This window comes from Neltuma alba, unplaced genomic scaffold, assembly GCF_004799145.2.
Source record: "Neltuma alba isolate B1F8T4 unplaced genomic scaffold, ASM479914v2 tig00010684_pilon, whole genome shotgun sequence".
Taxonomy (NCBI): Eukaryota; Viridiplantae; Streptophyta; class Magnoliopsida; order Fabales; family Fabaceae; genus Neltuma; species Neltuma alba.
Window position 1 is genome coordinate 28083 of NW_021635524.1, and position 60948 is coordinate 89030.

General features: G+C 33.3%; 5 protein-coding genes and 1 pseudogene across 6 annotated transcripts in view; 5 read left to right on the forward strand and 1 right to left on the reverse strand.

The window, feature by feature from the left end:
- LOC114758254 (histidine kinase 2) overlaps positions 1-5169 on the forward strand; it is a 10774-nt gene extending 5605 nt beyond the window's left edge. Inside the window, exons 7-14 of the mRNA XM_028947291.1 lie at positions 1-150; positions 375-426; positions 525-754; positions 853-951; positions 1516-2174; positions 2676-3173; positions 4016-4505; positions 4886-5169. The exon at positions 1-150 is cut by the window's left edge and continues 37 nt beyond it. Coding sequence (XP_028803124.1) covers positions 1-150; positions 375-426; positions 525-754; positions 853-951; positions 1516-2174; positions 2676-3173; positions 4016-4268 — 1941 coding nt within the window. The 3' untranslated portion in view covers positions 4269-4505; positions 4886-5169. The remainder of the gene's footprint in view (positions 151-374; positions 427-524; positions 755-852; positions 952-1515; positions 2175-2675; positions 3174-4015; positions 4506-4885) is intronic.
- Positions 5170-26303: 21134 nt separating this feature from the next.
- LOC114758298 (scarecrow-like transcription factor PAT1) lies at positions 26304-29955 on the forward strand. 2 transcript variants are annotated; one of them, XM_028947329.1, is made up of 2 exons: positions 26304-26391; positions 27802-29955. In XM_028947329.1, the coding sequence occupies exon 2, from the start codon at positions 27997-27999 to the stop codon at positions 29623-29625; it is 1629 nt and encodes a 542-aa protein (XP_028803162.1). In that variant the 5' UTR covers positions 26304-26391; positions 27802-27996; the 3' UTR covers positions 29626-29955. The 2 variants fall into 2 exon arrangements, with proteins under 2 accessions (XP_028803162.1, XP_028803163.1); XM_028947330.1 differs by lacking the exon at positions 26304-26391 and adding an exon at positions 27230-27694.
- A 3183-nt stretch (positions 29956-33138) lies between these two features.
- Positions 33139-36354, reverse strand: LOC114758286 (WRKY transcription factor 1). The gene is made up of 4 exons (XM_028947318.1): positions 35722-36354; positions 35477-35642; positions 35219-35377; positions 33139-34032 (listed from the first exon to the last, which is right to left on the reverse strand). The coding sequence occupies exons 1-4, from the start codon at positions 35726-35728 to the stop codon at positions 33495-33497; spliced, it is 870 nt and encodes a 289-aa protein (XP_028803151.1). The 5' UTR covers positions 35729-36354; the 3' UTR covers positions 33139-33494.
- A 5736-nt stretch (positions 36355-42090) lies between these two features.
- Positions 42091-44132, forward strand: LOC114758239 (splicing factor ESS-2 homolog). Its single transcript, XM_028947277.1, has one exon. The coding sequence runs from the start codon at positions 42288-42290 to the stop codon at positions 43806-43808; it is 1521 nt and encodes a 506-aa protein (XP_028803110.1). The 5' UTR covers positions 42091-42287; the 3' UTR covers positions 43809-44132.
- Positions 44133-46490: 2358 nt separating this feature from the next.
- On the forward strand, positions 46491-49331 carry LOC114758242 (probable serine/threonine-protein kinase WNK11; annotated as a pseudogene).
- Positions 49332-56188: 6857 nt separating this feature from the next.
- Positions 56189-60072, forward strand: LOC114758243 (BTB/POZ domain-containing protein At5g48130-like). The gene is made up of 5 exons (XM_028947280.1): positions 56189-56654; positions 56861-56930; positions 57033-57512; positions 57938-58624; positions 59230-60072. Exons 1-5 carry the CDS (start codon positions 56557-56559, stop codon positions 59935-59937), a joined length of 2043 nt encoding a protein of 680 aa, XP_028803113.1. The 5' UTR covers positions 56189-56556; the 3' UTR covers positions 59938-60072.
- Positions 60073-60948: the final 876 nt, after the last annotated feature.

The window sequence follows — 60948 nt, forward strand, 5'->3', positions numbered from 1 at the left end:
AATGCATCAGTTGGGGTACTTGTTATTACTTTGCTTCTTGGTCATATTTTTTATGCAGCAATCAGCCGAATAGCAAAAGTGGAGGATGACTATCGTGAAATGAGGGAGCTCATGGTTCGAGCTGAAGCTGCAGATGTAGCAAAATCTCAGGTTTCTTATATTTCCGTAGCAGTTGGTTTTTCTTTTGGAAAATAATTGCGAGGCTGATGACAAGATGATCTCTGACTTTATTTTCTCAAACAACTTGAGTTCACATGATTGTCATCATTGCCCATTAGTATTAGTATTCATGACAATGTAACCCTTTTTATTTATCTTAAATATACTTATGGTTCCTGGAATGACTTTTGTATTTTGATTTACATTTTTTGTAGTTTCTGGCAACAGTTTCACATGAGATTCGGACTCCAATGAATGGTGTTTTAGGTAATATAAAAAAAAAAATTAAAGAACTTGATCCTATGTTAACTACTTCCCTATTCGTTGACAGTAAGTTAAAGTCAACTTTTCTTGTCATTTTCCAGGTATGCTGCAAATGTTGATGGATACTGAACTAGATGATAGCCAGCTGGATTATGCTCAGACTGCTCACAAGAGTGGTAAAGATCTTATATCAGTGATAAACGAGGTTCTTGATCAGGCTAAGATTGAGGCAGGAAAGCTTGAACTTGAAGCTGTAGAACTTGATCCGCGTTCTATTCTAGATGAAGTCCTATCACTCTTCTCGGGAAAATCTAATGAAAAAGGAATTGAGGTGAGATTCATGCTTTTGACCCTTTTTTGTTCCTCAGGTAGTAGTTTGGTATTAACTCTTACATAAACCTGGGTTTGTATTCTTTTGGACGAGTACAGTTGGCTGTTTATGTGTCCAAAGTGGTGCCAGAAGTTGTCATTGGTGATCCTAAACGATTCCGGCAAATAATAACTAATCTTGTTGGAAATTCACTCAAGGTATGGCATGTTTCTTGCTGCACTTTTTATACTTCTCGGACTTTTATGCTTGCTTTACAAAGTATATGACAATTTGCTCACCCTACGAGGATAGCATCTGTTAGCACTGGCCTACGTATGAATGTCTTCCATGAATTACATCAATTAATCTATTCTCATTGAAAAAATTGTTATCTTGAAGATGATTTTGGACCATTTACTAACTTTACTTGAGAGATCAAAGTTGAGCAAATGAAGAATGTTGCATCTTTCATTATCCTCAGGATGCATTTTCTATGTTTCTTGGTGACTTTTTAACCCGCTGTTTATTTGGCATGGGCTTTTGCCAATATGTTATATGACTTGTCTCTCTTCCCCTCTTGCTACCCTCATTATTCATAAATTTTGTATTAAGCCGGCAGATTTTCTTGATATCCGTGAAGTCATTGATTTATCTGTTGCATTTCAATTCACTTCTGATAAAGGACATGCACTTGTACCAGCAGATTTGCCTGATACCCCTAAAATGCCACGTTCGTTATTGTTTCATGATCTCTAATCATTTATTTGTTTGTTGTATTTCAGTTCACTCATGTTAAAGGACATGTATTTGTATCGGTTCATCTGTCAAATGAAGTAAAGAGCCCGCTTGACACTATGGATGTTGTGCTGAGTCAAGGGTTCCAGGACATTTCAGACAAAACATATAATACATTGAGTGGATTTCCTGTTGTCAATAGATGGAAAAGCTGGGCAAATTTCAAAAGGCTAAGCAGTATGAATCTGATGGATGAGCCTGGAGTGATTCAGTTACTAGTGACGGTTGAGGATACAGGAATAGGGATTCCTTTGGATGCCCAAAACCGCATATTCACCCCTTTTATGCAAGCTGATAGTTCCACCTCACGAACATATGGTGGGACTGGAATAGGACTGAGTATTAGTAAACGTTTAGTCGACCTCATGAGAGGAGAAATCGGATTTGCAAGTGAACCTGGGATTGGCAGTACCTTTTCCTTTAGTGCAACTTTCAGGATGCCGAAAGCCTCATCTCTGGATACAAAGCAGCAGCAGTGCGATCCTTTTGTTTCAGAGTTTCAAGGATTGAGAGCACTTGTGGTGGATAGAAGAAAAATCCGTGCTGAAGTTGCAAGATATTATCTGCAGAGGATGGGGATGTCTGTGGATGTTGCTTATAGTGTTAACTCCGCATGCTCTTATCTATCTGGTTCTTCCAACAAGAGGTAATTTTGCATTTGCCATTTGAATTATATTAAGGTCATCTGAATTTGCAAAAAAAAAAAAAAAACAATAAATGACATCAGAGCACCACCAAAGCATGTTATATGAGTATTATTGTTCCAAAGGTACCATGCAGAGCACCATCGGATAAACCTTGTGCATGAGTAATTTACTAATTGTAGAATATAGATTTTCTGTATCACGACTTCTGGAGCAGAGAAAGAACAAAAAGAGCTATTTCCAAAACAAATTAAGATACCATGTTTAAACTGTTGCATGTTTCAGATGGGAAGTGAAGATTGCATGTTACTTGATACAATTCTGTTTTTTTGTAGTCTCATAAAAGCAATAGTTTATTCTTTGAAAAGTGGGAATTTTTTTGAAGTAGTGGAGGTGATATGGTTTATTTTGCTTCACCATAAATTTACACATGAAAGGTTTTAATATCTGAAAACACGCATTAGAAGTCAATTTTGCTAAATATTACTTTTATGTTTTCCCAGCATTTCTCAACAGTTGGAGATGATTCTGATAGAAAAGGATGTCTTGGATAAAGAAAGTAGTGAATTGTATGTTATCAAGCAGCACAGGCAGGATGACATCAAAAGAGACCCAAAATGTTTTCCCAAGATTTTCCTCTTGACCAACAAGCTTAGTCCTGATGAACGTGGTGAGCTAAAATCTGTTGGTGTTGTAGATGATATTCTAATGAAACCTCTTTGGTTTAGTGCTTTGATTCGCTCCTACAGAGAAGCCCTTGGAAGTGAGAAGAAGCAAATAATTAGAAAGAAAGAACCAAACCTTGGGAACTTGCTAAGACAGAGACATATTTTGGTGGTTGACGACAATGCAGTGAACAGAAAAGTAGCTGAAGGTTTGCTACGAAGATATGGGGCTAAAGTAACCTGTGTGGAGGGTGGCAAGGCTGCCTTAAAGATACTTAAGCCACCACATAGTTTTGATGCTTGTTTCATGGATCTCCAAATGCCAGAGATGGACGGGTAATTGATCTGTCTATTCATAATGTCCTACTTTGATGATTCTTTCAGAATGTTAGACAATGTAGTTATCTTCTGTACCGGAGAAAACATGCACGCATATTGGAGCATAATAGTTTAACTAAGTTAATGCAAGAAATCAGCATGTACATAATATGTTTTTGCAAATAACCGGCTCGCTATATTTGAACTGAGACTTATTTCTGCTGAGCCTAACTGCTGCACTATTGACCTGTGAAGCTATCCACATAATCCATGATTTGTGGAGTTGAAAATATCATGTAATTATGCTCTGACTTTGTATAACCACTTTTATGGAGAATGGTATAAGCGATTTTCAGTATGTCAACAACTTTATGTTGACAGTTCATTTGTCTAGGATCGTTAGATACCCTTCTTTGGTTAGGGAAGTTGATATTGCTGCATGCTTTTCTTCATATGATCTCATGGACCAAAATTCTTATAAAGCTATCAAATATATGTATATATATATTTTCAAATGTTAGTTTGGGTTGAAAAGATAAATAAGTATTAGTTCTGGCCTTAGGGACCTGGATCCCCTTCAACAGGGAGGGGGTTGGATGAGAGAAAGAGACAGGACTAGACCGTCCTGTAAATGTACCTTCCACATCCTCCCAGGGGTGTCCCCAAAATCCGTCTGCCGCCTTAGCTTGATGAACAACTTTATATTGATTTCTAATATTTCTAAGATTGTTCAATATGTTGGGCGGCCACTTTGCAGATGTTAGAAATGTAATAGATTCTACGTTCTTTTCTAGATAGGATTTCACAGAGCAGGATTCCTAACTAAGCTATAATTTTACAAATGTTCTTGTCATTTTCAGATTTGAAGTGACCAGACAAATCCGCAGTCTGGAGAGAGAGTTAAATGAAAAAATTGCACATGGTGAAGGATCATCAGAGATGTTGGGCAATGTGGCTCATTGGCACATGCCGATATTGGCTATGACAGCTGATGTAACTCAAGCTTCAATCGAAAAGTGCAATATGTGTGGGATGGATGACTATGTGTCAAAGCCATTCGAAGTAGAACAGCTCTATGAGGCAGTGGCTCGTTGCTTTGGGTCTGGTTGCTGAGTTGAAATTACGTGTTTATAATCTCTACCAAGTCATGACGGCATCCTGTTTGCAATGGTTGACTGGTATCTCTGTCTAGCATGTCTTTAATCAAGAACACAACAACCAGCAGCAGAGAGGTAGCTGGTGGATATTTCCCAGCTAAGAATTATCTCCAGATGCAGTAATGGTTGCAAACAGCTTCAAAACAAGACATGGCATGCTGGCATTAAATGTGTGGCCTTGTTCATTGTTACGGTAAGTGCAGTGTTCATATCTTTTCTTTCAATTTATTTATGCTTTATACATGATAAAGGAAGCAACCGGCCACCCATGAACTTTGACTTTACTGGTATGACACGGAGGATCCAGGTTTGAACCCCAGCTGGAGCCTAAATGAACCAAGAAAGAAAGAAAACTTGAGGAAGCATGTGACTCATTCTATACTTGAAAATGAAATACACATAAAATTTGATTCAATTGGGTTTTCCCCTCTACATATCACAATTTGAATGAATCTTCCAGGATCAAAAAAGTATTGTCATCTAATAGTTCAATGATCCAGACTCATCGATGGATGTGTACTTTTCATTGTTGGCTAGTAACTTAATAATGTCCTTTCTTTTTTGGCTCCTCAGGATGCTGAGTGAGGGTGCTGTTGATATTCAAAGGACAAGAAAGCGGTCAGAATGGAATGAAATTGGAATTTTGCATGTATATACTACATAACACGGTTTTGTTCCCACTTTTCTCATTTCTTATGTATTTTATATTTATATTCAACTGAAGGAAGTAGGAAAAGATATGGTGTTATTGTGATGTAGTCTGATCGTATAGCGTCATTTGTTGTATGTTGTAAAGTTTCTAGAGTTGAAAATAGATGAAAATAAAAGCGTAGGAAGGAAAGTGGATTGTATATATACTTCTAATCTTACATCTTGGTGTCTCCTTTTAAATTCTACGTTAGTTTTACCATGAAGAACCCTAGAAGATAGGTATACATAATGATGACGGTACCCTGGATTCATTTTTTTGGGGCTATATTTGAAGTAGTGGCAAATGACCTTATTGCTTAGTGACATGAACCTCATTCTTGCTTACAGGTTTGATCCTTAAGTGCTTCATGTGTTGAGCTTACCCTTATAAAAAGAAAAATTGAAGCAGGTTCAATCTTGGAACTCTGAATTGCTACATCCTTGAACGTGAGAAAGGGGACTTTTTATTCAACGATTAGCCATTTAAGGTCATGATTTATTGAAATGGATAATGCACGCGGCCTAAAGAAGGCTGTAGAAATTGGTGTAAAGGGATCAATGAATAAGAACTCTATTGCTGTAAAAGATAAAGCAATAAAGAGAAAGAGAAGGAAAATAAAGAAAAGTGAAATATATCTTTTTTCTTTTTGAAATACATGGAAGCTAATTTAGCCTTAGAAGCTAACCATATGAAAATAAAATTCCTAACAGTAGCATTAACCATAGGGAGGCTAATCTCTAGTAATGCATATGTAATTTTGATGACAAAATTCTCAGTGTTTGATGGAGTTGTTTAAAGTTGAGTGGATTAACAAGTCTGGTTTGGAAACGAAGTCTGATGCGGTAAAAACTTAAGATGAAAGGAGGCTTAGCAATTAGGCAGCCAATGCAGTCAAGTAGCTTTACCTCAGTTTATGGTTGACACTTCAAAGGTGCTCTGTAAGTCCATGTCAAGTGGTTTTACCATACTTCATCTGTTAAGTTGCTTTGTATTACAAACAGAAAGGAAAACTATTTAACACGTATTTTATACTTCTCAAATTTTAATTTGGTGTTCGTGTCTTTTTCTTTTGCTTAAATTTTTTTAACTTTGTTCTCTTAGCACTATTAGCTTCTGTACAGGAGCTAATAATGCTAACCGAGCAAAGTTAAAAGAGTTAATCTGGAGATAAAAAGTTATGGATTCAAATTAAGAATTGATAAAACACAGCTACATACAAAATGATTTTTCACCAACACAATATTAAGTTCATGGGGCGGGATCATATGGAGACTCATGCAAGAGGGAGGTTCAGGTTTGAAGACGGATGACCCAATGGTTTATAGAGAGCCCTTTTAGCCCGATAATCTTGCACGTCTTGACCTTAGTTTATGAACCCAAATGTTCCCCCCCCCCCTTCCCCTAATTTAAAAAGACAGATACTATTGATATGAGGTTATAAACATGATTGAACTCACTTAATAGGAACCTATGTCCCACTAAGCCACAAGGCCATTGGGTTTATTGACCCTAATCTAATGCAGAATTTAAGTTTATGGATTGGACAAGGGAGCTCTGTTCATGTCATCCACATCATGCACTAAATTCTGAAAGCTCCATTCAACCACAGCCAGTATGATTATTATCTTTAATACAAGGTAGCAAGGGGCATTTTGCATTCAACAAGAAACATTACAGACTCGTTCGAAGTGGCTTATAAATAGTTTATCAATTGTAATTTACGAAATATAATGTAAGCATGTGAGAAGAGTTTTGTCTTGATTTATGTAAAATGTGTTTATAATCATGATCCCAAACAACGGCTACATATAAGTTCAATATCACTTTACCATATGCATATATGACCTTTTCAAGTTTATGGCTACAGATTACAATTACAAGTATTAAAAAAAAAAAAGAAAGGTTAAAGTTAGTCTCGAGACCTGTTATAATTGGAACTTGTAGACCAGTTCCTGCACATATCCCAATTTGAGAAGAGAGAAGAATTGAAGCAAAGAATTCAAAGAACATTTGGGGTCCACATGTAACCAGAAATGCAGAGCAGAGGTTATCGTTGAATGTTGAGCAGAACAGGCTTTCAAAGTTACAATTTTCTTTTTCCTAACAAAACAAAAGGCTACAGTTTATAATGCAAAACGACATTTATAGAATATGGGTTGTCATTTTCTGACTTATATTTTTTTTTGTTTATTTGCTGTTATATTTATAGAGTTTGGACCATTTAAGTGTCATTTTCACATGAATTCCAAAAGAAGTGGAGTTTTGGTGAAACTGCAAAGAAGAGGACAAATTCTGCGGAAGAAAAAGGAGAAACAAAGCAAGGCAATGAATCTCCCAAAAGCCATAACATAGTCGGTGTGATGACAGGGAATTATTGGACACAGAAAAGTGAAGGTTCTTCGTCTTGCGTGTGGAATGATATTTAAAGGCCTTGAAGATATATATGGTAATACCTTTAACATGTCTTAAAAAATTGAAATCCATTTTGAAAATAACTGAAATTATTTATTTCGATGAGATAAACTCAAATCCAGGACTTCACATCTAAATATGACGGGTGACGTTACTACTAAGACAACTTGCTGTTAACTGTTAACTGTGCTCGTGGGACTTTGGTAAAAGTTGAGAGCTGAAGGAAGGGAACCAAAGTTTTAATTTATTGTCCCAACTCACAAAGCAGCTATCATATGATCTATATATCAGTATGCGCTTTACTGACAAGTTGAAAGAATGTGAAAGAGTTAAGTGTGTTGAATCAATTGAGAGTGGGGAACAAAACACCCTTTGGGCAGCCTTTTATTTTATCTTGTCTTTTTCCTTTTCATAAGATATAATTAATTATTCTGACTTGTTTCTATTCATAAGTGATAATATTTGAGTAATTTTTATCATAAGAGACACTTAGAGGTTGTCTCTTTCTATTCTATTTTTTTTTAATTTCCCATTTTATCCTAATTGAATTACTCATATTAATATCATTATATTTATTGTCAAGGTAAATTATTCATATGCTAATTCACTTGTAGGAAAAAAGTTTGTTTCCAAATACAAATAACTTCTAGATCGATTAATGATATTTTTCTAACTTTATCCACATTAAATACAACAAAATAATATGCGAGAGAGAATGTACATCACATTCTTGTTCCATACCCTTTCTTTAATAGGGGTAATTCTGAAAAATTTTAACAACTTAATGCATTTTTTAGTATGCAAGAATGAAGTATAATAAATGACTTATACTACTTCCGATCCTAATTATAAGAGCCAGTTGACTTAATTTGAGGAAACTAAGAAAAGAAGTTAAGTTAGTTATTTGTAATAAATAGGTGTTGTCTTTCCTAAAATATCCTTATTAATCAAATATGTTGGTTAAACTATAATTATTAGAAGGACTATCTTGAAAAAAATTGAGTAAATATGAGAGACAAAATAGATTGGGGTTTTATATGTAGGACCAATATAAAAGTCAAACAAGGTCTTATATTAAGGACCGGAGGTAGTATCTGGAAATAGAGCTGTAAGTAGAAATCTCTCAAGATAACCCCATGCCTACAAGATCGTCTTGCAATATATCCTGAACTTCACCAATGACCAATTTGAATTTAAATGCCAGATTAATCTTTGTCATTAAAAAGTGAAAAGGTGAAAAGTACTATATATAAGCACTATAAGAAAATCATGAAGTTGTAGAGATGATTTGGAGCGTTTTTAACAGTTACAAGCATTACAAAAAACGTACAGCAGTTTGAGGAACCGCAATTAAAATTGTTGTCGCAGCTAATGATTCTGTAACCACTTCAATCAAAGGTAAAATTATAAATGATAAGATTAAATTTAGAAAAAGAAAGAACACATGCGTGTAGTTATGATGAGAATGCGAGACAAAGAAAAAGATGAATGCTAAAAGATGCATCTTATCTCCTCATGCCCCTTCCTTGTAGGTTCGATCTGATCTAACTGTACATGTGATTGAGTGATGAGGGAATCACATCATTTTGGGTCAGACCATCAAGAGGAGAAATAATAATTAGGTTAGTCTCCTTTAATTAGCTTATTAACATGTGTGTCATGCTCAAAACAAAATCATGAAAGAATTGTCCCATTATATACTCTCTTTCTCTCTCGCCATTATTTCTACACTACAATTATATTAAGGGAAAATCACTATATTTGAAGCAAGGTATGTACTCCTCTGGTTCTGTTTATAAAGTACTTTCAACATATTTTATATAGACTAAAAAAAATCTTAAACTGCATTAATTATTCATTAAAATATAACAACTTTTCAACTTTACCCTTATTTGTTATATACACTTTTAAAAAAATAACTATCTACACTATAATAAATAAAGGACAAAATAGTATATTTATGCTAAAAATTTAATGAAATAACTTATAAATAGGACCAATAAAAATTTTCTCTCTCTGTCTTATAGATAAGATCAAATGAGTAATTACTAAAAAATCTCATAACAAGTAAATGACATTTTTTTCAAGCACAGGTATCCTTATGTTGGAGATAATTATGTTCGAAGCACCATCGAATACTAAATATGGATACTTTCTTTAGCGAGAATTCGAATTTTGATCCGTCGTATTGTGAGGAACTATTTTTTTTTTGGCTAAATATAGCCCTCGTAAGTTCAAGAAATAACGTATAAAGGATCATGCTGTACATTCTCTATTAGGGTTTTGGTTATATTCTTTCCTTGCAACTTCATAGTGATTTAAACCTTGTATTAAACTTCCACTTTTTTCCCCTCTTGCTAACTGAGATATCATGCACAAAATTCAAACTTCAAGCACACTTTTCCAACCCAAAAGAAAAAAAGAAAAGATAAATAATATAGAACACGTGTGGAAGCAACATTGGGATCCGCATTCCGAGAGTTTCGAAATGATGCATTTTGGAGCTTTGAAGAGTGGGGGACAAAGGCAACCCTACATTGGCTCAATTTGGCAAACAATGAATTCATGTATGGTAATGCATGCCCAACATATATAAGCTTTGCTTTAATTTATTTGCCTTATAATTAAGCATGCATACGTGTTTTTTGCAGTGGGAGGTATATACATTTGGACAGAATCTCTGTTTGTTGGCAATAATTTCTCTAAAAAGTAGAAAAAGAGACTAGAAAAGAATTGTGCACAGTGTGTTAACAACACTTTTTTTAAGGTTTAATTCGCTCCGGCTTATTCCACTCTTTGGATGTGAATTGAACAATGTATTTAAAATATGCTTGGAAACTCTTGGATTATAAACATGTGGAACACAACAAACTCACTTAAAGATAAACATATTGAAAGTTTCATGTATGGATAGCATTGGTGTTTATTTTCCTTGGTTAATAGTTATTCTATCCCCTAATCCTTAATGTAAAAGTTATTTAACTAGTTTAGGTAAGTTAAGAAAAATAAATAAATTACTTAATCTTAACAAATGCGGCAAGGTCTTCATAAAATAACTTTATATAACATTAGACTATATGTCAATTTATAAATCAGATATAACTTAGTTTGAGAAAAAATTATAAATATGATAGATAAAATGGATTAACGTCTTATAATTAAGATAAAAATTAATTCTCTAAACAACTCCTATATTTCTATTCATAGTGCACGCTCCTTGTAACTTGGGATTGATGTATTGAAATGTAATATCCTATATGTGTGTGTGTTTGTTTTTGTCTATTATATTGTCTTAGATGTGTTGGTTTTGAACTAGCTACACTGTTCTTATGATCATGTCTTGTTGAATATATAGTGATTATGTTCTTGAGACTACTGTCTGTACATATAATGTTTCTCTGTTTGGGCTTCAATTTGAGACTTTTAATTTGTCAGCTCTCACTTTTTCCTCGGAGGCTTAATTGTTGTTATGACTCGGTGTTCCTTTTGTTTGAATTTTGGGGCACACCTTCTAATTAATACTATTTACTCCGGTCCTAATTATAAGACATTGTTTATAGTTTACAAATAAGTTTTTATAAGTGGGACTAGAGTTAGTATTAATTAGAGGGTGTGCCCCAAAATCTACAAATGAGATCTTATAATTAGGACCGGAGGTAGTATCATGTTTGGTGGTCGAAGAATATCTGAACTCATATAAGGCTCCCTAATGTATGATCTATAACAAACTACCTCAAAGATTAATCTATTATTAGCAGAGATTAGAGATCACTCTAAACTTATAAAACCTGCTCTTTTAAGACTTTTTCCCTATGTGAGACTCGATACTTTTATTTCAAAACCAACCTCCTTTAGCAGCTTCTTTTATTGGCATGTCAGGTGGAAACCTCATTTTTTCTGTTGAGGCGTTGAGGCTCTAGAACATAAGACTCGTATGAGTTCCCTCCAAAGACTAGTCTATTGTAATTCCTCACTTTTCTTTTGAGGCTTCCAAGCATGAGATTTAAAAAATTTTAATACTGGGAATATATAAGAGGAAACAGCGAGCAAAATATAAACAATAATTTATTTTAATTTATAAATTATTATACCCATGCAAATTAAAAATCTTAAACACGTTTTGTCTTACAATTGGGTTTTGCATAATGCATAAATAACTTGCTTTATTAAAAAAATTTATTATCATTCACATTTTCAGAATATAAATAAACAAAAATTACTCACTCAATTGCAGATATATGTTATAATTTGTGTAAATTAAATTTACAATTTTATTGCCACTCTTACACCAACTACTTTTCCTATAGGCTCCATATTTATTGTGGTTTTCTTTTTGATTTATTTGTGTCATTCTTAGATTGGAACCATACTAATATTGTCTGTATCGTTTCAATTTTATCAGATGTTTCGGGAGGAATTTTATTATCATTTTTATTACGTGTCATACACGTAACTTTTATAATTGCGGGCTCCACATTTTTTCAATTTCTTCAAATAATTAAAAAATAAAAATAACTCACATACAATAACAATATAGGATGATAAACGCCCTCTAAATATGCCATGATTATACTTTTGGTTAATTGACTAAGGACGCAAGAATTGGTCTGAAATCATTGAATGAAGAAAAATGAAAATAGAGACAAAGACAAGAAAAAGTGGTGCAAGCAGCAGAAGTCACTTTCCATCTCAAAGGTCACTTTTCCATCCAACTGTAAACCTCGCGCCCATATAATCACTATCACAAGCATCCCACTCCCAAGTCCCAACAATCATTCTCACTTGTTCCCAAACCTTGCTTTGCGCGTGTTTGGATTAACTAGATTTTATGAAATTTAAAGTAAGTACTCTTCCGATCCTTAATATAATACTCATTTAACTAATTTGATTAGATTAAGGAAGTTAGGTAAGTTAGTTAATTATAAGAAATGTGACATGTTTTTCTTAAAACACCATAATCATCTTTCTTAATACTTCTTCTCCCTCTTCTACTTGATTATGGTTGAGAGAATATTCATAAGGGTAATTTAGATAAAATTGATAAATATGAGAAATAGATCTTATATTTAGGATCAAAACCAACTCAATAATTAGATCTTATATTAAGGACCGAAGTAGTATATGAGAAACATTTTGTTTCGATTTATATAAAAGTATTTTCTTAATTGCTTCTAGTGTTTTTCAAACACCTTAAAATAAGTTGGCATTTACACCAGCGTAGAAAGGGTTTTTAGCATAAATTAAAATAGGTTTCTAATACTGATTTTATAATCAATATAGATATCCTTAAGGTTGAAAGTACTGAACTTTCTATATCAATTTGACAATCAATGAAGAAAATCACATATCCTTTTTTTTAAATTAAAAGGATAGGCTCTAAGGGCTTAATATCATAAGTAATATTGAGCCCACAACTAAAAGAACATTCATGCCACTAGACTGTAAAATAACTATTAGTTCTGTTTTTTTAAAATTTTTTTTTATATTTTTGATATTAAAATAAGGAAATTATAATTTAGTAAAAGGCTATTATCACTCTGTGAAATACTTGCAACTGATGATTGGCTTTTCTACAACAGAATCAAGTATCTCAGAGCCTTCTGGGATACATATATGGGTTCATGTAGAATGCCAATAGTGTGCATCAAACAATACAATGTGTGTGTATATATGTATGCACCCAAACAAAGAGGATAATATGAAAATACTACTTCCGGTCCTAATTATAAGATCCAATTGACTAATTTGAAAAGATTAAGGAACTTAGTTAAATTAGTTATTTGTAATGAATAGGTATTGTTTTTCCTAAAATATCCTTGTTAATCAAGTTTGTTATCTAGAATTATTATTGTTAGAAGGATTACTTTGGAAAAAAAATATAAATATGAGAGACAAAGTGGATTGGGGTCTTATATTTAGGATCAAAATAAAAATAAAATAAGGTCTTATATTAAGGACCATAGGTAGTATAATATGTCTACATATGTATAAAGTTACAGGAAATAAATAAGAGATAATCAAACCAGTTCTCTGTATGCTGTGTTCTTATTACAGTTGAACGAGAACTGATTTGATGATTGTAGGAGACTAATTAAAGAGGTAAAATACACACACACACATATATGAAAAAATTAGAAAAACAAATCCTCATATTCTTGGCTAACTTGAATGAAGAAAAATAAAAAGGTTAATATTATTGTTAGTTTTACAATTTGATCCAATTTCATTCGTGATCCATGTAAATTCCACTAGCTGGTTTTGATCCCCATGGTTTCATAAGTACCACTTGGTTTGAGTTTAAATATATAGGGACTAAAAGTTTTTTTTAAAAAAAAGTATAGAGATTATTCATTGAAATCAAGCCAAAAAAATTATGAAATTATAGATAGAGATCAAAACTAACTATTTGAAATTTTATAAACCAAAACCAAAATTGGATTAAAGTAGGAAGACTAATAATGATATCAACCCAAAATAAAATAAAGAGAGATAAGAGAAGGTGGTTAAAGTAGCAGAGATGTTGCTTTTCTATCCAATTATGAACCTCACGCACAAATTATTATGATCACAAACATTCCCCTGCCAGTCATTTTCACTTGTTTCTAAAACTTTCGTATAAAATAAAATGACATTTATACTAATCTCCAAATTCCAAATTAAGTGAAATTCAATCCGCAATTTCCTGCTTATAATTAAGAAAATATTCATGTTACTATATTACAAGATTATTAGCAGTTCTAATATTTTGTTTTAAAAAAATTATTATGTTTTTAATACTATAATAAGAAAATTATAATTTAGTGAAAGGCTATTGTATTAGCCTCGGTTCGAAGCGCTCATTGCAGGTGATTGACTTTTCTATAGCAAACACAAAGTGACGTTAATAATATACTACTTCCGGTCCTAATTATAAGAGCCAGTTGATTAATTTGAGGAGATCAAAAAAGTAAGCTAAATTAGTTATTTGTCCTAAATAGGTTTAGTCTTTTCTAAAATATCCTTATTAATCAAGTGTATTGACTAGAACTATCATTATTAGAAGGGCTCTTTTGGAAAAACGTATAAATATGGGAGACAAAATGGATTGATGTCTTATATTTAGGATCAAAATAAAAGTCAAATAGAGTTTTATATTAAAGACCGGAAGTAGTATAAGATTCAAGAATTTGATTATATAAATAAATATGGCTCGTATACCTAGAAGTGATATTTTCTAAATATATATACTCCTCTGATCTTTAATATAAGACATAATTGTTAAGTTAATGAGTTCTAAATGTAAGACTTATTTATCATATTTATCAATTTTTTTTAAATTATCCCTATTGATACTCCCTTAACTATAATCAAGTACGAAAATGAAAGAGGATATTAAAGAAGATGATTATGGTGTTATAAAAAAAACATATCAAATTTTTATAATTAACTAACTTACCTAATTTTTTTAATTTAATCAAATTAGTTAAATATATTTTATATTAAAGATCGAAAGAGTAATTTGTATTTGCTAGCCGGTTTACCACTTTGGTCTAAAATGTGAGCTAGTTGGAGAGAGAAGATTTGGTTCTAAATGTAACTTACTTCTAGTATGTTTAATGTCAACTTTCTAATTTTACCCTCGTCTAATTGTCATCGGAGAGAAGGAAAGAACAGAGAAATATGAGAGTGATTTGGTAGTGTAGGGTGAGAGAAAACATTAATACAAGTACTCCTCCGGTTCTTAATATAGGACCTAATTCTTGAGTTGGTTTTGATCCTAAATAAAAGACCCATTTCTTATATTTATCAATTTTCTCTAAATTACCCCTATGGATACTCCTTCAACCCTAATCAAGTAGAAGAAGAAGAGGGGCATTAAGAAAGATGATTATGATGTTTTAAGAAAAATGTGTCATTTTTCTTATAATTAACTAACTTACCTAACTTCCTTAATCTAATCAAATTAGTTAAATGGGTCTTATATTAAGGATCGGAGGAGTAACTTATTCTCTCTGGTCCGTAATATAAAATATAATTAACTAATTTGAGTAAATTAAAAATGTTGGTTAATAGGAAAAATGACACAAAAATGACACTTGAACTTGGAAATGCTAAAATAGTCACTTGAATTTACAAAATTCCAATTTAGTCACAAATGACCAATTTAACATTTATAAATTTACTAAAATGACCGTATTACCCTTTATTTCATTTATTATTTTTTTAAAAAAACCAAATGCCTCCACTAGCCGGTCGGTCGCTGTCACCAGAGCTCTGGTGGCTTGCAAAAATTTTTTTGAAAATTTTTACATTTTAGTAAAACAGTTAGTAACTTTTGTAATGTTATTAACAAGTTCAGTATAGCAGTTAACAACAGGTTTTTCAGAAAATTTAAAAAGTAGTATTTTTACAACTTCAGTAATGCCGTTAACAAGTTCTGTAACTCTATTAACAACCTCGGTATAACATTTGACAATAGATTTTCTGAAAAATTTAAAAAAATGACATTTTTACAACTTCAGTAATTAATTTTCTTAAAATTTTTTACAACTTCAGTAAAACGGTTAACAAGTTTTGTAACGCCATTAACAAGTTTAGTATAACATTTAACAATAGATTTTTCAGAAAATTCAAAAAGTAACATTTTTACAACTTCAGTAATGCCGTTAACAAGTTTCGTAACTTCATTAACAACTTCGGTATAGTATTTAACAACAGGATTTTTGAAAAATTCAAAAATAGCATTTTTACAATTTCAATAACACGGTTAACAAGTCATGTAACAATATTAACAACTCTCATAAAGGTTATGAAAGTTGTACAACAAAATTTTTTCACTTATTAGGCAGCTATTATGGTCATGAGAGTTGTTAATATCATTACATGACTTGGTAACTACGTTATTAAAGTTATAAAAATGCCACTTTTTGAATTTTTCAGAAAATCTGTTGTTAAATACTATACCGAACTTGTTAATAGAGTTACGGAACTTGTTAACGACATTACTGGAGTTGTAAATATACTATTTTTTTGAATTTTTTGAAAAACTTGTTGTTAATTACAACATTGAACTTGTTAACCGTTTTATTGAAATTGTAAAAACTTTCAAAAAAAGTAGTTACTAAAGTTGTAAAAATGTCTTCTTCTTGTTTTTTTTTGAATTTTTTAGAAAGCCTATTGTTAAATACTATATCGAAGTTATTAATAAAGTTACAGAACTTGTTAACTATATTACTGAAATTGTGAAAATGCTACTTTTTGACTTTTCTGAAAAAATTGTTGTTGACTGCTATACTGAACTTATTAGTAACGTTAGAAAAGTTGTTAACTGTTTTACTGTAATTGTAAAATTTTTAAAAAAAAGTAGTTACTAAAGTTGTAAAAGTCTCTCTCGTTTTTTTTTTAAAAATTTTTTAGAAAACCTATTGTTAAATGCTATACCAAAGTTATTAATAGAATTACGAAACTTGTTAACGGCATTACTGGAGTTGTGAAAATACTATTTTTTTGAATTTTCTAAAAAACCTGTTATTAACTGCTATACCGAATTTGTTAATAGTGTTACAAAAGTTGTTAACCGTTTTACTGAAATTGTAAAAATTTTCAAAATTTTTTTTGCAGATAACCAAAGCTCCAGCGACCGATTGGTAGTGGCTATTGGAGCTCTGGTGACCCGCCAGTCAATGGGGGCATTTGGTTTTTTAAAAAAGAAGAAATAAAATAAAAAGCAATATGATCATTTTAGCAAATTTAAAAATATCAAATTCGTTACTTGTGACGAAATTGGGATTTTGCAAATTCGAATGACCATTTTGGCATTTCCAAGTTCAAGTGTCATTTTTCTTAGTTAATATGATATGTTTTTTTCCCCTAAAACTCTAAGTATTTTTCTTAATTCTTTCAATGCCTCTCATACTTAATTATTGTTAAAAAAATATCAATATGATTGATTTGAAAAAATATTGATAAACATATAATATAAGTCTTAGATATAAAATCAATATCAACTCTTTAACTTCTTAATTAGATCTTACATTAAGAATTAAAGGCAACTGTGGTAGTTTTTTTTGGGGGCCGGGGGAGTTAATAAGAGTTGTAAATTCACCTAAGTTTTGATTTTCAAGTTTCTTCGTCATCATTAATGTGAAATAGTGTCTCCTTAGATATCATTACCTCCCCGATTATTATCATTATTATTTCACGGGAAATTTTTTAAATCTTATTTCATTTGAAATAAAAATATAATATAAGAAACTAATCTAAAACTGTGGATTAAAGAGTGCATGTTGCGACGAAAAATATAAATCTTAAATTTAATCTGATTATGATGGAATGATTGACTAATTACATTATGTTGATATAGACAGCATATTTAGTTACCATTTTCTTATTAAAAGGGATAAATTTAACGGCAAGCAAAGCAAGGGATCGAATTTGTCCTCTCTCTCTACACCCACATATATACATATTATATTATATTATAACATGAATAAACACAAAACTCAGACAAAAGTAAAGAGACTGAAGATAAGAATGTGTGGGCCCAGAAATACACTTAAATTTGAAGCTGACAAAGCAGCAACTTGATGGGCTTCCCTTTCTTGATTTAATTAATTAAATGTCCCAATTGATTCCATTAAAAAAATTTCATTTATTAGTTAATTAGATTACCCATTTAATTATTTTAAAAAATTCATTTTTGGCAATAATATATATCCTCAACCTGCTACATTACATCATTCCTTTATCATCTTTAGTAAACATTTAAAATCTTCCTAATTCACTCTTGATAACCCTTCACAATTAGTATATACTAACTATATTGTTTTTATTTGCTCAAAATATGACTCACTTCATATTTGTTCATAAATAATAGTACGACTTATTATTGAAATTTAATTTCTTTTAATAGAGACTTTGTTATTAAGAGCAAATATATTATGTTTAATACTTATTCACCGAGTTGGATCATAATAAAGATATTGTTCACTCCTAGGAAATCACCCTTTGTTCACAATAGCAAAACAGCAGAAAACCGTCCGTCCGTCCGTCCCCATGCGTCCTCCATCATTCCCTCCTCCCCCTCCCTACCACCTTCCCCCACCTTCGCCTCCTTTCGACGAGCTACTTACAAGAGTAGCAGCAATTGATCATGGCCTCTGCCACATGGTGTTTCGCTTCTACGCCCTCAACAAACTTTTACCGGATGATAGGTACATCAAGTATGATGACATGGATAGCCCTTCCACTGCCTCCTTCTTGTCATATGATAAAGAAGGCTCCTTCTCCTCTTACTATTAGTTTTTTTTTTAAATTGTAAAAATGCAGTCTTTTTTTGAAAAATATTTTGTAAAGACAGCCTCTGTGCCCCCACCAATTATATATAAATATATATATGATATTTTTTGATGATCTACTCTTGTGCTTGTTCTTTTTAACGTATTTTGCCCTTCTCAGTCAATAACAACAAACCCTAAAAATGGGATGGAAAATAGTCTTTGTTTAAAGAAAGAGAAGAAGTAGTAATTGGTTATTTTTTGAGAGTTTTTACGCCGAGTGTTTTCAAGTTTGATTTAACATTTAAAATTAACACTGATTATCTCGTATTTGATGTAAAATGAGTTTTCAACACCTGTTTCTATGTCAACTAGTGTTAAAATTTTTCTCTAGCTATAAATAAGGCCCTTCCGCCCTCAGTTTTGCGGTCTCAAAATATGGAGAGGCATGCTCTCACCTCTGGAGTCGTGTGGAGATGGTGTAGATCGCTCGCTAATACCGTCGTCATCTGTCGCCTCTGCCTTTCGATTCTCACCATGGATAACATCATTGCCATTTTATTTCTCCCCTAAGCTATTTGCCTAAACCATAAAACTGGTCTATTTCTGTTTGCGATCAGTTTTGAATGTCTGTCCATTAAAGGTTGCAAGCTATCTAAGGCTTGAGGCATAATCACCCTATTTGGTCCATTAAATAGGATGAGAAACTTTGCTAAGTATGATTAGATTTGAGTTGTAGTATCTTGAATGACCAAGTACAAGGGATTGGCTTTTATTTTCTTTCTTCCCGTCGACCATTGATAACTCATCTTCCTTTGTTTTATTTTTTTTTTGTGAGCTATTTTCCTAAACCCTAATACTAGTTAGTTGTTAACAGTTAGATTTTGTGTTTTCACAATTTCTTTTGTTTTGCAAAAGAAATATTTAGTCATTAGAATAACTAATTAGTATAAAAAATTAAATAAAAAATGTCCATTTTTCATATAGCTGGTTTAAGAAGTAGACCCTTTTCATTTAAATTTTCAAAAGTTACACCGTTTGGTACAATACATCTGGTTAAAATCATAGTTTTCTATACCAGTTTTCTAATTGTTGTAGAAAGTGCAGACTTTTAACATCATCTGTTTCTACAACAACCGTTTTTCTAATGTCACATATCCATTCTAATTAGTGTAAAAGATATTTTTCCTAGTCGTGGTTGGATCGGACAAACTGCTAATAGAGATGAAATTAATGAGTTTGTCGCATTCAAGTACAAAATTCTCAACTATAAAACCTGATTGAAAATTACCAACATAAATTGGTGTTACTGAAACAACTTTGGCCTGTTTAAATAAAATCTTTTAAGTTTAAATTTCTGTGAATGTAGAAAACTCTTATAGAAGAATTAGCTTAAATCGAGTTTGATAATACTCGAATATGACGTCAAATAATCACATAAAAAATTAATTAAAAATTCTATAAATGTATAAATGATTTTTCCCCCTCAAATTTATCTAATTTAAGAAACTTCACACACAACGTTTATAGACCAAACATTAGCTAATAAGAACATACACAAACAAAAACAAAGAAACGAAAAAAGAAAAAAAAAGAAAGAAAAAGCATATATCTGGTTACGTTCTAGAAACAAGGAATTTGGCGAATTTTGTTTTTAAATGATTTGTCAACAATATTTCAAGAATAACATGATCAAAATATCCTATAAGAGCATGCGCATAAAGTGAAGTAGATTTGGTGGACCAAATTAAATAGTTATTATAGCATCAAGGAATAATACAATTAGATGTTGCCATGAATTAATATTTTTATCCCTTCCCTTTATCTTTTCTCCCCTCTAAATAAAATAATTATTTTCATTTTCAATGTGGGTATTTAAATAATGCAAAAATATTGGTGCATATATAGTCAGTTAATTTGAATAAAAATTTGATTATTTCTAAAAGTTAGAAAATGTTTATATTAGTATGCCACAACTTCTTTTAGTCAAATTATTCCTTCTGTTTTATATAATATATTGCTCCTAGGGATCTGTTACATCTGCACCAAAAATGAATAAATAAAAAAGAACCCATCAAGTTGCCTTCCTTTATGTATTAAAAATTTTGTTCAAAATATTATTCAAATAACCATTTCGGTTATCTTTATGTCATGCCTGATCAAAATCCAATTAACAAAATAATAAATTAATTGAATCATAATTATATCAACTTGTACATCAAAATCAATCTTAATCCTAGCAAATATTCTATCTTTTCTTTGCCAAATATCAAACAATATACTTTGAACCAACTGTTTCTACTGGATAAGCAAAAAGAGATATTACACAATCATACTCCTTTTTTTTTTTTTAGATATTGTTTAGAAAGAAAAGCTATGGTTTAGAAATATGCATTGAGTTATTATTGTAAAATATAGGCCACCATACTTAAAATATATATGTTTTGAGAAAATATAATTTAAATAAGGGTATTTTGATAAGAAGAATTGTATTGAATCAGATCAAAATACAAAAAACTGCTTAAATTCTTTCGAAATAATTATGCTGATATCTTAAAAAAAAATTTCTTAGAAATTTTTTTAAATTATTCTTATGTGTCCTTGAATACGCATAACGACAGAGTAAAGGAAAAAGTATTTTTGAAAATTCAAATTAATGAATTTTATTGAACTAAAAAAATTAAAATAAAAAATAAAATAATAAAAATGATCAAGAAATTAACATAAAGGACATATGCTTACATTTTTTTTTCACTCTAATGCTAAGATCATATTTTACGCATGGATTTAATGCAATATTTTCCTAATTCAATTGGCGAACCCATAAATGAAATCCAGGACAGCTAAAAATATTTTCAAAATCAACGTAACTGAAATCAGAAAAAAAGAGTTTATTAAATAAGTTCAAAGGTCGACTGAAATCAATAAAAAATTGCAAACATTTATCATTTATTTGTATGAAATTTATTTGTGCTGGCCACAAAAAGAAATATATATTTATTTATATAGAATAATGAATATTTTAAATTAAGAAATTTAATATTATTTCTACCAATCTAATCATCCATCCTATCTTTTAGATTATGAAAATAAATAAATAAGTGTCAATTATCTAATATACATGAAGACAATAAATAATTAGAAAAAGACTTGGAAAGGAATCCAAATGCATGTGAGCTGAAGTGTAAGGCACTACTTCCCACATCATTGGTGCCTTTTATCATGTAAGGCACACTTTGCTCTAAAACCCAACTCTGTGGGCCCACTATTTTAGCTTTTTAATTCTAGCACACTGCATTTTAAAAGTTTACACAGCTTCAATTAAATAAAAGTGATATTCAATCTTTAATTATCTATTTGGCCAAAAAAAAAATTTAATTATCTATCTAATCTTATGATTTAAAAATCATATTTCAAAGGTTTTAATTCTTCAGTCTAAAAAAAACATTTTTAATTCAATTTCTGTTGCCATATTTTTCAATACTTTGTCAGGCATGTTTTGAGGGTAATAGCTATTAGTTTCTAGAAGCATATTGTAGCATAAGAAGAAGATGCATTAGAATATAAAACAAATAATATTTAAATCAAGTTCTTTATGTTTATTATATCAAATTTTTCAATTAGACATGATGAATATTAATAACTTAATTTAAGTATTTTTCTTAAAAAATGAAGTTTTTTTTAGTTATATTCCAATGTCATACTTCTTTCTTAGAGTCTGCATCTTTTTATTTATTTTTTAATGAAAAACACAAATATTAATACAGTAGTTTGAGATTATGAATGAGATCAAACTCAGGACCTCTCAGTTATATTATTACATCGCTTTAGTTGATCACAACAAGCATTTCCCTTTTTTATTACTTGCAAATCCCTCTTATTTATTTTCTTGATACGCTCAGTTGATATTTACGTGTGTGTTGATTCCCTCAAGTGTTTATGCCTTATTCACATGCATGCATGTTAAATATCTTTCTTCCCATTCATGTATTTATTTTTTCTTTTCATTCATTATCAATATCCTTGACCTTATTATTCAATTATTCTTCTTTTGGGCACGCCAGGATCAATATATTCTTCATGCAATAATATTACTTAGATACTTAATATAAATTATCAGAGACTGTTTGGTTCAACCACCATTAACCATCTCTATAAGTCTTGATAAGTTGAGTTTAATCTTCTATAGATACAATGTGTATATTTGTTTCTTCTGAGGGGAAAAAAAAGATACATGATACTACCTCCGGTCCTAAATATAAGAGTCAGTTGACTAATTTGAAAAAATTAAGGAAACAAATTAAGTTAGTTATTTGTTACATATAGGTGTTGTATTTCCTAAAATATCCTTACTAATCAAGTATATTGGCTAGAACTACTATTATTAAAAGTACTATTTTGAAAAAAAATGTATAAATATGAGAGACAAAGTGGATTGGGGTCTTATATTTAAGACTAAGATAAAAGTCAAATAAAGTCTTATATTAAGGACCGGAGGTAGTACAAACTAATGATTTCTACAAGTGTTTACGTAAATTTGATATATATCACAAATCAAAACTCAAAAACCGGAGGCTAACAATTAATCTCCACTTTTTTTATGATAACAAAAGCTGATTAATTTTAGTTATATTAAATAAATGTAACTCAATTATTGCAATAATAAATCTCCATATCATTTTCCTTTTCCGTGGAGATCCAAGAGATACACTCACTCAAACACATACATATAAAAAAATGCTTCTGTACAGCACCTTTCCAACCTCTATGCTGCGAGCTGCTTTGCTATGTATGATTATATTCTTCATAAATATAACTGGACCATATTACATTTTATATGGATATTGTGCCATTACTATAGAAAGAACTTTAAAAGGCTTTTAAGAAGGATCAAAATGAGATGACATAGTTGATAGTTCATTAAACATTTAACGTTGTTAGTTGATTTTTTTGACCAGTTAACAAGTGCCACCTGGCTTAATGAGAATCAAACACTTGGGGCATCACATGTTTGAACATTTGACAGATGGATTCCCCTTCGTTAGTATTAGACGTTCAACTAAGAGGGTGTTTGGATACCCTAAAAAGTGCTTCTCAGAAGCACTTTTCTGCAAATCGAGATAAATTCCTCCACATATTTATCTCGTACACCGTAAAATTACTTCTGAAACCATGGTTTGGTTTCCATCCAAACACCTTCTAAGTTATTTATCACTCACACATGTCAGTCTTCTTTGATAATTGCTCAAATTAGAAAGAAATAATAGTGATTCCCAGTTTTGACTATGTAATGAATCTTATAAGGTTAGATGACTAATTATTTCTTTGGTTGTTCTCATCTATGTCATTGAATATTATAAATTATAAAAACTAAAGGAAAAATTATTGAAAATATATACCCACGACGATTTATGTTTTACCTATATTCATTTCATGTCTAGATCATTATGCTAAAAATAAATTCTAATGACAACTCTAAAAGGACAATTTATCACCTTTACAAATATACTTTTAGCAATGAATTAATTTCTGTGGTGAAATTTTTTACTTTTGACAATCATGGTTGTTACTGATAAACTTATACTTCTAGCTGTAACTCTATAGTATCAATGACAGTTATTAGGATGCTGGTCAAAAAAAAAAATGACAGTTATTAGGATATGAACTTGCAACGACTTTTTGCTGCTACTAAAAACTTTTTGCAGTGACTTTTTAACTTAACTGCTCTTGAATGTTACACATTATACAATCAGACTGTTAATAATACATCGTGTCACGTTGAAAAAAATGAATCATCTTAGAGATGTGCCTCTTTGGGAATTAACCAAAAAAATCACTTTTACATTTTATGAGATAAAACCACCCCATGTATTTATTTCATACAATCTTAAAATTATTTAAAATAAATTAATTCAAATACCCACATAAATTCAGTTGGCAAAAAAAAAAAACCCACATAAATTCATATGAGAGAGAATGTCATGAGAAGTTATTATGTAAAATCTCATAGATGTTATGAGCCTTCCGTTCCTTCACAAGTAAAATTGCATGGCCAGTGAATCAGTGATTATTACATTGTAATGATTTTCAACGTGGAATACTTAGATCAATACTACTAGTGTACTCCTTTAATCATGGTATTAAAACCCGGACCGGACCGGCCAGTTTGGACCGGAAACCGATGAACTGGTCACTCATCCGGTCCGGTTCTTATCTAAAACCGGAAAGAAACCAACCCGGCCTAAATCGTTTTAAACCGGTGTAACCCGGACGCAACTCAGGTAACTTGCTGGGTCAGATAGGTCACCGAGTTAATTTTTCTTTTGTCTTCTGGGTTCCAAGGATGACACCATGCTCTAATCATATTTATAGGGTAGAGAGGAAAAAAAATTATTGATCTTATTTATCAGACAGAGAGATAAAGTTTTTATATGAATGTACAATTTTATCCTTGTGTTGATTTTGTTCTCACGTGACATATTGTATATTAAATAGGAATAAATTAAAAAATTATTAAATTTTAAATAAAAATTAATAAAATTTAAAATTTTTATTGATACGTATAAAATATGTTGTAAGTGATCTATAAATAAGATGAGGAGGAGTGCTTTTTTTTTTTTTTCCTGACGAGATGAGCTAATTTAACGCCATTTAAGCACGACAGCTGGATAATTACATACTTGTGCAATAGACAGCTGGATTGTGTGTTACACACGTCATGTGTTCTAAATAAGGATTTAAATGAGAAGTAATTGTCACTGTTTGATCAATCTCTAAAATCTTTCATATTCCCGGCGGCGGCGGCGGACATGAACGGCCATTCCTTCCTCCTCCTAGCTTGCCATGTCCATAATCATATCACATCAACAACCTCATAAACTACATTACTCAAAACGATCGAGCTTGGAGGAAGAAGGTCTTTAATTGGCATGGTTAAATCAATTTGAACGCTGATTCTAGCAAAGCCACCCCCTTCATCGCTCTTCTGGGTAATAATTCATCAACCTTAACTAGCTAATTAGTTTTCCAACGTCCCACCATAATGTCTCTTAGCTTCATTTAACAATGCATATATAGGCCACTGGCTCTCATTTGGAAGATCTAGCTTGGATTAGAGAATCAGGTACTAAATTGGTACGAGATTACAAGTGAAATTAAACCTGCGATCTTCAGTGGAGCTTTAGGGCTGCTGCCATTAGTTATTGTGTGAAATATCGGACTTGAGAAGTTTCTCTATGATAGCATTTTGCTCTGGTGTTAGTATCGGAGCTGTACGTTCCCCCTCCAAAAGCCACTGTTGAACTAGGTCTTTGAAACTCTGTTCCACTTCCTTCTTGAGACCGTCAGAGCTGGCCATGGCCAGGCAAAAACAGGGGAACGCCAGCCACTACTAGCTCACACGCTGGTCTAGAACACACACACACTCCTCTCTGAAGGCCACCAAAAAAAAAAAAAAAGGAAACAAGAAGAGTTTTGAAGACCTACGTACCCACCTTTCTAATATACGTACTATTTTATTACGATAGTATGACGCGTTTTATTTTTATTTTTTAATTTTTTAATTTTTCTGTTTCTGTTTCTTTTCTTCAGTGTGATAAATATAATCCTCATCTTGTTGTTCCCTACTTTCTCTCTCTCTCTCTCAAACTCCAGTACTCCACGCGCACACAGAGAATCTTGTTCCATGGGGATTTCCAAGCTTTGAATCCCACTACACAATGGTAAGAAACTGATTTGATTTTCAAACGCATACATATCCTTCATCTCAAACCCATTTCATGGTTCCCTTTGAATTTTTGCTCCCTATTGATTTCTATTGATGGGTAAGAATTTTTCAGCTTAACTGGGTGTTTTTTCTGGCAAAATTGTAGAAAAAATTCCTTTTGCCGTTTCAGAGTCCCATTTTCTCAAACGGTTTGATAATTCTAGGTAATTCTTTGGATTTCTGCCAGTGTCTCTGTTTCTGTGGTGTGAGGAAATGTTCAACTTCTTTCCCCTAATGATTCTTGGCTGGAATGAGAGCTCTGTAATTTTGTTGAATGACCCGTTTTTGCAATGAATGCGACATTGTAGTGTCCATTCTTGTCTCCAATGGGTCAACTTCTGTTTACATTAAAGAAAAAAATATCGGTTTTACATGTTGAGGATGATTTGCAATGAACCTATTTGCTTGTTATACGATTTTTATTTTGGTAAAATGGGATATCAGTTCTTGTAGAGCTGGTTTTGGCTAGGAATATTTGGTTTCTTTATGAAATTAAGATTAAAAGCACTTACTTTTTATGGTTTGCGGATCTTTTGCCTTCTCCTTTCGGCTTAATCAATTTGAATTGAGTAAAGTACGTAGCCTAGACCTTTGATATCCTGCGTTGCCTTAATTGAATCTGGCGACATATTTTGCTAAGAATCTTTCTGCAAGTGTCGTTCCACCAGAAATGAATGTAAATCTGGGGTTATTTGGAGTGATAATTTTGGCTCAGAATGAATTCTGGGATTCCGATGTTATGCAATGAAATGGGCCTGGTAAATTTTATTGGTTTTTTAGTGCAGTCAGTGCCGTGCCGATGAAATATAATCATTGGATGTTTGATCTTTGAATTTATTTTTTTGGAAAGTAGACTTGCATGTTCAGTTTGTTCCAAATTTCTAAGAAATTTTCTTTCTTTCTCTCTATTTGTCTATCTCACTTTTGCTAAGAAAATTTTGTAGAATTGTTCATTTTCTGAAGTTTCTTGGACTTTTTAGTTCTTGACTTGACTTGAGCCTTTATCTTTGTCCTCGTTCAAAAAATAAACAACAAGAAGAAGAAGATTCTACGTTTGGTATGGGAGTCAATTTGCTGATAATACACGGAAGAAGGAAGAAAAAATTAGACTTTTTTTACGAAACACCGGATCTATTTATTCTCATGAATTAAAGGCGTGAAAAATATTCTATCTTTGCATTTATGTTCCTGCCAAACTGAATAGATTGGGTCTTTCAATTTTGAAGATGACTGTGATGGCACTAAGCCAAAGCTCACTGGTATCTAACTGACTACTTCATCTTCAGCTTTCTTTTTCTTTACAATGTAGGAAAACTGAAACTGATGGTATGATAATTCTGATTCTGTGATTTTTCTTCTTTTGCAGATATGGTACATATAATTTTCTATGGTTTATGCATAATCCAGACGTCTTCATTACAGATCAACGTGATATAGTTAAAGAAAATTCAAGCCCTCCTGTTTTATTGTCATGAGAACCGGTTGCCAATATTGTTCGGGTGCTTCAGTCACTCTGTTATAGTAGAGACACTAATTTGATACTCTGGTATCTATTTTTACAATGCAAGCATCCGAACGTCATAGAAGTTCAAGCATGCACTATCAACTGATGCAACAAACTGAGGCCTACTGCTTACCGCAGTATCAAGCGCTATACGGAAATGACATTAGAAGCCATGGAACCCACTTCTCTACTCCATGTTCTTCTGAACTCTATTGCACATTGGAGTCCTCCTCTGCGACTGGGATTTTCCATGTTTATGACTCGCCTTCAACTGTCAGTTTCTCGCCTAGTGGGAGCCCAATCTCGCAGCAAGATTCTAAATCATACTCGTACCCATCTGATCAACATCAGTCTCCAGACAATACTTACAGCTCTCCAATGAGTGGTTCCTGTGTAACTGATGATTTGCATAGCTTCCAGCACAAATTGCGAGAGCTGGAAAGTGTAATGTTTGGCCCTGACTCTGATAATATTGATAGCTATGACAGCACCATCAAGGAAGGAATTAACTTTCTTTGGCCTGAAATGGATGGCTGGAGGCAAACAATGGCGGTAATTTCTAGTAAGGACCTGATACAGGTTCTAGTCGCATGTGCAAAAGCCGTTTCAGATAATGATTTGTTAATGGCTCAATGTTTGATGGATGAATTACGCCAAATGGTGTCAGTTTCTGGTGAACCAATTCATAGGTTGGGAGCATATATGTTGGAAGGGCTTGTAGCTCGATTGTCTGCCTCGGGGAGTTCAATCTACAAGGCTTTAAGATGCAAAGAACCGGCGAGTGTTGAGCTTCTCTCATATATGCACATACTTTACGAGGTCTGCCCCTACTTCAAATTTGGTTACATGTCTGCAAATGGAGCCATTGCTGAAGCTATGAAAGATGAGGAGAGAGTTCATATTATTGATTTCCAAATTGCTCAGGGAAGCCAATGGATTACTTTGATTCAGGCTTTTGCTGCTAGACCTGGGGGACCACCCCACATCCGAATTACAGGTATTGATGATTCTACATCAGCTTATGCTCGTGGAGGAGGACTAAACATAGTGGGAAAGAGACTATCAAAGTTGGCTGAGAAATTCAACGTGCCATTTGAATTTCATGCTGCAGCTATCTCTGGCTGTAATGTTCAGCTGCATAATCTCGGGGTTCGACCAGGGGAGGCTCTCGCTGTGAATTTCGCATTCATGCTACATCACATGCCTGACGAAAGTGTCAGCACCGAGAATCACCGTGATCGACTGCTGCGCTTGGTGAAGAGCTTGTCTCCGAAGGTGGTGACACTTGTTGAGCAAGAATCAAATACAAACACTGCACCTTTCCTCCCTCGCTTCCTCGAAGCTCTGGACTACTACAAAGCTATGTTCGAGTCGATTGATGTGACTCTTCCCAGAGATCACAAAGAGCGAATTAATGTGGAGCAGCATTGCTTGGCGAGAGATGTTGTTAACATCATAGCTTGTGAAGGAGTCGAGAGGGTGGAGCGGCACGAGGTGCTCGGCAAGTGGAGGGCCAGATTTGCAATGGCTGGTTTCACGCCTTACCCTCTGAGCTCATTGGTGAATAGTACCATTAAGAAGCTGCTTGAGAATTATTCTGATAGATATACACTTCAAGAAAGAGATGGGGCTCTCTATCTGGGTTGGATGAATAGAGATTTAGTTGCTTCTTGTGCTTGGAAGTGAGAACTGGGCATTCTGCGAAGTTCTTTTTGAAGTGTCTGTTATGGGTTCTCCATAAACACATCAAGTGTCGAGAAAGTTCTGAAACACCCAATTTTGTGGTTGAGCTTCTTTAAGAAGCCGAAAACAAAATCCACTTGGCATGTTTTTATTTAGAGAACTCGAAAACAAACACTTAAAAATCTCAAGTATCATCTGAGAAAAGTGCAGATGAGTCTACTTATTCTGCTCTGCATAGTACAAATCCCTGTTACACCAAATATGACTCTTCCCATTTTCCTTGTTTCAAAAAGTTAAATCTGAAAATATAGCTAGTTTTCATTTTCTTTTTTAGCAATATTGTTCTTAAATGTCATGATCCTTTTTCTGGCCCCTGAAATTCTGAGCACTCCAGTTACATGGCTGGGAAAATCGTCACTGAAGGATTGCAGTTATTATCAGAATGGATACAAGTTAAATCACAATGAGAATTAACTTCAAAGTTTGAAGTATTATCTCTTCTTAAAGGGAAGTCCAGTGATGTCATTTGGTACATTATTATATGTATTTAAAAGATATAAAGCAACCATATAAGAAATCTCCATGTTTCTTCCCTTTGTTGATTTGACAATTTAGATGAAAATCAAGGACAATTTTTTTGTCTAATGCCAATCAATCACCTTTTTCAGTGACTTTGCCAATGGACTTTGATCATATGACTTTAAACAAGCTTATGGTCATTTCTATTTGATTGAAAATGATTTTCAATCCAATTCATTTATTTAGGAAAATGAAAGCTTATAATACACAGAAAGATACGAATAAAAATAAATATGAAATGTGAATTTTACAATTTAGGGGGCCAAACTTATATGAATGTCTTAAGCAAGCCAATATAGAAGATTAATAAATTTGTTCTGAATCTTAGCTTGAACTGCTTTTTCATGGGAAACCATTATATGTAGACTTTACTCTTAAGAAATGTTTGGTTTGTGAATTGACTATTTGGGCTGTTGACATGGTCTTCCCTCAGGTGGTAGGTCCTTTTGAATTTGACCCAAAGAAAAATTTGTGCACATTTCCGAGTCTTCGTTTATTTGTTTAATACGTTTTTGATTAAATTTAGGCTCTTCATTTGACATGCGGATCCATGAGGAAGAATCCTCAGAAATGACTTAAACAAAATTAGTTTATTTAAACCGTATCAAAATTAAGTCCAAAATGAATTTTGTAACATGTCACCATAATTCTCAGTGTTGAATGATTTAGTTTTTTTTTTTTTTTTGTTATGATGGAACTATTGGTATCCAAATCCTATTATCAAAATCCCAACTAATCTGACCCGACCCGACCAACTGAGATCCATTAAGGGGGTAAGGGTCTCTTAGCCAGAATATTTTCCATGCCCAAGAATCAAACCTAATACTTTTGATTAGCGGCTAGGATATCTATCGTCTCGGCTAATACATACTAGAAACCAACAGGACTAGGTCAACTGAAAGGAGTTAGTCCTTCACATGACTAACCAATATTCAAATCTTGTCGAGAGAAGGGTCCACATTTGGTGTCTAATAGTGTTTTGAATATAATTGCGTCCAATAGAAATAAAAAAAGAAGAAAAAACCTATGTTGGCATTTAGTTTGATTTTAATTGAAGGATTAATACAAATATTGGTCCCTCAAGTGTATCTTCATTTTGAGCTTAATCTTTCAAGTTTCAAACCACATGTTTTAGTCCCTTAAGTTTTTTTTTTTTGGTCTAAAACATTGATTCCTATAATTTAATAAAGATATGGACTATTTTGCTTCTTGATGGACCAAAATTTATGATTTAAAACTCAAGGGATAAAATTGAAAGCCATGCAAATTTGATAGACCAAAGATTATGTTGACCCATAATTGAAATAAGATAATATAATACTACCTCCAGTTCTAAATATAAGAGCTAATTGACTAATTTGAAAAAATTAAGAAGATAATTTAAGTTAATTATTTGTAATAAATGTGTTGTATTTTTTAAATATCTTTATTAATCAAGTTTATTGGCTAGAACTACTATTATTACAAGGATTATCTTGAAGGAAAAAAAAGGATAAATATGAGAGATAAAATGAGTTGAGGTCTTATATTTAGGATCAAAATAAAAGTCAAACGAAGTTTTATATTAATAACCGAGGTAGTAGTTTTTTCAGGTCCCTGCTCACTGATGTTGGTATAAATGATATATTTTGTAGGATTTGATTAGCGACTGATGTTGGTATAAATGATATATTTTGTAGACTTTGATCAGTCAGCATAAATCTATAGTTTGCAGCGAGTTAAGACTATTTTCCTTGGTTTAAAGATCGAAAACACTTGGGTTAAATTTTTATATCTATTGTATTAAATTCTTCAATTACGCATAATCATGTGTGTGTTTTTTTAAAAAATTTCATATAGGTTTATAATTAAATGATCATATTTCAAAATAAGATACATGATCATATATGATTAGAGAATTTGACATAATAGATATAAAGAATTGATGTAAATATCATTCTTAAAAATTATAACCGCAAACACAAAAACATATGTAAATTTACACAATTTGAAAATAGAAAAAACTTAGATCAAATTCCTTATATTCATTATGTCAAGTTTTTTAATCATAAATGACCTTGTGTTTTTTTTTTAGTTTCATATGAATTTATAATTAAATATTATTAAATGCTAATATTTTAAAAATAAAATATACTCCTCCGGTCCTTAATATAAGACCTAATACTTGAGTTGGTTTTGGTTCTAAATATAAAATCTATTTCTCATATTTATTAATTTTATCTAAATTACTGCTATGGATATTCCTTCAATCATTATCAAGTAGAAGAGAGAGAGGAGATATTAAGAAAGGTGATTATAGTATTTTAGAAAAAATGTGTCATTTTTCTTATAATTAACTAACTTACCTAACTTTCTTGATCTAATCAAATAGTTAAATAGATCTTATATTAAGGACCGAAAGAGTACAATCATGTGTAGCTGGACGTACTTGATAAAATGGACATTCGTATTGTCCTTTGAAAATATAGGCAATGAATAAAATTATTTTTCAATTCAACTTGGTTTTAATCTAAAACGAACACAAATATTTAAACCCCGGGCCGCTTATCCCCACATGATTAAAAACACACATATTACTATGAAACATTCATATGACATCCAGTTCCAGTTGCTCAATCAATTCTGATTCCTCCACCCCATCCAATAGTTTGCATCAGTCAGCTTCAATTGAAAGAAAGTAACCTTAGATATATTGAAAATTACTTCCGGCAAAAAAAAAATATATATCTTAAAAATTAGATACTCAGTCTGATTCATCTCTCAAGTGAATCTCATAAATTACACGTATCTTTTAAAGTTGAGATAATCAAAATCAAAATCTACTTGAAGACAACTACTTCCAACAAATGGAAGAACCATCCTTTGATGTCAAGACTTTATTTATGCAAGGCATTGTATCTGTCTCATTAAAACGACACATTAGAAATTCATCCCGGATGCCAACAACAACAACTGCACATTACTAAAGTTGACAATACATTGTCAAAAAAAAAAAAAAAAGGAAATGAAAACTAAGATAGATCCACAAGATTTTGTACATCCTTCACTTATTTATCCCATATAAATAGTAGTATACAAGTAATGTCCAATGTAGTAATATCCCCTTATATTATTAGTAAACCTTTCCAAATTCTAAGACGAGAGCAAGAGGGTGCAAGCGAAAACAAAAGGTTAGAATAGAGACAACAATCATCATCCCATATAATACTTAACTTATTCCTGCATCACCTATGTTATTGTCAGCTATTTTGGTCCTCAGTAAACTAGCTTCAACTTTGAAGAGCATTGCCAATTTAGCTTTGGACAGGATCTGCATCAGGTTCAGATCGTTTGTTTAACTTACTTTCTTCTGATACCTCTTCTTTCTGCTGTTTGTTTAATCTACAAGGAAGCTCAGAACCTGAATGGCACGTGGTACCATGGACGCCTGAATCATTTCCTGCGCCCGTGTTGCCATTTTGTTCTTTCTCACTTGAAGGGCTTTCAGAGACTCCCGTAGCGATCCCTTGAGATTCATCCATGTCACAAGTCTTTGGTTTAGCAATTTGCTCACCATTTGGTTGCTCCCGTGGCCTGCTTTCTAGGTGCAAGCAAATCTGTTGTTCTGCCGGTTTAACACAAACAGAGTTTTCCCCAGATTTGGTTCCTGAGTCACTATCGATGATTGTTGTGGAAGTATCTGCTGCTCCGTTATGAATAACAGTCGTTCCAGAGGGGCTTTCATGATCATGATGTCCCTCATATGTGGTAATCACAATTTTTTGATCATGAGAGGCCCTTTCCACATGCTTTTTGACAGGGCATCCAGGACTCGAGCACCGGTAATAACTTCTGGAAGAGTGTGAATGCAGTGTCACAAACTCCCAATTACATATAACCATAATCAATGTATCTATATTTCCAGGTCAGCTCACAACACAGCAAATTAGCATCTGAAAACAATTGTGAACAATATGTCTATAACTTGATAGGTTTTGCTGACAGCCACACTTCCCAATTCTTGTTAGAGGCCTTTTTTCCCAATAAAGGAAATGGGGGACAAAGAACAGCTAAACCTTATATTGACAAGTGAAGCTTTGGACAAGAACTAAATAAAAATCCGCATGTGCAATTAAGAGTTTTTGAACAAAAACACATGCTTAGGATATTTTTAAGAAATCCAACATATATGATTTTGAGCTGTAAAGCTATGTCTTCATGTCATGTTTATATTTAAGAATTTGATAGCAATTGTTTATAAGTTTTACTTTCTACAAAAAATTCCAAAATTTTGAACCAAAAGAATAGGGGAAACAAACTAATAGACGAAAAAACAGAGAAAAAGTGTGTGGGAGAAATAAACACGTAAAATGAAAATAGGAATATATAAGGAACCCTTGGATTCCAGCTAAGTTGAAATATGGGGACAACCGAATATAGAAAAACCATTATCCAAACGCTGCCAAGAAAAAGAACACGGACATTTGTTAGAAGTTATCTATGTATGGGGGCAAAAAGAATCCACGTTCAGAATTTCAAAGAAATCACATCCTTGTGTATCTAATAGATTAATTGAACTAACAGTCAAACTACGACAATTCGCTTGCCAAATTGGAAAAGCAATAACAACAATTGTAATGAGATGGAGCAAATTCTGATGAACAATAGAATGCTCCTAGTACATAAGGATACAGCGCAGAACAAATATTAATGATACAAGGTCATTTCTCCTTTTACATGAGGAAATCTGATGTTATTTTTCATGAATATAAACATAGAAAGCTAGAGAACGATAGGATATAACGCAGAATTTGTCATATATGGCAATGCCACAAAAAGTATAGAAGGAATACAGTTTAGTGATACATAATAAAAACTATATGGTTGGCAATAAGTAAATAGTGGGCAATGATATGAATTTGAAATGAAAGGGATTCAGGTTGGCAGCAATGAAGCACTAAGATATATTCACAACCAGCTAGCACAACGAAAGTAGGCAAAATGATTAGGTAAATCTCAAATAAAGCCAAACCTCTACCTTGGATTTGGATTTCCTTTTACCAGTTTCTGCCCATACTTGCGCCAACGGTATCCATCATTAATAAAATCAACCTCACTTGAAGTCTGAACGACATAACGAGATTCACCAACTGACTTCTCAGCCCCAGAGGCATCAGCATTGCTAATGTTTTTCTTCCTGTTTGATATTAAATTTGTGAGTAACAGAAAAGTTAGACATCATATATATGATATATCAATTCAAATGGCTGTAAAAGTAGGTGGCGCAATATTGTACAGGCGTTTTGACTCAGGATCCTCATTGGCAAGAACCTCATCCCTTGTTCTAGTCGACTGTAAAGGTGCAGCTTTGACCTCATCAACCGTGGAAACTGTTGAAACTGGATGAGTTTCTAGAGACTTGTTCGGTTGAGGCACACATCCATGCCCAATGGATGTTTTGTCTTCATCAAGGATGCCAGAAAACAATCAGTAACTTTGTGAAGGATACAAACTCAAATACAAGAAAAGTTAGCTTCTTACCTTCCATGTTGGCTAGAGAGGGCTTATTTGATTTTTCTTCGACAGCTCGTGGACTGTTCACTTGAGGATGATTATGCTGACCAATGCAAATGGTATCTGTAATTTGTCCGTTATTTGACTGCTCCAATTGCTTCTTCGCTGGGCAGTTGGAATGTGTGCACTTGTAATAGCTCCTTACATATTCATTGCCCTTAACATTTTTCTGGCCATATTTTCTCCAGTTATATCCATCCTTGGAGACTTTTTCACGTGCTATAGAGGGACCACCCTGACCACCATGCAATGCACGTGGAATAGTGCTAGTACTCTGCAAGGGTTCCACATGTGGTAAAGAGCATATGCTCCATTGCTCTGATTTCCGTGCATTGGCAGAAGCATCAGAATCCCACACTCCTTTTTCGGCTACACTGTCTTTTGATATCTTTTCACATATAACAGGTGGTCTTTCCTCTCTAGATTGCAATGGGCGATAATCAGTATTAGGACTCTGCACAGGTCTCTGCAGTGGTGAGGTACATGCACTTCCTTCTTGATCTGATTGCAGAGCATCAGGGGTAGCATCAGAATCCTGCACTTCTTTCTCAGTTGCAACAGAAGAAATTCTTCTTGCTTCCTCCGGGTTGGATGAATCAATTTATCATCACAAGTCTCTTGTGACACAGTAATATCGCTTTGAGAACTCAGCCTCTGATGCAATTTATCAGAAGAAACATTGCGATCAGCACTTTTGTCTGAAGAAACCATGTGCACCTCTTTTATATCAGAAGCAGAAAGATCCAGATGAACTATATGTTTCCATAAATGTCTTCAGTGGTGGACTTGAACAAAATCAATGTGCTGGTAGAGTACATATGCAAGACATATTTGAATAACTAATTAGAATAAGCACAAATTTGGATGCAATGCTATCAGTAAAGTTATCAATCCAGCAATTATTAAGTTGAAACTTTAAGTTATGCATTTCATACAACTTAGGGAACTTTATCACTCATCAGCCATTTCTAGTAACAAACCATAGTTATCAATAGCTGCGACTTGTATAGCCTCGCAAGTTTCATGTAGCCCAGCTATCATCATGCCACCAGTGTGATAGAACCCAAGCAAAATAGTACTACCTCTGGTCCCTAATATAAAACCCCAGTTGACTAATTTAGGGAGATTAAAAAAATTACTAAATTACTTTAAAGTATTTACATTTATTGTTTTTCTCCAAATTAATTTGCTTCACTTATAAATTGACATATAATCTAATGATACACATAAATATTTTAGAGATATCATATAACATATGCTATAATTAAGTAATTTAGTAACATCCTTAATCTCCCCAAATTAGTCAATTAGATCTTATATTAAAGATCGGAAGTAGTAGATATCCAACATTGAATTGATATTAAATATAAAAATACTCTTCTCCCCGAAGAGAAGAAGAGTGTTACAGTACAAGAACTCACTCAAATTGATGATACATTCTATTGGATACAAAAGAAAGTGCACTAAATATGTTAGAAATCACTAACACACTAACACGGAATGCAAAAATGACAAGGAAATATGATCTTTCCCTGCCCCAACCTAACATTCGAGAGGCCAGAATTCTCCTCACCACTCTCAGGGTGCGTTTGGTATGAGGCATTTAGAGTGGAGTGGAGTGGAGGGGAGTGGAGGGGAGGGAGGGGGAAGAATATTAATCATTTCGCCTTGTTTGGAAACATACAAATTTTAGGAGGGAAGAGAAAATTTTTCCTCCCCTCCAAAATTGAGGGGATTTGGAAAGAAAGAGCAATATTTTACCATATTGTGACTATTATACCCATATTTATTTTTAATATCCCTATACTACCCTAAATTCTTTTCTTCTTGTCCCCAGATACTGCTCTTTCCTTTGCATGACCAAATATTGCATTCAAAAATGGAATACAGTACAAGTTGTGACTGAACATTACTTCAGTCTTCTTTTCAATAATTCTTCACGCTCCAGAGTATATTAGAATTTCGGTATAAGTATTGCTCAATATATTAAATGTTATTTACAATTCTATTTTATTAAACATTCTATAAAATTTGAAAAAATAATCTTAAATAAAATAAGGGCAAAATTGTCTATGTCAAAATATTTTTCCCTCCCCTCCCCTCATGAACCAAACAAGGTAATATTAAAACTCCTCCCCTCCCCTCTTCTTTTATAAATCCAAATAAGGTAATATTAAAATCCTTCCACTCTCCTCCCCTCCCCTTCCTCTCATTGAGCCAAACAGACCCTCAATGTCCAAAAGACAACTTAATTCTCCCAGGATGAAAGAGAAGATTTAAAGAAAGTGTTACAAAAGACTAAACATACCCTTAACTGCACCTACTCCCTACTCATATTCCACTTCCTTTACCTTACAGTCAGGAACCTTAGGTTAATACTCTTATCCACTGGAATTGCTCTTTCCTATACCATTTCCCTTCCCATAAATTCTGCTATAGGCCCTAGGAAATGATTTGTAAATCTGCTCTGAATCTTCAGCTCCATCAAAGTGCTATTTTTCTGTTTGTTGTAGTGCATGCTATATGCCCTAAAGCAAGATTAGGGATACTAGTTTAATTCACTTTTAAGAGACCCAACCCTAGCATTTCTTGATCCAACTTTTACCCGTCACTGGCAGTTGCCAAAAATTCCTGTTGTCCTCTACCAGCAGTTCATGCTCTGTATCCACCGCCATGACCTAACTTTCTTGTCAAACCATCTCCACGAACTTCCTCAGAAGTTGAAAAGGAAATCGACTGTTTTCCTACTGATGACTGTTAAGGTGATATGGCATTTGATCAAATAGAAAATGAAGAAGTTTTCTTAGCGTATAGCTCAGACTCCATCTGGGTCACACTTATGTATCTTATGACTTTAGCACTTGATGTTGCAACTAATGGCTGACTATTATGCTGATATGAGTTTTGCTTTTTAATGTGTATTAATCACTAATCATTATGAATTATTCTATATAAGTTAATGAGAATTGCAAGCTCTTTTCCCATTTGGCCTGCACAATCCTAGGTGCTACACTATAGCATTTTTTAGCACTAGTCACTGCAAGTGCATTATGAGCTACAATGACCATGTAGTAAAGTCATCAAGAACTCAAGAGTGATATGCTAGAAATACATGGATGCCAGAAAATCTCGTTTTCCAAATGACTTGTATACTCATGTCAATGCTGCATTAAGCATTCTTTGTCGTATAATTGGTGGTGGTTTAGTCTGACATGAGTTGCATAGTAATTAGTCAATTAATCAAATCACCATTCATCTGATGCACATATATAAGATGTTGATCAACGGATTAATAAAAAGGAGAAAAGGCCTAGGCTTGTTCACAAAGATTGAAGATCCTGGAAGTGATGCTTCTTTTCCCAGTTACTGTAGCAAATATTATTAGAAGTTTTATCCCAAGCATTCAAAGTTGACTGTAACAGCGTGTATACATAGAAATACATGTGTTCAGATAAAAACAAGTTCAAATTCTAAACCAAAATTCGATTCCCCGCACCTTTCTGATATTATTTGCATTGAATTCCAAATATTACACTTTCTTGATACGCAGACAAAACTCTACAGGCTTTTTTCCACTTCTTGTCTAAGACTAACCCAAGCAGACCCAGCGCGTTTCGCTACGCCTTAATTTTCTGCTTTATATTTCAAGACGAGCAGGAATACAGATTTTCATAATCAAGGTCTTGTATAACAACAATTCAAAGATTAAAAAACAATCACTTTTCCACCTTCTCTCGAATTTTCAAACACCCACAACTTGATAGCTTGATTACCGCAACAAATCAACAACAAAATTCAATTTCTAGGACAAAGCAAAGCAAGAGCAATTCCAGTCAAATTATAGAAAAACACATAAAGGAGCTTGAAAAAAGAATAAACCCTCCATTTGTGAGCTGAAATAAAGCCCAAAAACCCTAAGGATACAGGGGAAATCATTACCTGGAGGAGGAATTTAGCAGAATCAGAAATCAAGCATGCGTGGAGATGGGAAGAAGAGTGAGTGAGGGAGTGGGTGGAGGGAAGAAGAAGCATAATAAGAACATGCTCCTTGTTGTGGGTTTGGTTTGGCTTTTCAAGTTTGGAATAATGAAAGAAAGTCCAACATGTATAAATTCCTTATTTTACCAAGAAAAGGAAACTTGGGATGCCGAAGGAGAAAAAGTCCACTCCCAAGTGAGTATCATAGAGAATATGATCTCTCTGTGCTTTGATCTGTCAGACGCCTCGATTGGATGCTTCTTGCTTTGGTTTTTTGGACAACACATACCCTTAGTGGACCTAAACCTGTGGCCCTCTTCACATGTTCTTGGGCTTCAAGCCTCTTGGGGCTCCTTTTTTTTTTTTAAATACACCTTGGGGCTCCTATTTGTTGGTCATAGTTATTGTTCAAGGAAGAAATAATTTCATGTGTACCAAAACAAGAAATAATTTCATATCAAAGATTAGAATTTAGTACAAGAAGCTAGTTTCTTATAATATACCGAATTAAGATTTAAATTTTTATTAGAAAATATTTTCATATTTAGTGTGTGACAATATCTTAAGCATTGCTTCCGAAGACACCTATACCAAAAAAAAATTATACCATAGTATCGAAAAAATAATTTTATATCATACTATTTGTATATTGATTATTAAATTTTGTCATTAAAAATAATCATGTAAATAAAAATAAAAATCATTTAACTGTGACTTTAGAGCAGCATTCATATATTATTTTCCAATTTTCCCGACAGCATAATGAAATTATTATTAAAAAAAATGATATTTAGGCAACAAAAATCAAATTAATCTAATATTAGAACCAAAATATTTAAGAATATTAAAGTTAGTATACCTTGGCAGCCCATCTTAAAATATGCAGTTATATAAATTGGTTGATTGGAAATTTAAAATTATTCCCAATAATTAATAATTAATTTTTCATAATATTTTTTACAAAATATGAATAGTGTATAATTCATTGGCGTTCTGTAATTAAGTTAGAATAATTTTATTCAGAAACTTACTTTAAAAATACATTGAAAAAAATTTAAATTCAAGTGTAATCTTAATTCTTGAAACGCTTTTGTCCCGATACTTGAGAAAATGTTAGCTAGCTTTGATAAATAATGATATAGAAGATAAAAGGGTCAAGCTAAATATTAGGGGTGTCCAAGGCCGACCCGTTCCGGTCCCGGTCTTATTGGGATAGGACGGATTCGTCCCAAAATTTTTTGGGACAGGACAAAAAAGGGACCGGGACGGGGTCGTCTCGTCCCGGTTCCTTTTTTTTTTTAATTTTTTTAATTTTTTATCATATTTATATAATATCATTTTTTCATATTTTTTAAGATTTGGGACTATTGTATGGAACTATGGATATATTTATTTAGAGTTTTTATATTTGTTAATGATATGAGATTATTGATTTTAGAATTTTTAGCAAGTTTTTATTGTGTTAAAATTTTTGTTTAGAGTTTTTATGATTATTATATGTAATATTTTGAGCTTTTGTTTAAGAGTGCCCAAACAAATAAAAAAAATAAAAGATGTTTTTTTATAAGGTTTAAGCCCAAAAAAATAAATTAAAAAATCAGATTTTATTAAAAAAATTAAAAAAAAAAAGCTCGGGACGTCCCGGATCCGTCTTGTCCCGACCGGGACAACCCCGGGACAGGCCGAGACACGTGACAGAAAATCTGTCCCGTACTGTTCATCGGGACGGAACCGGGACGTGCCTGTTTCTGTCCCGATCCGTCCCGTGAACAGCCCTACTAAATATAATCCCATGGATCTTTTTTTTTTTTTTGCGTACCTCTCCACATTTTAAATTTATTTTTTATTGAAAGTCTCAACACGTTAAATTAATTTTCAGTACATTAAACATTTTAGAATATTTTTTCAGTAACAATTAATTTTATATTTATTAATTTTTTTAGGTGAAGGATAATTAATGTCACTACTTTTAATAAAGGATTTGTCGCCCATCAGCCCTTCAATCTTCATTACTTCTTTTTATTACCAATGTGATGTTTGGGTGAGATTAAAAACTATGGTTTTAGAAATATTTTTACGGTATATAAAGTAAATATGTAGAGAACTAATAAGAGTTGGTCTAGTTGGTAAAGCGTCAGTTTATAACCTGATCCTGATGAATCTCCAGAACTCAATTCACTTAAATTTTTGTATATAAAAAAAAATATAAAAGGGTTTGTTTCGATTTTCAGAAAAATATTTTTAAAAAGTGCTTATTAAACTTTTTAAACACCGCTAATTTTTTAATTTTCGTGACTCTTTTATCCGGTTATTATTGTTCTCCTTTCTTTCCCTGACCTGGAAACTTGTAATTCATGAGGATGAGCACACAGTTTTCTGCACACCCACGAGAGCCTGAAACCCAAACCTAAGCGTCCTATTGAACTTTCCGCGTACAGCCAATCTCCAACTTCCTCTCCAATTCAATCTTTCCTTCTCTTCGAAAAATCTCATCTCTTAAACATTTGCTTTTCTGAAAACCCTAATCCTAATCTTAGCCCCAATTCTCAACAGTTATGCTTCTATCTCCAGGCCACTCCCCTCGCCATATCTCTTCTCCCTCTCCTTCTCTTTCCCAAGTTTCTGTGCAAAACCCCAATGATTCATCCTCTGAAATCACTCCTAAGATCCCTCGCAAGAACCAAGCCGTCCTCGATGAGGATACGTATGTTGCCGCCATCGAGAAGATCATCGAGCGCGACTTCTTCCCTGATATTTCCAAGCTTAGGGATCGCCTTGACTGGCTCGAAGCAATCAAGACCGGCGATCCGGTTCAGATTCGTGATGCCCAGTTGAAGATCATGGAGCGCCGTGGACGGAAGGTAAATAATTCTAACGCTGATGGTAGAACGCAAACGCCTGGTTCTACTTTTGTTAGAAATTTTACTCCTTTTGATGAATTTGATGGCAAAACCCCGAGAACACCGGGTTTTACGAATGGGGAAGCATCTGATGGGGGTCAGCCTAGCGAGGAAGGCGGTGGGGTGGATACATCGCTTAGCCTGGATCAGTTTCTTAAGAGGTATACGAGTGAGGACAATTATAGTTTTTCTAATATTTTGGAGAAAGTAAATAGGAAGAGGAAGGAGAGATTTGGGTACCTGACAGAAGGGGAGAAGGAACATGTTGCCGCTATTGAGGATGCAAAGGGGGATAGGATAACAGATGGATTTGGGACGTCTGATCAGCCCCCAAGTACTTTAGATGGGTGGAAGTATACAGCAAAAAATCTGTTGATGTACCATCCAACTGATCGTGGGGAAGCCCCTCTGACTGAAGAGGAAAGGGCCGTAAGGATGAAAGGCTTGACAAAGGAGATTAATCGTTCAAATACAAGATTTCATGGTAAAATGATGGAATCTAAGCCAAATGACGATGGAACTCTTGAGGTGCTTTATACCCCTGTTGCTGGTGCAACTCCAGTTCCTATATCAGATAGAGAAGGGGAGAAATTAAAGAAGTATGATTTGGAAGATTTAAGGAAGACTCCAAATCCATTCTATGTTGAATCTGGAAAGAAAGCTGATAATGGTTATAGCTTTGTAAGGACACCATCTCCTGCTCCAGGAGTCACTGAGTCCCCATTTATTACTTGGGGTGAAATTGAAGGGACCCCACTGAGGTTGGATCCAGAGGATACGCCAATTGATATTGGTGGCAGTGCTGATGGACCTCATTATAAGATTCCTTCTGCACCAGCAAGAGATGAAAAGGCTCACTCTCTTTCTAGGGAGGCTGCACGTAAGCTGAGGGAAAGGTCAAAGATGTTTCATAAGCCTCCGTTGCCGTCACCAGTTAGAGGTGGAAGTGCTAGTCCAAATGTTCGGACTCTTTCTCCTGCTGCACAGAAGTTTGTGAGGAATGCTATTGCCAAATCTTCATCCTCTGTTGATGAAACACTTCGGGCTAGTTATCGTGGTTCTAGTCCTGCTATGAATACTCCTAGAAGTGTTAGAAGTGTATCAAGGTTTGGTAGAGATGGAAGCATGAGTTCTAGGTCTCCGTCGGTTAGAGAGGGGTCAGATGCCCCTTGGTGATGTGTTGTCATTCTCTTGCTATGTGTATTATTTCATACTTCAAAGTCTTGATAAGTTGACTATGTTGCAACTATTTACTGGATAAATCAAGTTAAGACACTTTACCATGTAAATTCAGAGAAAATGTCAGACTTCAAATGAATGTTTTCTTTTGAATATTTCCTGTACTGAGGATGTAACGTTAATCCTTTCTAATTTGTGAGGATCTTCCTTCTTGGTTACTGTAATCTCTCCTATCCAGTGGTCTGCCATGCAGAAGATATAGCATCATGTTAGTGTGGTTGAGCTATGCTTTGAAATACCATGTTTTGACTTAGGTATGGATTTTGTTCTTGCCATAAATTTCCTCATTATGTTGTTAAATAGCATAAAACCATAAACATCGTCAAGATCTCGTTCTATATTTGTTCAAAGACACTTGATATTGTCACCAAAAAAGATACTTGATTTTTATTTCAGAAAGGTGCTAAAAAAATTGAGATGAAACCAGCTGGATGTTGGTTTGGAGTTGGTTTCTCTTCATTATATCTTTATTGTAGTTTTGGACTGTTCTAATTAAATTTTAACGACGTAGATTAATTTGTACCTTTAAAAACTATTCCCTCCGTTCCTTATTATAAGAGACAAATAACCAAATTACGTTGATCAAAAAAACAGTTAAAGTTAGTTGAGGACAATTAATGTGTAAAAAGTATAATATTTTTTCTAACAATGCCCCCATTAATAAGGAGAGAGAGTATGAGAGAGAATAATTAAATATTAAAAGAAAGAGAAGTGGGAGGGAGAGAGAGTATGAGTTGGACACAAAATAAATAGGGGTAAAATAGGAAATCAATACAAAAAAATAGACACAACTTTAAGTGTCTCTTATATATAGGAACATGCTATAAGCATCAAATGTCTCTTATAATAAGAAACGGAGGGAGTATCTAATTTAAATCATCAAAATTCAGTTCAACATCCTTTGGCCAGCGTGGTCTCACCATTAAGAGGAGAGAAGACATTTATTGTGTCGTTTACATCTTGTTGGCTGCCTATGATGATATGAACACTTACAGACTTGCACTTGTGTACAGAAGATTAGAAAGGAGAATCTGATATATGAAAAGGAGATGTTAGAATGTGCGTGGAATGAGCAAGTCTATTCTTCAACACTTGCTCTGCAGTATACAAGTATAGATTTCAAAAAAAGAAAAAGAAAAAAAGAAACGGCAAGGAAAGAAAAATAGCATGAAAATATCATATTCATCTTCCTGCCAAGTGCATTGCTTTTTGCCTTCCTGATTTTGTAAGGCAAAAGAACTATTTCTATCCAACAAAAAGTGGCTTTTTTTTTCCCCTCACAAATTTAATTTTATGCACACCATTATTTTCTTTCCGTTTCTATGCCTGAAAGTGTTGTGTCTGCCATGTTGTCATCCGGTCTCAACTTGCAAATCAGGAAAAGGAAGATTAATTATTAGGTGGGTCAGTATATCTGATGTGATTTCTAGATTTTGCAGCAACTTGGCTGCTTGAGAGGAATGAACTGTCACTGCTACATTTAGATGTTCTGGAGTTTCACACATCCTGCACTGAATTGCACGGGCCATCCGGTCACGGGACTGTTTTGCTGCAATAGTTAAAGAGCTTGAGATCAAATTCCTGAATGAAACTGTCACAAATCACTGTATACCAAGGCTCCTTTGATGTTATTTTTTTAATGGAAATTCTGATATGAAGATTCACCATATCTTTCAAAGGGTCACGAAAATGGTGGTGACTGAGGAAGGTATTGGCAAGCAAGGACCAGATTTTTGATATGAGCACGGGCTATGCCTGAAACTTTTTTGTGTGAAAGGACAGCTTGACGAAGCTACTTTTTGAGTCTTTAGGAAGAAGAAGAAGAAGAAAATAATAATTAAAACAAAACAAAATTTTTAATGCTTCCTCATTCTTCTCGTGAAGGAACCAATTTTCAGATGCAGATCTGCAATATATTGTTTCTTTGATTGCTCCTAGCTCGGGGCCAAAGGATCATATTAGGAGATTTAAATGTGTCTAAAGTTCTTAAGGCGGTTAGTGAGAAAATTAATGCTCCTAGCTGCAAATCAGTCTTTTTCCATTCTAATTATTCATTTCATATCACAAAGGGGACTTTTTCTTCAAACATCATTGAAAACTCCTAATGACATATTCTTTACATTTTGCTGTCCAAATGAGATGAGTTACAAGTTTCAATTAAATGTGAAACCATACACTATGGAAGTTAGGAAAAGTTGTGATCCCCATTAAATTAAAATAAAAGTAAGATTTATGAAAGGTTAAATGCACAACCATGTTTAAATAAGATTTAAAGTATGTCTAATGAAATTCTTTCAAGATTAAACACACAACCTCATGTTTAAGTAAGATTTAAAGAATCACATCTAATAAAATTCTATAAATTAAACTTTTAAAGAGTTATACTGGCATAAAGGGCATAAGCTTCTAACATTTGCGGCATTACCAAAATCAGACCAAATAGAAAGCAACAGATTTTATGTATAAAAAAGAAAACAATAAATTTTACCCCAAAGAAAAACAAAGAAATAAAACCGAAACGGCGTCGTTTCAATCATGCATCCAATTCCCGGGCACTATAAAAAGTCCACCTCTGTTTTGTTACAGCTATAATTCCATATTGCGCCCATTTTCGTTTGCACGCTCACTTGGTATGAAGTTTGTTCCACGGACTTGCTCTCTCGTGAACCAGAGAATCCTCCCTTTCTTTCTTCATCACTCTCATTATTCACTCAGACTCTTCTTCCAGGGTTCAATTTGCTGAGCAATTCAGCCACAGAATTCTGGTTCTTCGGCTAAGATCCTCCTTTCACTGGTAAGCTTTTAAGTTTTTAATTCACTCGTTCAAATGTTTCATTGTAATTCTGAAGATTGATTGCTGATCGGAAAACCTAACATTGTTTTGTACTTTCAAATTGTGAGGATTCCAAGTCCGTTGTTCTGAACATCATAATTCTTGGGTCTTGGTTTGGTAGTTATATGGAACTTTCCAAATAATTGGAAGTTTCATGCTGGTTTTGGATTTAGTTCAGATTGTTAGTTTTCGATCTTTTACGTGCTGCTCTCACAATTTTCTTGTGTTTTCGTTCTGTTCGGTTGTGTGAACCTCGATCATCATCTTAACCGTAGGGGACGATTTCCTTCGTCTGTTCACCGTGCATGAATCACATCTCAGTTTTTCTCTTTCTTTCTGCCGATAAGACAAGATTGTGATAGCCTTTTATTTATTCTCTCTTTCTCTCTTTTTTGTTTTTAATTGATACCGTTCGAATTCCAAGAAAACAAGATTTTTTATTGGCTATTTTTTCCTTTGGGGGGACGGGGGCAGAGGAGCGGTGGTGAGAAGGTTATGACGGAAAGTAGGAAGCAAGCGTTTTCTTCAGAACTTGCGTTAAAAAGACGTTATTGACATTTCCATCTAATTAAACATTCTATTTTGGTGTATTTTGAAAATGTCGTCTGTAGACCATTGATTCGTTTACATGATTAGAGTTTACACTGTATTTCTCAACATGAAATTCTTTAGCCTGAAGGATGCTATAATGACAATAAGGAAGCTTGCAGGACTTTCAGGGAACAAATGCATGAATAAAGGATTTAGTAGAAATATTTTAACAGCCCATCACAGTAGATAATATGATTGAATATTTCATGGCACAAACTTTAGTCTAGCACAATTATTGTTTGCCCTTTTAAATAAAAATAAAAAGAAAAAAACGGTTCGGGAAAGCTTTTGGAGTTGATTAGCTTGACTCTTCAATTTTGTTCTTATAGAAATGGTAAATTAAAATTAGCTCAAATTAGACTAGTATTGCTGCTGTCGTCAAATTCGGAATTTCTTCTTTCAGAATTAATTCTAAACAAAACCACTACGGCTCATGCCAATCTCTGTCATTTAGTATGGTATAATCGAGCATCTTCCTACGATTGAGATAAAATATTTCTCGTGTAATTTTGGTCATGATTAGAATTGATAGCACTGACCTTTGAACTCTATAACCGATATTTCTGTCCTCAGGATTAGTTATTGAAAATGCCGGCTAAGGACTCATATTTGAACACTTCTGATCTCATAGAACCATTTGCTGAAGTTGACCCAACTGGTAGGTTTGGGCGGTACGATGACCTGCTTGGCAGTGGTGCTGTGAAAAAGGTCTATAGGGCCTTTGATCAACAGGAAGGCACAGAGGTAGCCTGGAATCAGGTGCGGCTGAGGAATTTTAGTGAGGACCCTGTGCTTTTAAATCGTCTTCACTCTGAGGTTGAGCTGCTTAGAACATTGAAGAACAAATATATCATTGTCTGTTATAGTGTATGGAAAGATGAAGAGCGGAACACTTTAAATTTCATAACTGAGATATGCACTTCTGGGAATCTGAGGGCCTACAGGAAGAAACATCGTCAAGTATCCATCAAGGCACTGAAGAAGTGGTCAAAACAAGTTCTTGAAGGACTGGAATATCTACATACACATGACCCATGCATTATTCACAGAGATCTCAATTGTAGTAACATTTTCGTAAATGGGAATGTTGGCCAGGTAAGTACAAAAGACAATACTTTGAATCTTGACTTTTCTCTTTCCTATTTTTGGCGTGAACCTAGAACTTGTCCATTGTATATGTGAATCAAAGAATAGAAAGAAAACGTTATGGCTACATTGTGATTATATGTGGTCAACGAGCAAAGTAAATATGAAAATGTGCTTTATAAACAGGCCACATAATGAGCAAAATCCAATATTCTTCAAGATCTTTTAAACCCCAGTAATTTCCATTTTAAACCATATCAATCTTTTCTGATTCAATAAGCTTCAAAATGCTTTCTTATCCTGCCAATTCTAAACTAAGAAATTAGCTTTTAACTTTGGATTTTTTTTATAGGTGAAAATTGGTGATCTGGGGCTGGCTGCAATAGTTGGAAGAGTCACGCAGCACATTCAATTATAGGGACACCAGAGTATATGGCTCCAGAGCTGTATGAGGAGGATTACACTGAGATGGTGGACATATACTCTTTTGGAATGTGTTTGCTTGAGATGGTGACAATGGAGATACCATACAGTGAATGTGACAGCGTAGCCAAGATATACAAGAAGGTAACAACAGGAATAAAGCCTCAGGCTCTAAATAAAGTCACCAACGCAGAGTTGAAGGCGTTCATTGAGAAGTGCATTGCACAACCAAGGGCACGACCTTCAGCCACAGATCTCCTCAAGGATCCTTTCTTTTCTGAACTCAACAACAATGACCAGGGACCACATCCAGACCCAACTGGTTAATCGCTTCATTTCACATGTTTTTTTGATGAGTTTATCCATATCAGTGTTGCTGTTACGGTATATTGTATTTCTCGTTGCTGTTACGGTATCTCACTATGCGCATGCCGAAAATAAAGTTCCGTACATATATGATTCTGCTGTGCCCGCTTCACCTGTCAAAAATGTTTCTTGTGAAAAATCAGTAGTAGATTTCCCTTAAAGTTCAGCCTGTTTATCCTGGCTTGCATGCTACATTTTATTAGTATCTACAGAAAAACAATAATGACCGAAGCATCCTTTTTTCATATTGCAAAATAGGAAGGGTTAGAATGAGTTGTAGTACAACCTGCAACCATGTTGGTCGCCTTGGGTTGTTCAGCATCGAGCATATGACTAGTATCCATTTCAGAGAAGACATGAAATCATTTGGATGAGGTTTCAGAGTCTTGCTTGATTGGATTTCTTCTGCATTATTGCCCCAGGATCGAAGGCTGTAATGTTTTTGCTTTTACATGAAGCGGTAATTGAAATAGGTTATTCTAATATGTTTTAAAATTTCATTATAGAGACGCAAGATTATTTTAAGGGGTTTTTCCCCTAAGGGAGGTTATTATTACAGTGAGATTTGAAGAATCCTTGAGTTGATATAAAATATTCTTATATGTTTTACTCGGAATAAATACATGATAGAAATACAATTTTAAGTTCATGAAGCGTTGATTTTAGTGGAAAGAATTTTGATCCATTAAACAAATTTTAAGTTGAACTTCGTGTAAATACAGAAGATGTATTTGAGAGAGTGATCTCTAATTGGATTTGACAATACTCGAATCTAATTTAGTCAGATAACCATATTTAAAAACAAAAAAAAAATCAACTTTAAGTGATATTTACGTACTTGTGAATGACAACCTAATCTTCACAAAGGACAGAGCCATCACCAGATCCCCCATGCTCCAGCTACGCTAATTTGGACCCAAAATTCCTTTGGCCCAAACCTCTATGGAAAAGAATACAATTCTCCCTAATGCATTTTTTGTGCAAGACCCAACTTATAATACTCCTCCGATCCTTATTATAAGACCCAATTTGACTTTTTATTTGGTCCTAATTATAAGACCCCAATCCATTTTGTCTCTTATATTTATGCATTTTTTTCCAAGATAATCCTTCTAATAATGATAGTTTTAGCCAATATACTTAATTAGCAAGGATATTTTAGGAATGACAACACTTATTTATTATAAATAACCAACTTAACTTACTTCCTTAATCTTCTCAAATAAGTCAATTGGGTCTTATAATTAGGACCGGAGGAGTACTTAGTAGAAGCTAACCCTCTCATTAAGGACCAATTCTTACTGAAGACATTTTATATACTTGGAGTAAGTACAGGATATAGAAATGGAAGTTGAAGGTAATATATATAACAACTCGTGGGTTTATATGCTTTATTTTATAACCAGTCTAGTTTAAATAATTATAATATAGGGCAATAGTTGAAAAGTTATTATCATAAACATACGAGGCCAAAGTGCGAATCTCTTTTCTTTAATACGCAAAATGGATATGGAATCCAAGGTAGTTTAGCTTAATCCTTCTCTTAATTGAAGAGTCAAAGGCCGTTCAAATTACTCCCCAAATAATAATAAGGGAAAATTAATCTTTAAGCCCTCTAACTTTTAACTCATTTTTAATTCAGTCCTTTAACTATGACTTGACGCGACTTAGTCTCTAAACTTTCAACTCGGTTATGACTCTACCCCTTAACTTTTCACATTTAATAATTCAATCCTTTTTCATATATAAATTATGTTGAGTCATCGATTAATTATCTGATGTGGCAAAAATAATTATTTAAAAGCATTAAAAATTGCAATTAGAGCTTCCAGCATGGGAAAAAAAAAAGGCATCACTTTCTTCTTCAACCACTCTGACGAGACCACGCCAGGAAAATTCAAAAAGGCTATAGTGTACCAAATATAAGTCAGCCACACCTGTGCAGCCCAAGCCCCATGACAACACTATACAATTCCAATATAAATTAGCACCATCGAATTGTATTCTTGAAGTTGAATCAATTACAAAACTGAAAGCTCCTGGGCACCTTTACGTCTGTCGCTGTTGACATTTGGAGACCAGGTTAGAGAAGCATAGTTCAAATGGAGTCTCATGTATGGCATAAAATTGCTGTGGTTTCCGGTAATCTCTATCTTCGGTCCACCAAACTTCTATTCACTTGTTTTTCATATCCATTCTTATTGCATGTGTTGTTTTAATTTGTAAATTTTCTGAGAGAAAACGTGGAGCTCACCATCTTACTCGCTGCAACATTGAAATAGGAGTAGTAGCAAATGGAGTTCACCATTTGGTTCACACTGCAGCCTTTTTGAATTTTGCTGGCGTGGCCTTGCCAGAGCGGGTGAAGAAGAAAGAAGAAAGCTTATGCTTTTTTTTCCATGCTGGAAGCTCTGATTGCCATTTTTAATACTTTTAAATAATATTTTTGCCACATCAAATAATTAATTGATGATATATATGAAAAAGGATTAAATTATTACATGTGAAAAGTTGAGGGACTGAGTCATAACCGAGTTGAAAGTTTAGGGACTCAGTCATGTCAAGTCATAGTTAAAGGACTGAATCAAAAATGAGTTAAGAGTTGGAGGGCTAAACGATTAATTTTCCCTAATAACAATGATAATTATAATGATAATGATAATAAAATAAAAAATAGCTTTTGTACTCTCTCACACGTTTGCATGCATGTTTTCGAGAATGATTGCTTCATTTCTAAGATTATAAAGCTTTAATATTCATATAATTCCTCTTAGAGATTTGCCACCCAACCATATATTAATATGTAAGAAACACAAACCACTGCATATATTAAAATAATCTTAATAATAATCTTTGTGAATTGTACTGAATGGACATTTTGTCCTCTATATTATTATACTATTACATTATTAAATAATATCAAGTGGATTCAAACTGATAAATAATGAGATTTGAAAAATGTACAAATGAATTATCAACTATTAATTTTTAATCTCTCCCAACAAGAAAACGGATGTGCGAAGCTAAGGTGCAACGTGCGGAGTTGCTCGAGCGTCTCGCTTAGCGTCAGTTTGAGGGCTTGAGACGTCCTTGCTTCTTCGTCTTTTTTGAGTTAAACAGATACTTTTTTTAAAAAAATTATTAATGTAGTTTCTTGGTCTGGTTTTAATGCCCATGATTGCAAGGGAATATAGACCATCTGATTCTAATTTGAGCAGTCTAAATTTATAATTTTTAAAATGATATACTTAATTTTTTTTAAAAGAATAAAATTTAGAAAATTGTCTATATCTTAAATTTTGTATTTACTCAAACAAAAGGTTAATAAAATAAAATAACGTTAGATGTAGATTATCCAAATGGGTGATAAGAGCCAAACTTAATTCCAACTAATCCTCAAACTTCTAGTTGTTTACAAACTCTTGTAACATATATTACATTTTGTTAATTTACAACAGAAGCTAATTCTTTGGTTTGGAAAGGAAATTCTTTGGAGGACTTATTTTTAGCTGCGAAAAGGTTTGATCAACCATTTTGTTCCATTCATACTATGCACTTCGCCAACGTTAAGAAGAATCAAAGACGTGTTTCAAATCATTCAAGAGTACTTCGTCTTTTGGTGGCATATAATCCCACCAAATAAAAATTAAAAAAAAACCTTTTGGGAGGAAGCATCTTGATTGCATAGCCTCAATCCGGGTAGTTGGTTGTTTGGATACCATCTTGTTAATAAGATTTAGAAAAAGTGTCAAATACCAAGTAACTCAAAGAATTATTTAAAAAAAAAAAAATTTAATGTGCAATTTTAACAACAAAATTTACTTCAATAAAAACTGGGCATTATAAAATTTATTTAGGTGCAAAAATATACATGAATTTGTTAAAAGAGGACAATTGACATCACGCCATTAACCTCCATTACTTCACCATTTTTAGGGCCCACGAATCAGTTTTAAGGTGTATTTTTAACAATAAAGTTTATCCCAAGAAGCATTACTTGAATACAAAAATAAACATGAACTTTCTAAAAGGAAGAAAAAATAGCAGAATTCACTAACTCCCATAAATGTCCGTTAATTTTATTCTTTGGGTTCCACCAATCATCACATTTTTCTCTATCCATTACCACTTCCAAGTCTATCAATCTTTCTCTCATTATAGTCAACACACACATTCTCTTTTTGTCATGCCGTTTTCTTAGCCTCTAAGCGTTTTATATGTATTTATCTAAGACGATGTCTTTTCCTTCTAGGATACAAGGTTTATTGGTTGCACTCAAGTACTACCTCCAATCTTTAATACAAGAAGCAGTTGACTGATTAAGTATTTTTATAATTTTTCTTAAACTAGTCCATTATACTAAGGAGAGGAAGAAGTGGGAATGTGTGGAGAAAAAATGTGATATTTAGTGAGATCTAAAAGAATAAAACTAGCGAATGTTTATAAGATCTGATGAATTTTGTTATTTTTTCTTCTCTTTTAAAAAGTTCATGTATATTTTTACACTCAAGTAAACTCTATAGTACCCAGTGATAAAACTCCGGTGTTAAAAATGCATATTAAAACTAACTTTGTGAATTCCATTAACGGTAAAGTGACGGACGTTAACGGCGTAGTGTTAAATGTCCCATTTTGACAATTTCATATATATTTTTTCACGAAATAAACTTTATGGTGCTCAGTACCTCTTAAAATAAATTTTAGTGTTAAAATTACACCTCAACCTAAAAGAAAAAAAGAAAGGCATGCTTCAAATCAACACAGTCGGAAGATGAAGCTAATTAGTGCTTAGCTTGGTTAATGATTGAAAAAATACGTAGAAGTGTGTGCATATAAATCCATTTGTTAGGTTTTTATTTCTGTCTTACATATTTTAGTATATTGTATAGATGATATAATTAAGGCAAAAGAGAAATTGATTTTAGTGGAACATAAGTAAGTTTTTTAAGAATTCATATTTCTGTCCCAATAAGTATGTAATAATGATATCAATGATGATGCCCTAATAATTAATGTTGTGGCGCCAGCCTCCTAAATATATCAATTTATTTCACAACCGAAAACACATTTAAATAATTATATTATTTATCATGTATTCCATTGTAGGATTCCAAATAATGAAATTTTGAAAATTTTAAATTAGTACCAGAATTGTGATGGAAAACATCATTTCAGATTTAGCAATAGAAAATTTCCATTTCTGATTTTCATCCCAGAATATTTCTATCACTAATTTCATGAAAAAAATCTTTTTGTGGCAAAAATTAACAACTAAATTTCATCCCAATTTCTTTTGTGACAGAATTAACTACAAATTACCCACGAAATTTTGTAACGAAAATATTATGCCATTAATTTTCTTGCAGCTGAAAAATTTTGTCATTAATTTTAACAATAAAATTTTTAATCAATTTATGACATAGTGATGGAATAAATTTCTATCACTATTTTTTTTTTTTGGTTTTTTCTAGTGAGCAGCTAAGCAGAAGTGACCAAGTATTGGTTGGTTTAGAGTACTTATTTTTGTTCACATGCTTTTGCTATATTTGCTACTTAATCTAAACTCATCAAAGACGGTGGTGGGTAGGAAATTAGCGGAAGGGGAAGACAGCAAGAGATCAACTCAAATTAGTGCGAAATCTAGGGATTTTTGTCCCTTAGAAGACATGAGTTTACGATTATCTTCATTATTTAATATTTTAATTTTTTCAGTGAAGTTAAATTTGGTTTTACAATATCATGTCCTAACTTTAATGTTAATGCTTGTTTTACAATATAAATATACTACCTCTTATCTCAAATATGAAATCCATTTTTTAATTACAAAATAAATTTTATATTAAGATTGAAAGTAGTATTATTATTTATCTAAATATATTCTAAAATAGATACTTGCTAACATCATTTTTACTTATGTCCTCCCAGTCGAGTCATAAATAGCCCTTTAAAACCTACCTAAAAATCTTTATTGTGTGGTCTCAAGGGGGGAAAAAAAAAGATGTAAAAACACTTATAGAATTTTGATAAAAATTACTTTGTCCAAAAAATATAATTACTCAAAAGTTTTATAACAAGTGAAATGATGAATTCTACCATAATAAATGCTAACAAGATCCATGTATCATTAAAATTTTGGATTAATATAATATAATTTTTGGTTTTCAAGTTTACTTTCATTTTAGTTTTAATCCCTAAAATTTCAAATAATAGATTTTAATTTCTTAAAGAGTAAAGTAGTCCATATTTTTACTAAATTATAAGGATAAATTCTTTATATGAAAAGAAACATAAGGGATTAAAATCTATGATTGGAAATTTGAGAGACTAAAACTAAAATAATAACAAATTTGTGGGACCTAAAATTATATTAACCGTAAAAAATTTTAGGTAATTACTCCTCCGGTCCTTAATATAGGATCCAATTATTGAGTTGGTTTTGGTCCTAAATATAAGACCAATTTCTCATATTTATCAATTTTCTCTAAATTACCCTTATAGATACTCCCTCAACTATAATCAAGTAGAAGAGGGAGATGAGGTATTAAGAAAGATGATTATGGTGTTTTAGGAAAAAAGCATCACATTTCTCATAATTAACTAACTTACCTAACTTCCTTAATCTAATCAAATTAGTTAAATAGGTCTTATATTAAGGATAGGAGGAGTATATCCGAGGATTTCCCCTAAATTCTGTAATTTCTTTATGCAGAAATCATTTGTTTAACCCAAAGTATGAAAGCAGAGTGCAACAGTAACAGTCAATTGTAATAGTAATTCCCCTAATTTCAGCAGACGTGCCGTCTTGGGCATTGACAATGCCATATGCTTCTCCCAACAAAACTTCATTCGCACTTCATTTCACTCTCTTTTTCTCATATTTTAATCTCTCTCTCTTTCCCTCTTTCCCAATGCCTTTCTTTTTCATATCTCAAAGCCAAATCAATCAAAATCCGCTGTAAGTAACGTAAACTCCTCAATCCTCATGTGTGTTTGTGCGTTTCCCATGCGTTTTTTCTTTTTTAACTCTCAAGATTCCAGTGATGATCGCTTTGCAACTTGTAAAATCAAACCGCCACCATGAATGAACAGTGTCTTAGATCCTAAGTCGGATAACACAAACGTGAAGTTTAAGATTGAGATGTTAGAATGCATGAAAGGGTGCCATCTTCTAAGCACAAGAATTCAACTTCTCCATTCTCGAGAACGCCATTGATGCCTTAAAATTTGGGCTTCCAGTTTCACTCGTGTGCCTTTGACCTTGACTCTCTTCTCTATGCTTCCTTCCCATATATCACACCCCATCCTCTTCCATTTCTTCTCTTCTTATCACAAACCCTTCAGATGCATTCATTTCTCTAGCCAGACCCTGTTTCAAGCTTTATATCAATGGCTCCTCCTGCCACCCCCACAAGTTACTCTCTCGCTTCAAGTCCTTTCTCTTCGCCCAACCTCGGAGCCTTGCTTAAGATCAAGGTCATCACGTGGTAAGATTCTCTCTATCTAGTTGAATTGAATCCTTAATTATATTCCAGAATTGCTTGTTTTTGTTCATCCATTGAAAGTGTTTGGATTTAAGGTACTGCATATAAATAGATTGAGTTGTATGTCTGAAAATTGTGAGTTGAAATTTGGTGCAGATTATATATCGGGTTATTCAATTGTAAACAAGATGTTTGATGTTTTGTCACAGGAGCCAAGAGACTGGTTTGCCTGTTTCAATTCGCGTCCGGGTTGGAGAGAAGATCTTTAACCTTCACAGAGTACGTCTTCTGATGAATTTAAATTCAAAATCAACACCAGAATGTTTCATTTTAAGAATTTTGATGTTAACCCAAGAATACTGTTATGTGTATAATTTGCAGTTTCCACTTACTTCAAAGAGTGGCTATTTCAAGAAAAATTTGAGCAAAGAAACATCCGAGATTGAGCTTCCGGGAGATTTCCCCGGAGGAGCAGAATCTTTTGAGATGATTGCCTTGTTCATCTATGGCTCATCCTCACTGATCGACCCATTCAATGTTGCATCCCTTCGATGTGCAGCAGAGTTTCTTGAAATGACTGAAGAACAGTGTTCAGGAAATCTGTGCGAGAGATTTGATCTTTATTTGAACCAAGTGGTACTTCAGAGTTGGGACGACACGTTGATTGTACTCCAAAGGTGTCAGATTCTACTTCCGTGGTCTGAAGATCTTCTCATAGTGAGTCGCTGTATAGAGTCTCTTGCTTTTATGGCGTGTATGGAGATTCTTGACCCAGAAGGAAGAAAAGATACACCAGTTGTTACAATGGAAGAACTAGCGTCACAGTCTTGGAGCTGTGAAATGAAGGATATGGTTCCTGAGGTGAGTATTTTTATTATTTTGTTATCTCAATATATTTCTTCATTTTGGATTAACTACCTACAGGATGTTTGCTTTGTAAAATAGGAAGGAAAAAAAAAACAGAATAAGAAACGTAATTTTATAGATAAAAAGTAATGTTGTTCATATGAAATACAAAGATTATTATGTAATGATAACAAGAGGATAATAAAACTTTGTATATTTCATTTCTTTTAGGCATAAAAAGAACGGTGTCCTGTTTATGTTACCAAATAAACAGAATGACATATTTCCTTAGAGTGTAAAAGTTGCACCTAATTGTTCGTTTTAAAAGTTTAGAGAGATATTTTGGAGTGACTTCAACCTTAAGCCGAATCCTTCTATCTTTTTTCTAAAATAATTATTGAAATTGAGCTTTGAGAATTGTTCTTGTTGAACATCACCAGGAGTTGTGGATCAAGGATCTGATAGCTCTGCCATTTGATTTCTTCAAAAGGGTCATAGGATCTCTGAGAAGACAAGGGATGAAAGAGAAGTATGTGAGTCCAATCATTGTTTTCTATGCAAACAAATGGCTTCTCTCCAGAAAGACTCCTACACAATTCTGTGAAAGTGAACTTCTACAAGGTCTCGTTGACCTTCTGCCTATTGGTGACAATATCCGCAGCAGCAGCAGCAGCAATAACAACAAAAATAATAGCAATATTAATAAAGTTAGCGGCAAAGTAAATATTCCTGTTGGGTTTTATTTTGCATTGCTTTCAAGATACCTTGAACTTGGGTTGAAAAATGAGAATATTAAAAGAAAACTACAAGACCAGATCACAGTACTACTGCACTTTGCACAAGGGGAGGACTTTTTCCCTCTTCTTCATGTTCCGGATCACTCAGTGTCAACTATGGAGAACGTAGTTTCAAAATATGTGGCGTCAAACTCAGAAACAAACCATAGTCTAGTAGGTGAAGCAAGGTGCTACAGAGTTGCAGAGTTGTGGGATTCATTTCTATTTCATGTAGTAGACGCACATCCAGAAATGGAGCTCAAGAGATTCATGGAACTGATTGAAAGAGTACCTGCAGCTTATAGACACAGTCATGACCAACTCTACAGAGCAATAAACAACTTTCTCAAGGTATGTTTTCACTCACTTTTCTGGAATGCAACTTTGATGTGTTAGACTCACAAGTGCATTGACTTTCCGTTGTTTTAAATATTTTTAAAGAATTTTTCTGTTTTAAAAGTATCCTAAAGTTAGGCTGATTAGTGAAGAGTTAATAATATAGGTGATGTGATCTAACGAAATAGCTCATGCGATCGCACATGTAATATTTTGATGGTACCCTAAGTATTAAGCAGTCAATATTCTGGTTTCTTGCTCAGTTAGACCAAGTCACTTGTTTATTTGATTATCTGATTATAGATTTAACATTAGGCTTACTTTGTAAATAATCATGATTTGTAATTTTCTTTTGGAGAAAATCACTGAGATCCCAAGAAAAGAAAAATATATAATCTCCAAAAAGTCTCAATGACAAGTAAGTAACATGAATTTTGTTGTTATTTTCTGTACTGGAACTTATCATTTACTTCTTATGGGACTTTTTGGTACACACATTCCTTCTTTGGGATCACACAGTCATTTTCCCTTTCATTTTACCAAAAACCAAAGCATTTGAGCATGGGGATCATGCAATATTATTCTTATCATCGCTTAAACCTCTAGCTTTGCTTCTGCAGGCACACAAAGAAATATCCCAAGAAGAGAAGGGAGCAATATGCAAGAATCTCAGCTGTCAAAAGCTATCACAAGAGACATGCATTGAAGCTGTTCAAAATGAACTCATGCCACTGCGTCTAATAGTGCAAGCACTGTTTGTTCAACAGCTAAACACACACCAAACCTTCAAAGAATGCTCAGATTCCTTCAGGTATACAAATTGTGGGGCAGAATTTTTGTCAGGAAGCCTGTCCAGCTCTAGATGCCCTTACTCCAGAAGCCAGAATCTAGCCGAAAGCCCATACACCACGGCCGATGGGCCTGAAATGGGTAGTAGCAGCGGCCCATTGGGCTTGATGCTTCACAAGGACATGATGATGATGCAGAAGATCAAGTTTTCCACCACAGAATATGAGGCCACAAGCTTCAGAATCCAGAACCTTGAACAAGAGCTCATGAGCTTGAAAAGAAGCCTGCAGTTGCAGAACAAAGAGTTAAGCAAAAGTCAGAAGAAGATGGTGAAACCTTATGGCTTGGAAGAAAGATCAATGAGCAAGAAGAGGAACGGTGTGGGACAAGCCAGTAGTTGCATTAGTTCTGTGAATTTTTCCTCCCAGAGAAAATATGCAAGTAGGATATTGAAGTTGTTTCGTCGCTTAACTTGGTTTGCAAGTAGGAAATCTAAGAGAAAGCCTGCAACTCCTTCTCATTGGCCCAACTCTATGTAGCAAGATGCAAGTTCACTAGTGAGATGTATCATGTTGATAAACAAAGGGGGGGAGACAAATATGTATGTATATATAACCCTGTTCTCACTTCCTCAATCTCCAAATTTTGTTAAATGAAGATGAAATTATACTTAACAGTAAACTTAATTATAAAAATGCTAGGTTTAAAGTATAACATAACATGTGAATTAATTAAAAATGACAACAATTCATTTGAGAATAACTCATAATCATTTATAATTAGTTATTTATCTTTTGTAATTTATATACTTTATTTAATGAGTTATATAGATATATAGATTAAAAAATATTTTAAAATATTTTATTAATTATATAATAGAAAAATGTATTATTAATTCCAACTTGAGACTTGTTATTTCTAGATTAAATGTTATTATTTTTAATTGATTCACATGTTATTTAACATATCATGTATAAGAAAAAAACGTCTTATTAATCTTAAATCTAGACTTTCACAATCAAGACTTATTGTTTTTAGATGCATTGTTGTTATTTTTAATTAATTTACATGTTATTTTACATGTTATGTATTGAGAAAAAAATGTCTTGTTAATCTTAAATTTAAACTTGTTATTTTATAATCAAAACTTGTTATTTCTAACTGAATTATTGTCTGAGTTGGAGCTAGAGTAAAGGAGTTAACTTATATAGATATATTTTACATTATAATGTAGAGAGATCATTAGTAGCCCAATGGTCGCCTTCTCTTTTCTTGACCCAAATGGCCTTCTCACCACTTTCCTTAAATAATTTTTCATGACCAAAAAGAAAAATCTTCTGCCACAAAAAAAAAAAAAAAACTCTACAATAGCAGCCATGTCGTGGGCGGCTAGCCGTCGCCATGGTCTCCGCAAGGTTTAAAAATTTTTTTGAAAAAACAAAAGGAAAATTTTATCATTTTTTTAGATTTTAAAATTTCAATTTGGATTTACTTTTCTCTCTATCATTTTCTATGTATTTGAATTGAAAAATGATTTTCAGGTTTTTTTT

Bases quoted from the DNA above. Each gene is read 5' to 3' on its own strand.
- LOC114758298 (XM_028947329.1), top strand. From the start codon at position 27,997: ATGCAAGCATCCGAACGTCATAGAAGTTCAAGCATGCACTATCAACTG.
- LOC114758286 (XM_028947318.1), bottom strand. The intron at 35,378-35,476 runs GTACAATATTGC...AATATCAAACAG, and splicing joins GATCCTGAGTCAAAACGCCT to GAAGAAAAACATTAGCAATG. The intron at 34,033-35,218 runs GTAGAGGTTTGG...ACACTCTTCCAG, and splicing joins AAAGGAAATCCAAATCCAAG to AAGTTATTACCGGTGCTCGA.
- LOC114758239 (XM_028947277.1), top strand. From the start codon at position 42,288: ATGCTTCTATCTCCAGGCCACTCCCCTCGCCATATCTCTTCTCCCTCT.
- LOC114758243 (XM_028947280.1), top strand. From the start codon at position 56,557: ATGGCTCCTCCTGCCACCCCCACAAGTTACTCTCTCGCTTCAAGTCCT. The intron at 56,931-57,032 runs GTACGTCTTCTG...TATAATTTGCAG, and splicing joins AGATCTTTAACCTTCACAGA to TTTCCACTTACTTCAAAGAG. The intron at 58,625-59,229 runs GTATGTTTTCAC...TTGCTTCTGCAG, and splicing joins CAATAAACAACTTTCTCAAG to GCACACAAAGAAATATCCCA.